The sequence below is a fragment of the Tympanuchus pallidicinctus genome, unplaced genomic scaffold, assembly GCF_026119805.1.
Source record: "Tympanuchus pallidicinctus isolate F22 unplaced genomic scaffold, pur_lepc_1.0 scaffold4, whole genome shotgun sequence".
NCBI classification, from domain to species: domain Eukaryota; kingdom Metazoa; phylum Chordata; class Aves; order Galliformes; family Phasianidae; genus Tympanuchus; species Tympanuchus pallidicinctus.
Window position 1 is genome coordinate 29,761,514 of NW_026294758.1, and position 72,089 is coordinate 29,833,602.

Genomic DNA, 72,089 nt, shown 5'->3' on the forward strand with positions numbered 1-72,089 from the left:
GGACAGGCTGAATGCCTGCTCTGCGGACAAGGAACAGAGGTGAAAAGGGTTGGCAGTAGATGTGCTCTGTGTTCCAAATGGAGAAAAGCCTAATTGTTACAGTGGGCCTACACATCAAACAAAGCTAACACTGCAAAATGATGTCCTGAGCCAAAATACAAAGCAGGAGCTCTGTGTACATGCAGTTTCGTGTGCACACAGGTTTGCTAAGAATCTCACTGAATGCAAATTCTCCAAAGAGATACCGAAATTGTTATCTGAGAAAATTTTATTCATGATTGTTAGGTAGCTTCTATTACTATTAAGTACTCCACCAGAGGTCAATATACTACCATTTAGCTGCTGGCAGTTTAGATATTCAGCATGGCTGACGTCGGAAGTTTATTCTTATGTAATATACAGCAGCACTATACAGAAACCTTGGCAAAAAAGGACCCACCAGGCCTGGCAATGACTGAGCATGAGATGCCTCGCCACAGACTGCCAGGATTCACAGCTCCCAGCTGTCAGCAGGAAGCACTGGTAACGCTGGAGTTCCCTCCTCCTCTGGAGCTCACAGCCCAGTGCACATCTTCAGCTTTCATGTATCGCCGTCAGAAGTGGAGCTCAACTTGGGTGACTGTAAGTGATCACCGCACTTCAGGTTGTGCTGGGCAGGACCTGGGCAACTAGTTTGTCTCTAGCAGAAGTATGTACAGCTGGGTAGGAGCTGAAATTTATGCACCAGGCCTGGATTCCTTTGTTCTGATTTCAACTTCATGCCTGGGTTCCTCCTCTACCATGGACATCCATGAATTTCATGCCAGCCGAAGTGCCTCTGGCTCCACCAAGTGCAAAGAAAGCCTACATGCTAAATTCACTGAACTATGGGAAATCTCTCTATGGCTCCCTGCACCTTCTCCTCCTCTAAGGCACCCAAGGCCTTGCTGTATAAAGCTGTCACTTTGTAGCAAAGCAGAATGATATTGGAGAATAGCTCCAGGCTATTGGGGCACCAGCACTCAATCAAGGTGTGAAAGATGGAAACTGCTCCAGCAGAGGCTTGACCTAGTGGGTGGTAACTCTGCCTATGGCAGGACCTTGGAGCTAGACGATCTCGAAGGTTCCTTCCAATCCAAGCAATTCTATGATTCTGTGAATTTCAGCTTGCCAACTCTTACCATCATCTGCCAAACACAAGGAGCGAGCAGGGCAAATAGCTGCATGCAAACTAGGCCGGCAAACCACATGGGAAACTGGCTCGAGTGCAGGCAGCACCCCTAGAACTGCATTATTTTATCCTGCTCACTGGCACAATTGCAGGCTCCTTGAGAGGCTTTGGTGGGTTAATAACAGGCAGAGACTGCATGCAGGCAGGCTGTGAAGGCTGCACTGTGAATCTGTTTCCAGTACGGACACTTCACACACCAGCCGCCTGCAGGCAGTGACTGCCTTCTTCGTTTGTAATCAACAAAACGTTCACACTTTACACATAAAATGGGTTATTTTTCTACTGTTATGGTGTAGGAAAAAAAAAGTGGGAATTAAGCCTCAGAACTGCAGTAATGAATTTCTGTAATTATAACCATTGTCACTCCACATGTAGCAAATGTCCTTCTTGTAGCTAGTTACCAGGTCTGAAGATGACCCCTTGTGTACCCAAAGTCTGCAATCAATCTCGTGGTCCACATTTGATTTACTAGTGAGCAGCTTTTAATTTCAATGAAGCGTAATTTACAAACGTAGTCAGATTAAAATAATTCTAAATCAGACCAGAAGCATTTTCTACCAACATCATAAATCTAATTGCTTACCTGTACCTGATTTGCAGCTATGCTGCTCTGAAAACAGCCTAATTAATAAGAATGATATAATCTAAGTAACAACATTGGCCCATGTAACCCTCAATTGTTTTTTAAATACAGTAGAGAAGAACTAGCATCATGACAGAGAAACTTAATCTTGCAAACCACAACAGAGAATACTATTTAAAAAAGGAGTCACTACTAGTCATACCTAGGCTTTGTATTGATAGCGGTCTTTAATAGTTGTAGAACAAGGAACAGACAGAATAGGGAAAGATAGAACACTTTGTACCAATCTAGACACATACAGGAATTAAAATATCCCAAAGCGTGAAAATTTCATTGCAAAATTTCAGCTGTACTCATGTGATGAATGCAAAATTTGAAACTCTGCAATGGCTCTCACGAAAGAGAGGAAAGCCACCTGTTTATTTAGTTTATTTTCCAAAATGTATCCCCTAATAGAAACACTCATTAGATGGAGTAAAACTTGCAACATTACTTGCTTCACTCAGGGTGTTATCTCAGTAAATAGCCGCTTCCCACATCCCCAAAATCCATAAAACAAATGCACAGTATCGATAAGACTAAGACTTAAGTAGGTGGAGAGCTGTTCTCTGGCAGGAAAGTACCAGTTTCAAAGGAAATGAAGTGATGTGCTTGGATACTGAAGGGCCCTAACGTGACCACAAGAACGAAAGATGGATTGTTCTCTCACACTGCATTCCCCCAGATTGACTCCCATTTAACTGGTGCTCTGCACAGACTGCTCTCCCAGCCAGGTTTTACAGGAAGTGAAATCTGAGACAAAAAAGAGAACTTCTGTTTGGACTGTCAGTTCAATGTACAATTTCCCTTTGTGAGGACAGCCTCCTTCAGAAGCCATACATACATACAAAATGAAGGATTAAGCACTTACTACTCTGCTCAGTTCCATGACATGCTTCCAAGGGAAGTTACCAGCCTCCACAACTACAGAGAACTATCCTCAGCTGCCAAGAGCTCTGTTAGCAAACATTAGAAGATTAAAACTCTTGTCAGGAATACTCTAGAAGAGACTTAAAGCAATCTTTTGAATTAACCACTAACATACATGTAATCAGCTAACATTTTAAAGACAAAACTTTAGTAATAGGTTACTAGTTGCTGTATTACGTTGCTGATGATCAAGCTGTATTACTTTCTGCAGAGCTTGCAGTGGTGGACCATCACACTGAAAATAAGTTCTTACGGATATGACAGCTGTCTTTCATGGGCACTTAACATAAGCACATTTAGAGCTCATGTTGCTTCCTGCAGACATTTGTTTCCACAAAGCATTTCAGTGATGTGTATCGATTACATAAGACTGTTTTCCCCGCATCTCTTCTTCTAGCAATAGCAGAAGTCTAGCAAAATAGCAATCACTGCCTATCACTCTTGGTGTTTGATATAACTTGTTTTGCACTTTGTTTTCAGTTTTCTTTTCTACTTTGTGATTAGCCTTGTAGCTAAAATATCACAGCCGTCATGTATTCTTATCAGATGATCTTGATACAAAATGTTTTGTTATGGGTTCTTCTGTACCATTTACTCTTTTGATGCCTCAATTTCCTCTTCCAAGGTTATTCTGGTCTAAGAATTTCCCAATAAGTTTAAAGGAAGATTTTCATCATTATACTCTTCAAGATGGGCACAGCATCAGGGCCTCTGTACCCTGGTGTCATGGTTATTTGTTTTTTTTTGTTTTTGTTTGGTAAAGCTCTTCTAAGCATCTCCCAGTCACTACAAAACGAAGTGTGTCAGTGAGGTCCTGAAGAGATGGTTCCTACTGCTAGTTTCCCCACACACAGCATCTTCAATATACTGGCCTGGTTTGCAGCTGCTAGTCACAGACTTCACTACGCAGCTTTAGCAGAGGGGAAACAAGCATCTCAAGATAATACAGCAATGGTACTCAGCATGCTCCTACATAACTAGCAATGGTGAGGAAACAAATCAGGGCTTCACTTACAGATTGACTGCCCCGTGGGTAACCCATATCCCCAGTTTCCCTGCACCCCAGCAGGGGTCACTAACACCACACTACAGACAGTCCTCAGCAAGGTAGGCAACTTTATTCTTCTATCATAATAATTTAAAATATTTACACACTGCACAGCCACTCTTTTACACTAACATATACTTACTGGTATATTCATGAACCACATCTAAAAGTTTTTGAAAAGACTGACACATTTTAGGGTTTCCAAGCATGAAAATAAAATCTGCAGCCTTCTAAAAGACAGCCATTTGGAGCGTGTGTGAAAAAACCACTGTTCCCTGTAAGCTTAAGTTTTCTCCAGAGACCATTCACTAGCTTCAAAATATCCACATTTGGCATCAGCTAAAGCTCTCTTGGCAATGGCAGACTTCAAGAATGAACATGTGCAAATAACATTTTCTCAAGAAATCCCACAGCAGGAACAAGAAAACGGAAAACTCTTCAGGGGAAGTACTACATTTCTGAAATGCTATTTACCTGAAAGGATCACAATTTAATGCATGTATACATATCTGTTGTATATGTACATACACGCAGGATCCAGGGTCAGTAGGATTTAACCAGTATACAAGGTCTGCCCATCTATTTTGTGCATCACCGCAGCAATGCTAGGCTTGTCCACTGATTTTCAGCCACACGACCCTTAAATTCAGAGCAGTGATAAATAAGTTTAGCTACACAAAACAGGGAGAACCCTGTCATCGTCAGGAGGAACCTGGGAAAAACCACATAATCAGACAGAGCATTAATTCCTAGATCTAATTCACTTCAAACAGCACCATCATCTAAGTTTGACAGAACAAGTTGCCAACAAATCTAGATCAGAATTTTTTTTTTATTTTTATTTTTTTTACCTTCCGCCTTACCTCAGTTAGTTCTATGTTCATCTATTGCCTGTGGTTACACATCCAATAAGGAATTAATTAGTTTCCTCTGAAGGTTACTGCTGTTCCTAACAGTCAACAGTCTCTAAACTGGCCAGAACAATCTCCATAAAAATTACAAGTTCTCATTCTGTGAATGAACTACATCTCACTCCACCAAGGCAAACAACAGTTTTTTTAAAAAAGGCAAACACTAATTGATCTTGTTCAAAGAGCAGATCTAACTAGCTTCAGATGAACAGCTTCAGGAGTGAAAGAAGCCTGTCCTGGAGTTGGAGTACCACAGCATGTATTAAGGCTTCCGTTTCTTGGAGCAGATTAAGGCACCACATAAAACCAGCCTTTAAGCCACCGCATCATTGTTCCCATAGCTCCTCAGTAACCACAGTCAGAGCTGGGGCCCTCACTCCTCTCCCTTCTTTCTAATATGTTGATGTAATTAACACCTAAGAAAGAGACAGAATTCAGGCATGTGACTTCTCCAGTCCATCTCCCAGAATGAGTTAACCTTTGAGGGCAGAATCAGCTGTGGTAGTAACTTTGAAAAGGAAAGGTTACACTCTTACACAAAGACCATTAGAATCTTTCAGCATTGTCTCTCCAATGGCTCTAAAAAGCTACCAGGAAATCACATACATAATTACAGAACAAGAGAAGTGCTGTCTCTACAGTAAGTGTAGAAAATATCCCCATTAATTAATACAGTAAAAAAATTTGTTACACTAAGCAGTACCTAAGCAGAGTACTGAGTACTGTAGGTACGTGTGTATATGTATAATATATAGTTACTCAGCTACACACAAATATTTAATATATAAAAAATAAAGTGCTTTCTATCAGGTCCCAATGCAAGGACATTATAAAACATTTCACCGACTGTAAAACAAATAGATACAAAGAATACGACATCCAACATACATAGAACAGTTAACACAATATGTACAATCTTGCGGATGTCCCAAGACAAAACATCCCTTCATATACATGGTATATACATATATACTCATCTTTACTCAATATATTATGACAATATATATTTCAAAACTTTGTTAGAGACAAAAGAAAAAAAAAAACTACAAAAATGCAACAAGGATCAAGCACGCAAGTCCAAGACTGACAAAGGATTTGCTACCTTTGCCCACACCACCATCTCTGCTGCTGGGAAAGATATGCCAGCGCTCTTTTCTGGGATGCAGTGCCTCCACATCCTGCAAGGCACTGTGGGCGGCAGCTGTGAAGTTAGCATCACCAGTGGTAAGTAGGTCAAACACACACGAGTAAAAATAGATGTCCTTCACCAGCATCTTCTCATGGCATTTGGTGGTGGCAGTTTCCAGTGTGTATGCTGACCGGGGACGAGCAGCGCCTGCCTGCGGGAGCACCTGTCCTCTCACGGGCAGCGGCAAGTGGCCGCTGTCATCAATACGCTCACTTGAAGGGCAGCCGTTCACACACAGCTGCAGATCTTGACTCTCCTCGTAGGCCATGGCCAACTCTTGAGGCATGCGAATGGCCAGTGTTAAGTAGTGCCCAAGCTGACGTACATACACCGTTGTCCCAATGTATCTGGCATGCATTTCGACGTATTTGCCGCTGACTTTATCCACAATCTGCAGGCTCTTGGTGCTCCCATCACCTCCACCTGTTGTACCATCAACAAAAGCTGCAGGCAAGTCATCACTCACCGCCTGATATACTTTCTGATCTGTACATTGTTGGTATGATTTAAAGATAATAGTTATCTGGAGAAGAGAGAGGGAAGAAAAAAAAAAAAAAAAAAAAGAAAAGTTAGTGATTATGGGGAAAAAAAGGAGTAATTGAAATCCCTTCTTCATTTTGCACCGAGATTATCTGGGACTGACTGCCCATTAGTTCATACCCTGATCCTTTTCCTCATTCATGCCTAAGCAGAAAACAGCTTATACACATGCTTAAAGCAATATTTTCCCAGGTGGCAATTGTTGAAGTTGCTCTTAACTTGGCCTGGAAGCAGGACTATTAGCATGTGGCAATTGCAACAAGATCAGCAAAGGAAAAAGTTGTGTATTTAATTAAGCATCACAACTCCCTCCTGCCTGATGGTTTCTTAACACTTTGGAATGCATCCTACAGTCACAGATGAGTGTGCCAAGTAATTCCCGCACTGCTAACCACTACAGCAGAACTGGATTGAACTGTGTGAAAGCATAGAAAGGACCACAAGAACTTGGCTTCCTTCACACACAATATTCTCATTGCCTCTTTCAGAGTAACTGCATGACCCCTAACAGCGACCTCATTGCTTCCTGGATGCATTGCCAGAATTAGTGCTGCAAGACTGCCATGAAGACAGCAATGTGTTTAAACCAGCCACCAAAACAACAAGTGCAGAGGGGAGATGACTTCAAGAACCGTGAGTCCTGGACCCAGTAGCCTCAGGAGCAGGGGGATGCGACACTTCAGTCTGCTGCTGTCAGGGAACTCTCTGGTGGAGGACCAAAGCAAGACTAAGAGATGCTTCAAGTAATGCCTCTGAAGGATGACTTCCAACCTAGAAGCCAGGAGTAGCAAGCAATTACTTTTTTTTTTTGTTTTTTTAATTTTTTTGAACCTTAACACATATTTAAATATGCCACAAGAGTAGGTTCTCTGTGCTTAGTTGGAGGGAATAATCAGGTTATTTGGCAGAGTAAACTTGGAGTGCCTAATGGCTTTTTCTGAAAATTTGAAGTATAATGAGGAATCACATATATATATTATAAACAGAGATGCTTCCTTCTTTAGTTTCAGGGCAAATAGTGACTTTCTGAAATGGTCAAAAGGCATTCTGTACCAGAAATATGCATGTTTGTCATTACTTTCATCCTGGATGACAAGATTCAGAGTACTAGAAAGCATAGTAGAAGGTATTTTCAAACTAAAATTATAACTTTCCTTAAAAACTATTTTATAACAACCTCACGTTTTGACTTCACTTAGCCTGCATACTTCTGTGCAAAAGGTGTTGTTTCCTGCTATAAACAGCTCTGTTACAGATAGCTTGACTAAACTTCTAACCTCCTTAGCCTTACATCTCCATACCAGTTGTAAAAGACAAAAGTCTACCCCTCCTCCTATTGCAACGACTCTTCCACGGAGTGTGCAGCATCCCCTAACAGTACTGCACTATTTTTTTTATGTTTGGTATCTGCCCCTCTCCCACCCACACAGGCAGCAATCACTATTTTGAGTCCATATGTTCTCACTGGTGCAGTCTGAAATCTTCCAGCAGTTCTTCTGTTTCAATCAGTTATACAGCTAGTTTGACTCAAGCCATCTGCTAAACTAATAAGCGTGCTATGGCTAAGCTAAACTTGAATGCCTATGCCCCAAGCTCAAAAAATGTCCAAGTGCTCCTCTTGCTGTAAAGACTACTTCACAACTTTATGTTTCTTGAAGAAACTCTCTGCCCTTGAGAAGCTATAGCTGGGATTTGTCAAGCAATTAATATTTCTGCACATAATCTACATCCTCATGCAGTAAATTGAGTTTATATTTTATATAACTGTTTCAAAGAAATAGACTTCTAACTCAAGACTGCTCAGATGAAGGACCAATCCTACCTCCTGGGGGACATTTCTGTTGCTCTGCAAGGAAGAAATGATTTATATTTAAGAGAAGTAAAGCTCCATAGCTGCCCAGCAACTGAACAAATCAAGAGTTGAATGAGAGATGAACACTGTGAACAAAAGGTCATGGTTTTACTGAGACACAGAAGTGGCTACTTTGTAGAACGATGAAGCAAAGGACCAGGCAAAAACTATCAGGACGCATCAGACTCACATCTCTGTAACTCCTTCCTCTTGAAGAATGAAACACAAACATTCAGAGATCCAGAGGGACAACTGGTAAGATCAGCAATAACAGCTGCATGCTGAATGAGGAATGACTGCCTAAGTGAATGAAGACCTTCACGCTTCCAGCATCCTTCCAGAGATCTTTAAAACTTATCAAGGACATAACCATGTCTAAACATTTTTCTAATGTATCGGCATCTGAGCCTTGTTCTCTAGACAAGTAAAGGACTCTTAATCTACAGTGGTGAGGAAGTCCATGAGAGACCCATATAAGGCTATTTCAGAAACTTAACTGAGGCACGCTACACAAATCTCAGCTAAATTGAAGTTTCTAAAAACAAAAAGTTCCCCATGCAGTTAAGACATGCTTGAAATATTTCATTTTGGACATCATCTTCTCACCGCTACTGACAGCAACATCATCCCCACCAATGTACTGATCGCACGCATCTCTCAAACCACAACACACATGCAAACTCTTCCAAGTATGGTGTTACTGAAAGCATAATTTCTGAGGCTGCCCACTGTTCTAGAGGCCATCGTACATCTCTAGAAAGTGCCTGGTTTGTATGCCTTAAATAAAAACATTTTTAACTCTGACATCTTGCACTATCATATGCCACTGCCCCGCTGCAAAGACAACGCCACAGGTTTGTATTTTATAAATGTAACTATTTGTTGCTATTTTATTACTGAGGTAGGTTCTGAATGAATTAACAATTAATTGTGTGTACAATCCAGTCCAAAAAATGTCTGGAGATAAAGGTGTACATGGAAAATGGGCAGAAGGCATTTCAGAAGGAAGTTTCACACTGTTAGAGCAGTGATCCTGCTATATTCCTGTATTCCTGGGAGGACTGAGAGGGAATCAGTGCAATGTGTGAAAGGTGGCTTTAGGATTTCATAGGTAGACAACTGAATAAGCATCCATGTTATTTCTGAAGGGGTTTTGCAATGGCATCCAAAAGATTCTGAAATTCATACATACAAGTATGAACACTCGAAACCCAGTGCACTAAAGGTTATTCCTTTCAGCCTCCAACTGAGATTTTCACAACTTCTCTTTCCAAAAGCCTGCGACAGATGTGAACTACATGCACTGATTCTCAGAAATCAACAATCACTCAGAGGAAACCACGTGAATAATGGCTCCTGCCTAAAGGTGGAAGTTGGGAGATTTAACACAGGAAAACCACAAGGATTCACTGTAAAATCTGGATGCAATATTTTCATTTCACTGGCTAGTTCCTATTTGCATACACTGCATATCCTTCTGGATGAAAAAAAAAAAAAAACACAACACAAAAGGTGCATTAAAAGTACTGATGACAGCTCAGTTCAGCAAACAGCACTATGCAGCAGGAACTCTCCATGTTTCTCTCACACATTCATGCTCTCAGGAAAGTGAAGATGGCAAATAACCAACCTCAACATGTTGCCTGTGCCCAGGAAAGCTGCACTGTTCTTCTTAGACTGTCCCAAACGGTGCTACATCAAAGTAATCCAGGGTAACTGCACATACTCATGACAGTTTTCAGTGAGCTTTCCTGATGGACAGGATCACGATCACACAGAACCAAGGCTTGAGACAAATGCAAGCTGTGTCAAAAATGAAGCTTTACATATTTTATATATATATACATATATATATATATATATATATATAAAATTTTTAAGTGCTTATCTGCATCGTCCATACATCACACAGGGATTCCTTTAAGACAAAAAATACAGCACCCAGCAGACAGAATGTTCAGCTGCAGCCTTTGCCTTAGAAGCTACCATCTAAGCTGAATTTGCAGCCTGCTCTCCAGTCAGGATAGCACCTCTGTGCCTCTCTATCAGTCACCACTATTTACAACAAAAAAATCTTACTTGCTTGTACATGCTATGAACTGATCATCAGTTGGTTACAATGAAAAGTTAACAAGGAACAGAAACAACAGTTTGTCTAGATCATTCTTCTATTTCTTTTATCTTCTTCTATGACGAAGAGCAATCAGGGAAAAAGAAGGTATAGGTAAATAAAGAACACCGACTGATGTAGGTTTTGAAGCTACTGTACATTTAAGTAGAATGCAGAAGAACCTCCAATGTTCATGCCTGAGAAGAGATCTCAGGCTGTCTGAACATGGCATGAGCTCAGCTCAAAAGTGAGGATCCACTCAAGCTGTCTGGAGAGGCAGCTGCAGCCATGTGAGGTAGAGGACATGAGGAAACAACTTCTGAAGGTCTCTGACTTTCAGAAACATCCCAAATTACTGCAACTGCTTCAGCAGCTCTGTTTCCAGCTGTCCAACGCTACCTGCTGAATGATTTGGTCAGCTCATGCCAAACCACACACCCAAACACATCATTACCTTACAGGGACTGGAAAACCCCAAGCCCTACATCCCCCCTCCACCCCTCTGCCTGCAGTCCTCTCCACTCTCCAGCCACAGAAACAAAACATTGATTTGTAAGGTAAGTGGTGCCATCAGCTCCACCTCAGCAACCAAGCAGCTTCTTATGATGTTCTCCCACAAAACTATGTACTTCTGAGAAATAAAGCCAAATCCACCTTTATCTTAGCCGGAACGTCTATAAATATTACAGAAACCTAGTCACATGTGGTCAGTTAACTGATGCTCCCACTTACAAGAACAACTGAATGGTAATTGGAAGACAAGCACTTTAATATTACATAAAGAAGACTAAGTACACGGTGTTCAGTATGCAATTATCCTCTGGAAAAAAAAAACAAACCACGCCGCAGAAGGAATGCTTAATATTTCACTACCCAACTAATGCAGTCTGTACAAAAGTTGAAAGCTATAAAAAGCTGTTTTCCATGGCCAATTGTTTTTCCTCTCTTCTGCCACTCACTCTCTCATCCTCAAGCCATCCACTACAAAACTGCTAGATAGATAAGAAAAGCTTCTTATCCATTTCAATTTACCTCAAGCAGGAAGGGAAACCTAGGCATCTCTGCCTCATATGCTGTTCAGGAGCAACTGTACTAGTGGACACAGAACAGTGTCATACTGATGGAAGGCTACACAACCCTCTAAGTAAGGCCTACCATTAAAAAAAAAAAAAGAAAAAGAAAAAGAAAAAGAAAAAGAAAAAGAAAAAGAAAAAGAAAAAAAAAAAAGGAAGGAATTGCAAGTTTCAGACAGACTACAGAATATACAATAGCTTTGTTCACTCTGAAGAAACAGATGTCTTTGCTATGGCCATCACAAATATGCAAAACACCTACAGCCAAATTGCTAAGAGCATTTTGTGAACATATACATAACCCCCACAGGAGAACATACTTCTCCAGCCACGGAATTAAAGGAGGAGTTTTACTGCTTCCTATACTTTTCTGCCAGATGCTCAGCATAAGGAGGTGTGTGGGGGGGAGGGAAGTTGGCACATTTTCTTTTTTCTGCATACTCTTCTTTTTGAAACCTCCTCCTGGCATTGCTTTTTTGTTGTTGTTGTTGTTTTTAGTGGACTGACAGAATAGTCCCCAGACTGCTGGTGTTAATCAAGTCTCAAAGTTTTCAAAAGGAAAGGACATCTTTGCAAATAATGTTTTTCTCACCCTGCTGATTCCTCTAAAACTTGGTGTACTGGTCAGCTATAACAAATCTGAAGTCAGTAATCATGTACAAGGCCACTTGATGGTATGCCATTTCCACGTGTATACTGTATATGGGATGAAGACACAACATTCTGATCCTATGGCTCTTTAAACCACTTCCCTTAAAAATGGTATTCAGGAGAAACTGAAGCATTCTATTCTTTTTGTTTCTGCTTTCAACTGGTCTGCTTTAGGGTGGATTAAGTAAGCTAATCAGCAATTTACATAGTATTTGTTGTGGCTTCTGCACAACTTAAGATCAGCATAAACCTTTGTTATTATTTCCAAAGAAGGATTTATCCCAAATAACTGCACTGAAGAAACCAGCAAGACTAGTGATACACTGTGCTCTGGAAAGCATTCTTAAGGAGAAGGTAAACAATTTATCTGCATACTTGAAGCTAGAAACAATCTGTAAGTAAAAAATCACTGGGTAGTTCTTTCAAGGGTATCTTAAGCAGCCCTAATAAGCTGCTTAATGGCCAAAGTAAGGGAAATACCACCAGTAGCCTCAACCAAAATGGAACACTGGCAGATAAAATGTTACAGGCATCAATCCAGCAACAGCAGTGCAGTTTTAACAAGCCTTTCCTTCATCATTTGTAGCAGTCTGCTCCATGAAGTGATAAGGGACTCAAGACAATGCTTTAGAGGTATTAAAACTTAAAACGTCAAGTTACTTATGCATGCAGTTCAAACAACCTTCATTTTCTACAAACAGGTACGTTGATAAAAATATGATTGTCTGTCAAAGGAAGAAAATACTCAAGGGCTGTAAGCATGTAACAGATATTACTGTTAGAAACATTTCTAATATCCTAAGATGTACATCTTGTTTAATTGCTTCCACATGCTGAGCTGTCATTGTGCAACTGCAGGCATATTAAACCCAGGATTATAAAAGAAGCACGCCCACCTCTTCCAGAGTGTCAGATTAAGGAAGAATACAAAAACGTCGAGAACAAAAATAAGGACAGAAGGTACACCCTATGGAACATATTGTTTCCCCCAGTACGCATGGACAAGTATCTCCTGAAGTCCTCCTACTCTTGGCTATCTGTTTGACAACACATGTACCAGCATAACACATTACCACGGTCAATTGCATTTAGAATGCGGACAGTTAAAGGTTAAGATAAGACTACCTATCTGCTGCCATCCCACCCTGGCCACTCATACAATTTGTGTACAGAGAGATGCAAGTTCTGCTTCTCGCACTACCAGTAACACAGAAACAGCATTCTGTAGAACCTTATCAAAACCAAGGACAGAAGCCTACTGCAGATATGAAAAGGGACTTATTTCTTAAGTGTCCTTCAAAAAAGACTCTGGAGCAGATTTCAAGAGACCTATGTCCCTTTTACTCCTTTACATAGATGAGATAGCCTAATGCCTTGCTTTTATACCCCTTAAGAACTCGTTTACAGTACAGACTGTTCTTAGAAAATGAAAAGATAAAAGATGCATTTGAATTTTAATAATGCATCAGTCCAAATTTTCACCTCCTGCATATGCAAAAATTTGCTTTGCTGACATAAACATTGATGTCAGCATCTCAGAATCCAGAAAAAATACAACAGCATTAATTAATATTTCTTCACAGACATCTCTGTGGACAATGTGCTTCCTCCAACCTTAGTAAGACAGAGAAAACTCTTCAGTGCTGTCTTGATATTGTGTACAAGTCAGATCAAGACATGTCAGGCCCTAAGAGCCACACTAACACAGCTAAAACAAAGGTCTTTTCATTCCAGAAAGGGACGAAGGGAGGTGGTAGTTTCAAGCGTATGTTCAGGTCTTTTCATTTACTGACGAATAAGTACCTGCAAAAGTTCAGAGCATTTTCACACCCCTGGCTCTTGCAGGAAATCTAATAGTGTCTCAGTGAGACTCATACTATCTCTTCACTTTCTTTCTATAGGCACATCTGCTATTCACCTTTAGCAGAAAGAATTATGTACTTTCTTACAGTAAAGAAATGGCAAATGCTATCAGTATATGCATTCCTCCCATAGTCACCCAAAGCAGTTTGGTGCAGAGCCATCTTAAGTCTTGCCTGTCTGAAAAAAGACATACGCTCTTGGCAAGATTTTCAGGCTGCTGCTTCTTTCTAGAGCTAGAGAAATAAGATCTTCTGACAACCACCTGGCAACGTAACTTGTTTTTGCTATTGCCTCTCAATTCTCCGCAGTTACCATTCTTGTCTCTGCTATCAATCCTCAAGATCTTAGTAAATCGTATCTTGCATCACTGTGCCAGTGATTTTTGTTCTCTACATTTATGGCTATACAACTAGGAGAACTCAAGCAAAGCAAGACTCAGCCTTTTCTTGCTCCTTGCCTACAATTTCTGTTTACTGCAGGGGTACAGATGCTGCAATTTGATAACCATTTTGAAGTACTAATTTATTATGCTTAAATTTTTATACTGCAATACCTATGGTTACTTTTTTATTTGGAAAGGGTGAGGAGCTGCAAGGAGACTGAGAAAGAAAATGAGTTCTTTTCATTTTTGTTTGTTGCTAAGAAGCTGTCCCAGCTGAAACAAACTCCTTCACTGCTAAGAGATGAGTAACCCTGCTATTGTGGCCTTCTATTTTTGTACATATACAGTCTTTATGAATAATCCATACCTTATTTGTAGCAGTAGCACTGGATCCTGGGACCACAGGCACATTCGTCACTTGCACTGTTAAGTAGTTATTGTCTATGAGAGGCCAAGCACCTTCCACTTTGCACGTCTGGAAGTGATCCTTGAAAGTCCTCAGATGAGGATCACCAAACAAGCCACAAAATAGGTAAGTAGGGATAGTTTTCTCCCCTCCTTGATATTCATTGGCCTCTGTGTGGCCACTGTAATTGCAGGGATCATGGGTCACTTCGGGGTTGGTGGAGGATGTGGGGCCATCCTTGGAACAGTTCCTCTGGCTCATGAGGTCGCTGATCCCCAGCACTGCAGAATGGTAGACTAGGTTTCCACGGCATACTTTGGAGTTGCGATAGGTGCAGGCAGAGTATGCTCGCAGGGCCTTGCAGAACTCCAAGTCAAAGCCATCAAGAGCCGAGTTTAGATGTGAAGTTAAGGAAACAAAATCAGTGGTGCACTTTTGGATTCGACAAGGTGCTTGCAGCTGGCAGTCACCTAGGCACAAAACAGAAGGCAGAGCAGAATTAAAATCTTGCACCCTGTTCCACCCCCACAGGTACTGCACAAAGCAACTTGCAGGCAACCCACAGCACTCACTGATAAAACACTGCAATAAAGAAAAAGGGGTTAAGTGAAGCTGAAAGATAGCAACACAGAACATATAAAAGCTGAGATGACCCAAGCATTTCATTTTCAGCTTAGACAACAGCAAATAATGGATTAAAAACATTAACTCAGCCAAGGATGAGCCCAGCATTTCTTTACAGATGATATGAAAGCTATGATGCAATTCTGTGCTTAAGTTAACCATTCTGTCAATATGCAGGTCTCCACTTAGTCCTTCAGTCCTTAACATAAGTTACTGAACTTCAGACTAGAATCCTGCCCCTGAGAAGGATGTGGCAATGATGGCAAGACATGCAGGTTTAGGCAGAAACAGACAGCAAAGATCAGAAAGCTCACAGCTATCTGAAGCTCAAGCTGCTGACTACAGAGCCCGTGTACGGCGAGAGTAGCACCATTTACAGTAGATTTCAATAAAGAGGGGGAAAAAAAGCCTCTCCCCACTGAAATCTTAAGTCCTTATCAAGAGTACATAGCAGGAACACAGTTCAGCTTATGTGAACAAAACAAATGCACCTTATCTGATCACCTTGCTTCCACAAAGAACACAATTACCACACTGGAAAGCAAACCTGAGGTTTCACAGCCCGCATCCGCAGCTCTTATTGTCACCACTCCAAACCCTTCCCAATCCTTACAGCAGTTAACATCAGCCTTCTGTATGTAATTTCTACGCAGTTCATGAAGGACAGAAAAGAGACAAAGGAGGCTGCACACGGCAACAGGGGAAACAATACGTGTATGCCAGAAAGGATGAAACCAGGACACCAGTCAGCAGGAAGGCAGGTTCCCCTCCACCCAGAGAGACACGGCAGTAAGCAGGGTTTCACACAGAATACGTGTTGGACTTCGTGCCATTAATGTCCAAGCTCTCAGAGCTAACCGCTAAAATCATGCTGTGTGTTTTTGTTCTTCTATGACCTGTGAAATCCAGCTGAGCACACATCCTTTTGAAATCACAAACAGTCATAACACAGACTTAAAACAACAAAGTACCCTGCTATGCAGAGGTGCGCAGAGTGAGAAAACACAGCATGCTTGATACCGCTCTCCCTCCCTCAAATCACCTCAGCACCATTTCTCGGTGCCTGTCCTCACGGTAAAGAGGCCCGGGTTCGTCCGCCTTAAGCAGCCAGCTAGAGCGTTTAGGAACCCTTGAGACACGAGGAGTGAGAACACGGCAGCCGAACAACGTAAGGCCCTGCATCTCTAAACGCAGCCCCTTCCTGCAACTGCACGAATACGAGCGGACAGCAGCCGCCGCGCAGCGCGACGCTCCGCCAGCACCTCGGGGCGGCACACCGCCGCCAGCCCCGCGCCCCGCACACCTGCGCGGGCAGCCGCGCCGAGCACCGCCCCGGACCCGGGGGCGCGGAGCTGCTTCGGAGAGCTGCGCAGCGGAGGCCTCGGGGCAGCCCCAGCTCTCGCACGGCTCCGCACCGCGGCGCGCGCCCGCCGCTCCCCGCCCGCGGGCCTCGCGCGCAGCCGCGGTACCTGCGCGCAGGAGCAGCCCCAGGGCGGCCAGCAGGCCGAGGGCGGCGAGCGGCGGCTCAGCCCCGGCGGCGCGGGAAGGCGCGGCTCTCCCCATGCCCGTCCATGCAGGTCCGCGGGACGGGGCGGCGGCATGAGGGGGCGGGCAGGCGGCGACCCCCTCCTTCTCCTCCTCCTCGCCGCTTCCTCTCTCAGCGGCGCAGCGGGGGGCGAAAGCCGCCGGACCGCAGCGGGACGGGCGCGGGGCAGCGCAGCATGGCGGCCAGGCGAGCTCAGCACAAAGACGCGGAGCGGCCGGCGACGGCGGCCCGCACCCCGAGCTGCCGCAGGCCCCGCGCCGCGCCGTGCCACCGAGCTCTCCTGCGCCCGCCCCCCCGCGCCCAACCCGCCGCCTCCCGTTGGCTGCCCGCCCCGTCCCGCAAGCAGCGCGACGTGCTGCGGCCACGCCCCCGCCGCCGCCTCGGGCTCCTCGCGCCCCGTCCCACGTGACGCGCCCACGCTCGGCCGACGGAGGCGGCGTCCGCATTGCCACGCGCCGCCGTCAAGGGGCGCCTGCGGGCTGTCGGGGCGCGGCTGCGCGCGGTGCGGTGCCGTGCGGAGCGGAGCGGGGCCGGCAGCCCGCTTAGAGCCGGGGTCCGTCTGCGCTGTCTCCTTGGTGGGGTGTCTCCGTGCGAGCCCGTGGGCTTGTGTTTACATTGGGTGCGCAGAGCTGCTGTCTCCGCAGCACCGACAGATCAATACGCAACGTCTGTCTGGAAATGGAAACTAGTGTGGAGGCGGCGTATGGCTGTTGGGCGCAGGGCAGACGGGGGAAAGTTTCCAAACTTGGCCTTGTGGTCAGGAAACCTTGACTGGGAGGCTGGAAAGGCCACATGTTTAACCCGCACCCTTGTGGAGCCCACAATGCCTGAATCTTGCATCTCGTTGGCCCTGGGAGCAGGCTCCTGCGGATGGATGCTTCACGCAGCTCAGCTCATAGCCCACAGAAACCTGGGATTTGTGTTTACCCAAGCACTTTGGACCTTGAAAATCTTCTGCTATAGTTGGGAATATTACAGCTTTGATCAGAAATCCTCAAGGCAAGATTCACATGTGTTTCTTCCTTCTGTAAGCATAAAAGAGGTTGGATGCATAAAGTAGTAAGTGAGAGTTAGAAGTGATCCCAGAAAGCTGGCCCTAGTGATTGTTTTCTAATGCGATTTAAGCCCTTTGCCGTTCTTCTCCTTTGTTAAGTGCCAACACAATAAACATAACTTAGCAAAACAAGGCTTTTTTTCTTTCTGAAAACATTAGTCAATATGTCCCAGAAGTCAGCTAGTCCAGTGCTGAAGAAATGCAATAGTTAAATAAATGCTTTGAATGAGGTCAAACAAATCTTTCCTCTGTTATCAAGGCAAGGGGCCTGGTAGAGAAAACGTGTCCTTGCCTCTGACAGGTGTCAGATTCCCAAGATGTTTGACACCTTTGAGTCCAACAGAGATGGTGAAGGGTCTGAAGGGCAAGATGTGTGAGGAGCAGCTGCAGACCCTCGGTGTGCACAGCACAGAGCAGAGGAGCTGAGAGCAGCCCTCATGGCAGCTGCAGCTCCTCACAGGAGCGGAGGGCAGCACTGAGCTCTGCTCTGTGTGACAGCGACAGGGCCCGAGGAACGGCATGGAGCTGCGTCAGGGGAGGGCAGCTGGGGGTCAGGGAAAGGGGCTGCAGCACAGGGCGGTGGGCATGGAACGGACTGCACAGGGCAGTGGGCTCAGCTCCCTGCTGGAGTTCAGGGAGCATCTGGACACCACTCAGACAAAGTATTGTATCTCGGGTGGTGCTGTGTGGAGCCAGGAGTTGGTCTCAGGAATCCTTATGGGTTCCTTTCAACTCTGGGTAATCTATGATTCTGTGATTTCCAGGGCAGTTTTTTTCAAGCACTGTAATCAAAACAAGTATGGAGAAAAAACAAATAGCGAGGAGCAGACAGCTGTTGTGTTTCATTGCCTCCCAGAGATTGTATTGCTTACCTAGCAGTCTCACATATCTGCACTTTCACAGCAATGCTCATTATAAGCAGGCTGTATACATCTGACCATCGCTGCTGACAGTAGAAGTGATGCTTCGCATCTGTATCACAGATATTTAAAGTGCTTTCCAAGGAAGGAAGAGACATTTGAAACATTGCCACAAGATATGGCCCCTGCCCATTTTGTTTGCACAGAAGTTCTGTCATGCCAACATGTGAAAGATGAAAGCTGTGCCCGGTTTTGAGATACAGAGCTGGAGGAGGAAGGTGAAAGGGAGGGAGAGGTCAAATACTAGAAGGAGAACAAATGAACAATCGGAGATTCTGTTAAGACTGTTGGAAGCTCAAACTTCTCTGATTAAACTTTATATTTTGACGTAAAAAGGCCATATGGCATCCTAAAAAATTCAAGTGAAATGAATGAACTAACTAATTCAAGTGAAATGAACTAACTAAATTCTTTTCTGACATTTCTGTGCTGTGACGGAAACATTGCACATACAAAAGTCTGAAGATTCTGTGCAGGAAAGCAAGAACAAAACCCCTGCCCTTTTTTTTCACTCCTTTTTTTTTTTTTTTTTTTTTTGTACTTAGAAAATTATTATAATACATAAACTCTTTTTATGTATGCAAGGAATGTCTAAGAGAAAGGATCTTTGCCAGTAACACATGCTTCTGTTTCACACAGCCTCATTCCTTTCAACATACTGTCCCTAAACAAGCATGACCTGTAGGGACAGCAAGAATGAAACCTTGGCATCCTGTGACACACATGGTGTCTGCAAAGGGGATAGAAAAGGGAAGCAGGGCACACCTCTAAATACTACTAGTAGATTTTAGTACAGTTCCATCTGAATACATTCCTAAGTGCTACTTGTTAAGAAAGGAAGAAATGACAGGAAATGCAAAAGAAAGGCTGACGTAGTGTAGGCAGAGCTGGAAGGTATTCATCCTTCAATGCCATTTCACTAGTACTGCTGTTGTCCTTAATAACATCACTGTTTAATCCACATTATTCTTTGTGGAAATCCCGTTGCTCCATGGCTGTAGTGGTACCTGCTGAGGATGCAGTGATTTTCAAATTAAGGACACCGTTATTATGCAGAGCTAGGCAAAGCACATTTTACCTTGAACAGCTTAATTTCCTCCTTCGTTACACTGACATACTTGTGTTAGATTTACTCCCAGTCCTCTCTGGTAATAAATAATAGGAGAAATATTAAAGGAAGGCTTAAAAATGAGGAGTTTCTGTATAGTAGATAATGGTCTCTAAAATGATCTAGCTGTGCATCTTGCAGCTTCTGCATGTGAACCCAGGCTGTTTATTGGTCTGAGTCTTTGGAGACCAAACTTGAACCTGGAGGGCAAGAGCTGGTGGCAGGTGAACTAGCTTGACAGCTAGATCAGCCACCTTCTGTGGCAGACAAACTCAAGATGATTGATCCAGATGAGGGCAGTTAATTATTCGCAATAAAGTGACAGGCCACACCAGGGCTGCTATCTTCAGAGACATATCTTGAGTGTAGCTCTGCTTGCAGATGTGGCAGACATGTCTATAAAGCTGATCAAAGTCTTGTTGCTGCCATGGAATCCAGGGCTGATGCTAACATCTGAAAACAGGCTAAATGGAGACAATCAGGGCATATTTGAATATCAACTACAGTTGGATAAGAAAAAAAAACCTTTTTGAGTGCATCTTGTTCCATAGTTTATTTTTTGAGACTTTCATACAATGTTCTGGTGTGAGAAGAAGTGTGGATGAAGCCAAAGAGCAGCAAAATTCTGATGTACCAAAAGATGGCCTCCAACCAATTAGTACCAACCCTTGGTGGCTGTTGGAGAGAACGGTGGCAGAAGACTGACACCTGCAGGGTAAAGCTGGACTGCTAAAGGAGAAACGCCAACCTTCAGCAAGCTTGAAAGAAATCTAGAATACCAGCCACATTTGAATGGGATCTGGATGATTTGCTCTTCAGAAGATCATATTGAGAAGAATTTTGGTTTCTTGCTATTACATGTTAGGGTCCTGCAACATCCAAGGATTGTAATGTTCTTCCATAAAAGTCTGGGCATGATGAAGATGCTTGACAGTTGCTTAATTTATATGCAGGCTTGCAGCTACTTCAGACAGGAATATGGGTTGTGACACAAGATTTATTATAACTGGGTAGAATGTGACACACAATAGTACTTTCATGGGAGAGTGTAGATGTCTGTCATTTTGAGTATTTGTTTTGTTACTAGATGGCTGACAGTTTTTATGAAAGCAGAAGAGGTTTTACAGTTTGTGCAGGGTTTGAATGGGGACCCACTAATATACTCAGTCATGTTTTGCAATGCTTGTTCTTGCAGTGGGGGAAGAAATAAAAGGAAAACATTTTTTTGCATTTAGTTGACAGTGGATGAGAAAAGACTGAACGACTTCCAGTGGGGTGTCTAAATGTAGAGAAAGATAACCAAATGAAAACTGGCAGAAAAAAATTAGACAAGAGATTTTTAAGGAATCAGAAAGCCAAGATAATAGATATCTCAGACATCAATATAGAAATAGTGCCCAAACTTTAAATTGCTTTGTATCACTGGCATGTAGATACTTAGGTTTTTCAAGTCAAATTCCTTCCAGAATGGAAGACAATGACTGAGAAACTATTTCTGGAGGGGTGACATAAGAAGTATAAAGGAAACAAGGTAAAAGTTACAAATTTTTTTTTTTTTTTTTTTTTTTTTTTTTTGTGGGGATACTGGGTCTGGTATCAAAGGAGCAGATCTTGGAATATGAAAATCTGAGAGCATCTGCTCCTATGTTGATATCAGCAGCTCTCAGAGGCACTTCTGTAAAACGTTCAATCATGACTTCGAAGTGTTTTATGGGTCACAATTCTTAACATACATCTTTGAAACTCAATGAGAGATGACTTCTCAGATTGTCACCCAGAGTATTTTTAGTGCTTGAGGATCAATTATGTTAAGAGATACACTAAAGGATAAATTCTGTGGCCTAAAACCATCTTTGGAAGGAAGAATGATCACATTCAGCTATGCAGTGTTATGATCTTGGCATCCCCAAAGCAAAGAGCAAGTTATTTCAGGATAGGGTATGATGAAAGGCTCCTGCAGGTAAATGTGGAAATTCCAAGCTTTTTCAAGATCTTTCAAACTGAATATTAAGGGAAAATTTGTTAACCTAAGATGATGAACCAGAGATTATGCTTGCAGACTATTTCTGCACCTTACTATATATAGGTGGAAATGCTGCTGGATCTCCAGGAGTTATAAGATATGGCAGAGGCTGTGTGAATTCTGTTTTCCTGAGGGAAATCTGCTTTTCATGCTGTTGAAACTACCTTGCTTTAATTCTATGTTTACAAAAGCGTGAAAAACATATACTTGATCTCTCACTCAGCGTGGGGCAACTGCTGTTGAGGTTAAGTGGCTAAACAATTAAATGATTGTTTGTTTAGCAGCAATTAAGTCTCTGGAAACTGGTCGCAAAGGCTGAAGAGGATGCAGTCCCAGAGCTTTGGAGGTAACATTAGCTGCAGCTCTCTGGCTGTGGGTGACAGAAGAAGCCAGAGAGCAACAAAGAAACCAGAAGAAAGCAAAAGAAGAATGACTAGTGTGGTCTTGACAGAAAGCCAAAGGAAAGGCTGTCAGGAGATCTCAGAACTGGAATGGCAGCCTTCAGATTCTCCTCTTGACTGAACCTACCATGGTTAGAGAAGCAGATACTGTGTACTTATATTGTAAATAAAAAAGACTGCATCAAAGAGTAACTGACCCCCCCTCTTTTTCAAAGAAACAACCTGTGAGGCCCCAGAAATTTGCCAACCTGGAAGGCAAAAATGAGCAACCACATTTTAGTTCACTACCTCAGTGGCAGAAAAGTCCACCGTGAGCCAGAAGGATACAGAAATTTCATTGCATACAAAACAGTTTTGTTTCTTTTTCCCTGTACTGTAAGGTACAGGAAGTACTTTCATTAACGCTTGAAATAATTTTCCACTCCAGCTGACAAGATCAGTCATGTGTTACAAGCTACTTGAAAACAGATGACTTAGGAAGACAGATGACTTATTGTGAAAGCATCACCTAGAATTTGTCATTTTCAGTTTCTTCTCTGAATTATGTTGCAATCTCCAGACACCTGCACAGATTGATAATAAACTTCAGAGAACAAAGCTTTGAAATGTCAGATAAACACTGAGCATACATGTTTTCTATGCAACAAGGTAAACAAGTAATTCATTCTGTGAAAGTAACACAAAATCTTTGTAGGGAGCAAATCTGGAGACAGTCAGCCCATCCTCCTCTCTGCTCAGTACTATGTTTAATTGTTCTTGAATATTTTTAATCAATTAAATGACCTAACTTAAACCTAACTATTGTCATTAACAGATGGAATTTCAAACCCAAACTCCTTGATAGCATCTTTATATGTCGATAGAAGTATTTCCATTCCATCTTCTTAGATTTGTGTTACTTGGATTTTATAGCCTAGAATAATTTCTCTTTTTCCAAAGCATTGATTCTTCCTATTATTCTCTAAACTGTCTCCAGTTTGCTACTGACTTCAAAAGAAAGGTGTTAGAAAATAAGTAAGTCAGATATTGTCTGAACAGAAGGTGCCATCAAAGAAGTGCACAAACCACTTGTTTAAAGGAAGTAATACATTTTGTTGTTTCATTTTATCACCATTTACAGTGTAAACTCAAAGTCACGTGATCACAAAAATCATTTCTTTCTTCCATGAAGCACAGCCAGCTTGCTTATTAATCTGTTTGTATCTACATATTTTGGGTGACAGTTCTGGATTCACCCTCAGAATTTGAGGTTAAATTCCCAGTGGCCAGTGGGTCTGGATTTTATTTGGCAGGAATAACGAGCTGCCAAAATACAGGTGCCTATACTATATGTTCTATTAAAAATGTAGCAAGGACATGAATCAACCAGGCTTAACCAGAAAGCAGTAATGGTAGCACAAATAGAGAATACTTTCTGATTAAGTATAGGCTTCAAGTTTGAGAGAGATCAGATGCTATGAACAAGATTCTCCATGCAGTTGTGTAAGTTCTGTAGTAAAGTAGCTGGATGAAATTTCCTGGCGCTACAGTTATGCTATTACAAGCTTTTCCTGCCTGCAGTGATTTGTCTCCAAAAGTTCCAGTTGTGGAGCATAGCTCTAATGTACTAAAAATGTTATTAAAGCAGGAAGAAAGGAGAAAGAAAGAGAGAAGACTGGGATGGAGAAAGGAGAGAGAATAGGAAAAGAAAAGAAAGGGAAGGTAGAATATGTCTGCCTAGGAAGAAACAATATAAATGATCCTTGGTAGGTGGGAATAATTGGCTAAGTTCTGATATATGGAGAAACTTTCCACTTGAAAAATCAATCATAAGAGCCTCTAATCATGCTTTGAATTCAAATGACCAGCATTTGGGTCAGGGAGCTCTGTACTGGACTGTGCTGCCACTCAGCTTCAGGTAAGGTTTCCTGGAAAAATTTGTTTTCATTTCATCATGTCACCTCTTTTGTATCTTTAATTGCAAATATATTGCAAAATCTGAGGACCTGTTACAGCACCAAGTAGAATGACAGGTTCTGCCACACCAGGTTTTATATAGTTATCACAGAACTGAAGATTACTGCCTCTTAAATTTCCCTTCAGCCTGTATGTTGGCAGCTGCTTCCATATGAGTGTATCTGCCCGACCTCAGAGAGGTTTAGCCTAGGTACGTGGACAGAGCAGTTTATAGGCTGAATTTTTAATGGAAGAGCTAGGGAGAAGCTCAAGGAACATACAGAAAGCAAAGTATTGTGTTGAGTAGAAGGAATGGAATTCTTCCCTTAGAAAATCTTGGGCCATTACTGAGCCTCCCTCACTCCTGTGACCGTTCACTGGGATGTTCCTGTGGAAAGCCTTCTCTTCTTGAAACACAAAAAGAGAATGGGCTCATAAGATCATTTCATCAGAAAGAGTGACTTAACCAAGCTGCAATTCCTATTCCTTACTCAGACTCATATGGAAATCTAACATCATACTTTCTTGCTGCTGTCCCTCTTACTGACAAATAATTGATCGGGAAATACTGACTTGCTTGGAGATTTTATACATGTGTCAGGCTGCAAAAACAGTGATGCTAAATTTTTGAATTCTGGACAAAAACAGAGCAGACAAAAAGGGGCATGCACAGAATGCCTTTATATCCATTGTTTTGATGACATTGAGCAGTAACTGCTACAGTGTTACTTATTCAAGCTATTAAAGATTTAAAACTGATTTTTTATTGTATTTCTTTGTGAATAAATTGTTTATAGAATAAATTTCTTGAGTAAATGGAAGCTAAATTTGTTTAATCATTGTAACGCATTAACAGGTGTGGGTTGGATTGTAGCAATCATATTGGTCTGTTGACTGCTCTTGTATTTTTTGGGCAGCTTGCAAAATACATTTTCAGAGATGATATCTGGAAGCAGTTGCCTTCTCTGTCATGTCATTGGATCAAGGCTCTGCTGAGGTGGTGTGTTTGGCATGCCAAACTAATGACTGATTTGCACTTCAAAACAGGCCTTTTTTACCCTTCCTTTGTGGCTGCTTTTGCTGAATTCCCTTTAGTTTGTGCACGGTTGCTGGTAATCTGGATCCTTCTATGTTGGACATAGAGATCAGGACACTGCTGCTCTGTCCCCTGTGCAGCTTCTAGTCCTGACATTTTTTTCCTATCTTTACTGAAGGTGTAGGCACCAGAGCTGCTTGGGGAGTGGTAGAGAACACATTTTGAATACCTAGCCATTGAATGCAGATCAAGCCATTGAATACTGATCTGTGTTTTCTGTGTAGTCAGCATGTAGACATTACAGAATCCTTTTCACTGTCTGTCATGACTTCTTTTATGCTGATGCTTTTTAAAGCAAGCCTTACATTTACAGCAAGTTTTAATGGTACCTTCCAAGCATGACACTGCTTTCTTAATTTTGCCTTACTGACAGGGTCCACAGCCCAATGTTGCTGAATTTGTGTGAAATATCTTTTTAATCACTCTGTCTGTAGATCTGTACTTTTATTAGCAATCTCTCAAGGAAGGATTTTGAGCAAGCGTGTTACGTTCACAGATGATCCTCTATGCAGAACGTGGTGTGAATCAAGTAGAGCCCCTGTCCTGCCCCCACCACCCATATATTGCCTGCACAGCTGTTCAGCCACAGTGATGACAGCCCAGGCTTTACTTGTCTTTTCAGCAGTGTTTTATTTTTTTAAGTGCTCAGTAAATCTAGCAGTCCCAAGACTGAAGAAACAAAATTGGAATTCTCTGCTCTGGCATCGCTTTCATGATTGAGTAGCACCGACGTTTAACAAAAGGTGCTGGCCTTTCTGTTTCTTCCAAGTTTATTTTTGTCTGCATTTGAAAGTGGAACATGAGGAGGTATAATGCATCTGCTATTATTAAGGAACCTTTTTTCTTACCTCTTTAGCAGATCTACCAGCCTCATGGACCTGTAAGTACTGAGTGCAAAAATCCAGAAACAGTTATGCAAATCCCTTTAATTTGCATAAAGTCAGAAAGCTGTAGTCTATTTTGACTACATGGGAATTATGCAAGCTGCACTTTGCTTTAGCTCTACCAGTGCTCTGAGATTGGGTTGGGGTGCTGCTTAATCACATCTGTACAAAAAATCACTCATTTCCTGGTGCTTCTCTGTACTTTCCACCTGGAGTCCACAGCAGGCTGTTACACGCATTGATTTCAGTTGTTGACTGGAAGCTGCACAGTGCTTTATTTTATCCCTCGCCTTTCACTAATTGCTGGATCTTTGGTGCCCCCAAGGCTTGAGGATCTAGAAAAGATACTTTTACCCGCTGCATATTAGCTTGTTAACCAACCATGTTGGAAAGGTTAGATCATTTTGAAGGCTGGGCTACACTTGTCACAACTGTGGAAGAAACCACATTTGGAGAGCACAGAAGGGTACCAGTAATGAAAAGATCTGTGTGTCCATGGGGAGAACAAAGGCATTAAGGCTAGTCTGACTAATGAAGAACTGATAGGAGGAAGACCTTATCATGTGCAGTTTCCCTGGAACAGATTGAGGCTTCCCATTTTGGTTACCACTGCAATCCTAGAACAGCAGAAGTTTCCCCATGCTACATCTTCAGTTTTCTGTTTGCACTGGAGCTAAGAACTGATCCACAACATGTTTGGTAATAAACGTACCACTTTGTTGGTACATTTGGAGGTACATTGGAGGCTCTGTTAGTTACTTTCTTATTGTCTCATTATTCCTACATTCATATCTTTCCTTTCAAGTAGCTTACCAGAGAAAATATAGGGGTAGTGTAGTTTCTGCTTGTAATAGGGTAAGAAGGATCAAACCTTTTTTTTTTTTTTTTTCTTTCTGTTAGGAAAACAATAAACCTCAAGGATATGTTTTGTCTTTGTAGCAAAGAATACTGAGAGACTGATTTTAATTAACTTTTCTATACCATTTCACTTTCAAATTCTCTTTCACGTGGAGAGTATTCCCCTTTCCATCTACATTTGGCTTTGCTTTTATTTTTTAGTTTTGCCACTATGCCATTAGTTCCTTCTCATTCCCATAATTTCCATTTTCTGTCACTTCCTTTCTGTTCTTCTCTTTGCATGCTTTATCTTTTCTAGTTACTTGTTTTACAACCTCCGTTAATTTCACTGTGAAATTCCCACTCTCTTCTTGCAGTTCTTGCCTTGTGGCTCTTTTGAGATGTGGTCCTTGGTGTATTTAGTTTCCCATTCCCAATCTGTGGCATCCCATACCAAGCCCAGATGGGCACAATCACAGTGCAGTAGCTGAGCCTGCTGCAGACTAAAAAGGCTCCATGGTGTGGTTTCAGAGCAGCAGCGGTCTGTTGGAAGCCTATCTGTTTCAAATTGCCACAGCTGTGCTGCTGCGGGGGTGGGGAGAGAGGGGGACTGGAGGGGACTTGTGGGTGGGGAGAATGCCAGGTGCAGCACGTGAAGCACGTGCAGCTGTCACACTGCACTGCATCCCTTTTAGCCCACTCTCAGGCATCCCAGAGTTATCCAGGGGCATTCAGTTAGTGCCTCAGTGCACTGGGAAGTCCGGTTTTCTCTTACTTCGCTAGCGAACAAGCCACCTGTGTTAGGCTTCAGAATTGCTGGCTATTCTAAAACATCCTTATTTCAACATTTCTCATAAAAATGCTCATGTGATTACCCATGCATCTGTTTTCACCTGCTTCTCCTCCCACTTAATTCCTAGCCTGGCTACACAGTTTTGATCTACTTTACCGTAGGGAAAAGGTTGAAAAGAAACAAATTCCTATAACTTTAGTGAATAAAGCAGATGTAAGAGATCACTAAGAGGATTGTTTTTGCTGTTATCAGGTACTGGCGAATCTTTGTGGGGGGAGAAGGAAAGAAGAGAAAAAGACCCTGTTTCAGCAGCAGGAAAAGCATTATTTAGTACCTATATGTTGTTAGATGAGCAACTTAGGTACTTCAGCAGAAAACTTGGTGCTATTAGAAGCAGCCTGCTACCATTTTTTACTGCTTGTAAATCTGCTGATTCCAAGCATGGACTGCCCCTTGTGTTTCTTCACATATGCATAAAGTTATTCATGGATTATAATGTTTAATGGCACATAACAGCTGTAGGAAATGAAAGCATTCAAGAATCCTTCTTGTCATTATGCAGCTGTATTTCATTAATGACTGTGGTACTCCAGTTGCAGTACCAAAGTGTGTTGTATTTTATAGAAGCCCAAGGCAGACAGAGACAAGACTGGCAAATGATAGGAAGAAAAGCTGAGGCACGGGAAGCAAACAAACCATGCATGAAAAAGTTGTCCTTGATCACTCTTGTGCATCACCTGCATGTAGAACATGGGATAAGCTCTGGCAGGAGAAGTGCTGCTTCTGGAATAACTCTCTTTCTCTGTTGGCCTTAGGTCTGAAGGCTTAAAAAATTGTAGTGGTGCTTACAGTGACATTCTTCCAGACTCTCATCTGTATGTTTGTAGCCCCAGAGTGTTAGCCTGCACTGCTCAGATGCCTGCCAATTGCTGGCATAGAATGCGCCCACAAACCCTCTATGTCTCCTAGCTGTTACTTGAGGAGTTGTTTACACTGAAAACACATGTTCAGCACATGTGTGCGTCCTGTTCAGTACATTTCTTTTTCTTCCTACACATGCCATGTCTGTGTGTGTGTTTATGTGTTTTCCTGTCTTGTGTCTATCTGAACCTCCAAATATAAGAAGATAATGTTGTTATTGCTACTTAATAATGTTGCTATTGTACTTATGGGAGACGCAAGGCATAGGAGCATGCAGAGCACTGGCTGTCTCTGTTAAAACAGCAGGGAGTCTCTGGGTTTTTAAGGTTTTCCTTTCCCTTTGCTCCTCTCACCTCTTCACCTCCAGTCCTTGGCCTCTGCTATTAAATGTGAACCTGCTAATACATGAGCCCTGTATAAACCCTCTTCTTTAAAACAGGCATAGAAGCATTGTGATACTGAAAATGTTTCCTCGTAGCTTTCTTCATCTGGGAAAATGAATTATGCTATCTTGGCATTAGAGAAAGTAAAAGTCATCTTATGTACCTCTCAAAGCTCTGAACAACTGTGACAAACTGATTAATTAGGTATCAAGCCATTTGATTCCAGTATAAAATGAACAAGCTCCATAGAGAATTAGATAGCTCGCAATAAACTAATGAAATTTACTTCAGGAAACATCCCATGATTATTTGTATTTTTGCAAGTTCGGAATCTGGACCAAAGGTAGCTTTCTCTTTATTAATTTTGTTGGTGAGAGTTTTGCATGGAATGTTATTCATTGTTTATATGGTTGCATGGCATGATGTTAGGTGATTATTTGCACAAAATGATTGTATGGTATAGAAGATATAGACATATTCTGTGTTACATGATAGATTAGCTTCACAGATTCCGTTATCTTTAGCAGTTCTATAGCAACCACAGTGACACTGTGCATGATCAAATGAGCTTGTCTTCCAATGTTTTCTTTATATTTAGTATCAGTATCACAGACAGTGAGTAACAGAAATAAAACAGAATAAAGCATGATCCTTTCTTTCCTAGAGGTACAAATATATGCAGTAACAGGTTAGGATATTCACTCACTGCTTTGATTGTATTGATAAATGACACAGATAGTCATAGCACTTCCTGTGTGATAATGTGCAGCTGCTATTAAACCAGTGCTTCACATTTCCGTTTTCCTGCAGTTTCAATTGTCAGGCTCACATTGACTTAATAGTTACCAAATCACATCTCTGAATGTTCTTTCTGTATATACTGACAGTGCCCAGCAAATGCTATTTAATTACCATTATTGTAGGCAAAGGTATAAAACTAATTTCCATCTCTACATTCCAGTCATTCACAACCACCTCAAATACTGTGTTGCTGTAATGTGACAGCATCTGAGAGAATCAGAAGCTCTTTGCATTTAAAATCATTGAATCTACCCACATATTTTAGATTATACCGCCATGGGCAAGTCCAGTGTTGTCTCCTGACTTCTTAGTTAAAGAAGAAAGAAAGTGCTGAAGCAGTATTTCAGTGCATTTAAATCAAAGTACAGCATGCTCCCAGAACTTCTTTTCCTTTGAGATTTGAGTACTAACCATTAGAGTAACTCCAGTAATTGTTAAACATACGACAGAGAGATTTTTAAAAGTTAGAGCTCCATTGGTTTGAATGTAAATCAAATTGTATCCCAAATCAGTTTTGGGATGCTCTAAAATGCGTCTTAACTTGTGGCATTCAGATTTTAAAGAATCACTACCCACATCAGGCATTGTTCTATCCACCCATTTTTTAAATAAATCAGTATTTCAGAGTGAATTGGATCTTGCTGACCAGTAGAACACCAATTCATAGGAATGAGGATAGAAGACTTCCAGTTTGTAATATCTGACAGTTTGTAGTATAATCCCCAGCATAACCAAAGTGACCTCTCAGAGTCACTACAATTTCTTGATCTAGATTACATTCTGATAGGAGGAAACTTCACCCATGTTCAGTTAGTTCTTTTGTCATTATTTCTTGAACAATCTGATCTCCATTGGATAGACATTCATGGTTCAGCTTGTATGAGGGCTGCTCCAAAAGCAGAGCCTCCTATTTTATCATGTTGGTGGATGTTGGTGGTGTGGCTGTAGAGGTTAAACCTTCCCACTGTTACATTTTGTTGCCATGTGACAGATGGCAGCAGAGGGACACTCAGACATTGAATTCCTCCATGTGGAAAAAATAGCATGCATTGACATTCATTGATGCTGAACATTTATGGAGACCAAATAGTGGATGTGACCACCATGAGGCAGTGGATGGTATGGTTCAGTGGTGGTCACAGTGGGTCACCTCTCCTGGTACAGGTTGTTATGAGTGTGGCATGCAGGTTCTTTTCCATTACTGATGAAAATGCATAGCTAATGGTTGTGGCAATGTTGAAAAAGTGTTTTGTAGCTGAGAGTTTGCTTTATTAAATAGTGTTGTATTTATATCTGTTGTAGTGTCCATGGAAATAAACAGGAAGCGTTACTTTCAGAGCAACCTATGTATGTATAGCACAGGACTCTGTGACTCAGAATCCGTTTCCATTATGAAACCCTTTGCAAAGGCAGAATTTGGTTTGTCTGAGTGTATATGTATATGAAAGAGATTTTGAAGGAAAGAAAGACAGTGACTGCTTCTGCTGTGTCAGTGACAGTAACGGCAGTCTTACTGAAGGGTAAAAACAGCTTTGTTTCATATAGGCGTGATATAGTTTGCTGTCTTTTCAGGAGAAAAAGCACCAACAAATATACTTTATGTTACTGGAATCAGATAGGATTGTCAGACAGTGCAGATGCATGAGTGTTATCTTTACTGGCTTTTATTTTAACAACTTTGCAACTTTCTGACCTCGTCATTACATGTGTCATTACATGCTTGGAAGGTTGCCCAGTCTTTGCTCGTCACAATAAACTTCCAGGCATCAGACATGTCTCACTGTGCTCCAGGAAATTGACCAAAATCTGTAAAAATAAATTCCCATTCAAAGGTTTAAGTCCTACAAATAAAGCAGTGGATATAAGTGAAGATCACTAAAAGCAGAAAAGATGCAAGAATCTGAGACTTTTTTTATGTTTGCCTATTTCATTGAACTCATGAAAAGCCCAAGTTTAACAAATTTATGGCATACACTGCAAGACACGTTGGATATTTCATGGTGTAGATTACGGAATCACAAAATCACAGAGTCACAGAATCATAGAAACACCAAGGTTGGAAAAGACCTACAAGATCATCCAGTCCAACCACTCAGTCCAATCACCAATAATACTCACTAAACCATATCCCTCAACACAAAATCCAAATATTCCCTGAACACCTCCAGGGTTGGTGACTCCAGCACCTCCCTGGGCAGCCCATTCCAGTGCCTGACCACTCTTTCAGAAAAGCAGTATTTCCTAACGTCCAGCCTAAATCTTCCCTGGCACAGCTTGAAGCCATTCCCTCCAGTCCTATCACCAGCTACATGAGAGAAGAGGCCGACCCCCAGCTCACTACAAGCTCCCTTCAGGTAGTTATAGAGAGCAGTAAGGTCTTCCCTGAGCCTGCTCTTCTGCAAACTGAACAATCCCAGCTCCTTCAGCAGCTCCTCATAAGGCCTTTGCTCCAGACCCCTCATCAGCTTCGTCGTCCTACTCTGAACCCGCTCCAGGGCCTCAATGTCTTTATTGCAGTGAGGGGCCCAAAACTGGACACAGTACTCGAGGTGCGTCCTCTCCAGAGCTGAGTACAGGGGAACAATCACTGCCCTGTTCCTGCAGGCAACGGTGTTTCTGATGCAAGCCAGGATGCCATTGGCCTTCTTGGCCACCTGGGCACAACACTGCTGGCTCATGTTCAGCAAAGCACCAGTCAATACCCCAGGTCCATTTCCTCTACACAGTCTTTCAGCCACTCCGCCCCAAGTCTGTAGCGCCGCCTGGGGTTGTTGTAGCCAAAGTGCAGGACCCGGCATTTGGCCTTGTTGAACCTCATCCCATTGATGAGGATTAATTTACTGGTGGGAGTTTTATACATTATTTACAGCACACAATACTTATACACCAGGTTTAGATACATGGAAACAAAACAGGTCCAGTAAGAACTATTCTTCATCTGCTTCCCACAGCCTATGGAAACACCTGTGAAAACATATATGGATTCTTGAGAAAAGCATAATTAATATTAGAAACAGTGAAATTAGTAGATTCCCTTTGATTCCTTTTATTAGGAAACATACTGAAAAGAAATCAGAAATGTCGTTTTTCATTTTATCTGCCTGAATGGATTAAGAAAAAAAGAAAAAAAACAGAAGTCTGAACTTCAGTAGCCATTGAAATGAATACGGGCTGTCATATCTTCTGAAGAAAACTTTTGGCTTTTACTATAAAATAATTGCTATTAATTAGGAAAACTGCAGCTCTGAGAAGATAAGCCACCTCAGTTTGCTCTTCCATGATTTCTCTCCTAGAAAGATTCATGCTGTTTCCTCTAGTAAGAGGCGATTCTTACCTCTTTACTTCTTTGTACTGCTCTAACAGAAAAACAGTTTGATAATGATAGATTCGTGCTGCTGCTTGCCTTCTCTGAAGCCATCTTTAGCTTTAAGCTTGACTTTGGATGATGTCACAGCAAGGCTATGTCTACTTACTTCTTCTGTAGGCTGATATGGGCTCAATCTCTCTCTCTCCCTGTGTGCCAAAATCTATGTAGCTGAACCTGTGCTGAGCATACCTGAGATACTGTCCATCTCTGCCCGGTCTTTACAAGATTGATGCTGTGGCAACACTCATGAGCACACTTTTTTGTTCAATTCTGGGTGATCTCTGGACAGATCTGATCAGTAGTGCAGTTTTTATTGTGTTGAACTACATAGTTCAGTAAAGCTCTGTAGTCTCAGGTGCTCTTTTCACCAGGAATTTCACTACGTGTCACATAGTATATTTCCTTCTTCTTAGTATCTAAGGTTACAGTAGCTTCTTAAACTCTTCCCATTATAATGAAAAACAAGAGGACAACATACACAAACAACATTATTTAGGAAATCGTATTCCCCTAACTACTGCTGAGTAGTAATTCATTCTACAAGCATGGCCATTGATTTCTAGAACCAGATTAGATCATTCATTCTCATGCTGGCTGTTATAAATCAAGGCTAAAACAAAGCAATTGTAGCTAAAATAGTGTGCATTCCTTGTGTCCTTTGTTACTACCCTCATGTCACTTTTCTTTCTTCATTCATTCAAATGCTCACACTTTTACCGGAAAGGTTCTGTGGGAGTATATGAGGATAGGGAATTTGTGAGGAGTGTTCATAGATGAGGTGATTCTCTATTTGACAAGCCTGAAAGTCTGTGGAGTGCTTAGGAGTGTATTTGAAATATGTTTCTAATACAGGACACACAGATATGAAAAGTTTGTGGTGGCCAATGTTAAATATTTTTTTTTAAAAGAAAAAGTTGTTGAGAGGAATGAAGTCTCCTACCTCATCTCAGTCATACAATGGGAAGGAATAGAAATCAGAGCTACCAAGGAGTGGCAAAGTCCCCTGCAGAGGGAGGGACCAATTCTGATTCCTCTGCAGGAGCTCCTGGGCTAATATTCTGAAAGAGCTTGGTCCAGTCGTACAGTCTCACAGAACTGTAGCTAATGATTTTAACACTTGTTCATTTCCTTTATCATATGGATTGCTTCTTACTACTATAAATATTTCTATCATTATCATTTTAGCAGAAATGAGCTGTTGTGACTGATGATTATGTTACTGAGTGAGAACTTCTTATGCTTAGAGAACTACTGGCTCTATACAGAGACCTAGTCCATCACATGGAGATTTTATCATCTATTTTAGATTGAAAGTCCCAACAAGCTTGGTGTTTAATACAACTGATATGAAGTGGTTTCTCAGATTAGTTATAAAAATTTACTTTGACAATTTGCATTGCAATTTTGACTTTTTCACTGCATGGTGGGAAGAATCTATTAATGCAGTGTGACAAGGCAAATATTGCTAGGGCTAAGGATGAATTTCAGTTCTTGGCACAGCATGGCTTTATCTTCTGCAGTAGTCTTCAGTATGTGTAATATTGATCTTTCTTAAAATTCAGAGTAGGTATAGAGAGAAGAAATACAAAAATTCCATAGGTTTGTGCTTCATTCCTCTGATAGTACAGATTAATCTTAAGATTTTCAGGGTAAGAAAACCTATAATATCTAACAGCCTGAGTTGGTGGGCCTGCTGCATTTCTCTGTAGGATAATATGTGAGGTGGAACTTTAGATTTAATAGTAACTTGTCAGATGTTAAACAACAAGAGACATGCTGCTGGTTATTAAGACCCTGCCTCTTTGTGCAACTAGTTAGAAATATGCATTACAAGTGGTCAGTAGAGACTATGTTGAAATTGTTCTTTTCATTGAATGACTCTTCTTGCTGTGTTATTGTTACTGAATCATTGCTTCACAAAATAATCTGTCAGGTGTCAAATCATTCTCAAGGGCAAAAGAGAATAAAAACAAAAAGCAATGCATTAATTTGTATTGCTCAGAATGTCCGATAGTAAATTGATGGAGTAATTTCTGAATTCAAACATATTCATGTATTAATTAGTAGTGTTGTCGTACATTTTCAGTGTAATTACTGTACTCTTTTTCTCACAAATACACTGCAATGCAAGTTAGTGTACCGTGAGCAGGCGTCAGCCTACTTGTTCTGGCAATGCATACTGCACGCCATTTGCCATACAGATTTCACATCCATGGAAAACTAGAAAGATGTGAACAATTGTCCTGCATAGACAACAAAAGATAAAATAGCACACATATATGTGTGCTACATATATTTTATTTAGTTGGTCTTTTATTTTGTTTACAATCAATATTAGATTTTAATTTTCTAATCAAAGGAGTATCTTTTCTTGAAAATGAGGGCATCTAGCTTCTGGTTGTATACATAGTAGAGAAGATTAGCTGCCCAAATTCTTATCAACCTGGAGACTTTAAAAAGTTTTAGTATTTGAAACAGGGTTTCCAACAAAACATTATGAAATTGAGCCTGAGTCCGATTCTGATAACAGTAACACTTCACCATTTAGAAGAAGGTGAGCTCATCCTTCTCCAGAAGGTGATTCTCAAGTTATTTAAGACTTTGGGGCATAAGAAAGTACTCCATTAGATGTAAATAAAAGCTTGGTTCCCAAATCATTGAAGTCAGTGGAAAGAGTCCAACCAATTTCATGGTGTTTTAAATTAGGATTTTAATATCTGGAAAACTTGAAAGCACAGATGCTATGGGGCCTTATACAAAAAGCTTTGAATTGTAGTTACAGACCTGTACTTTCTGTTTATTATATTACATTTTATTACTGCTGAGAAATTGATTCCATCAAGGTGTAGAAGAGGAAAGGAAAATAAAAATAACCTCTCTTAATATGACTTTCTTGTTTCATCTTAAGTTACCACAATGAACACAAACTTTGCCTTTTTTCAAAGACTGTTTGTTGCAAAGATATTTTTCTCTCTCCCCTCCCCTGTCCTCCTTTGTGAAGATGTAACTGAGAGTAACATACTAGGTATTCATAATATGAAAAGAAGGTCTCTTCATTGCACTGCATATTTTCCAGTTTGTAAATAAAATGTAATACCTCTCATGAGAGATTTGTTCTTATTATGAACCAATGGCTCTGTGATTGAGATATTTTGGTGTTTTGCCACTCTTTTTGATAACTGTCCTTTTAAAACATCAACATAGAATCACAGAATCACAGAATCACCCGGGTTGGAAGGGACCTCGAGGATCATGTAGTTCCAACCCCCCTGCCTAGCAGGGCCACCAAACGTACACATTCAGATCAGGTTGCCCAGGACCCCGTCCAACCTGGCCTTGAACACGTCCAAGGACGGGGCATCCACAACCTCCCTGGGCAGCCCGTTCCAGGGCCTAACCACTCTCCTTGTACAGAACTTCCCCCTAACATCCAACCTAAATCTTTCCTCCTTCAACTTGGATCCATTTCCCCTAGTCCTGCTGTTGTCAGCCCTTCTGAAGAGTTTACTCCCCTCCTGGGTGTAGGTTCCCTTCAGGTATTGATAGGCTGCAATGAGGTCACCCCGCAGCCTTCTCTTCTCCAGGCTGAACAAGCCCAACTCCCTCAGCCTGTCCTCATAGGGGAGGTGCTCCAGCCCCCTGATCATCTTAGTCGCCCTCCTCTGGACCCTTTCCAAGATCTCTACGTCTTTCTTGTACTGAGGGCTCCACACCTGGACACAGTACTCCAGATGGGGCCTCACAAGAGCCGAGTAGAGAGGGACAATCACCTCCCTGTCCCTGCTGACCACCCCTCTCCTGATGGAGCCCAGGATCCCATTTGCCTTTCGAGCTGCCAGAGCGCACTGCTGGCTCATGTTAAGTCTCTCGTCCATCAGGACCCCCAGGTCCTTCTCTGCCGAGCTGCTCTCAAGGACCACTCCTCCCAGCCTGTACGGGTGCCTGGGGTTCTTCCGGCCCAAATGCAAAACCTTGCACTTTGCCGTGTTGAACCTCATTAGGTTCACCTGAGCCCAGCCCTCAAGCCTGTTGAGGTCCCTCTGAATGGCATCCCTTCCTTCCACCGTATCAACCGCACCACTCAGCTTGGTGTGGTCAGCAAACTTGCTGAGGGTGCACTCAATTCCCTCATCGATGTCATTAATAAAGATGTTAAAGAGCACCGGTCCCAAGACAGACCCTTGGGGGACACCACTTGTTACCGGCCTCCACCTGGACATAGAGCCATTGACCACCACCCTCTGCCTGCGGCCTTTCAACCAATTGCTTATCCATCGGGTCGTCCACCCATCAAATCCACTTCCCTCCAATTTGGAGGTGAGGATGTGGTGGGGGACCATGTCAAAGGCCTTGCTCAGGTCCAGGTAAATGACATCGGTCGCCTTCCCTTCGTCCACCAATGCCGTCACTCCATCATAGAAGGCCACAAGATTAGTTAGGCATGACCTTCCCTTAGTGAAGCCGTGCTGGCTGTCTCGGATCACATGCTCATTCTTTATGTGATCGAGCATGTTGTCCAGGAGGATCTGTTCCATGATCTTCCCAGGCACGGAGGTGAGACTCACCGGCCTGTAGTTCCCCGGGTCCTCCCTGCTCCCCTTCTTGTATATGGGAGTGACGTGACCCTTCCTCCAGTCATCCGGGACCTCACCTGACAGCCACGACTTCTCAAATATGATGGAGAGCGGCTCGGCAACCACCTCAGCCAGCTCCTTCAGGACCCTGGGATGCACGCCATCTGGCCCCATAGACTTGTATTCATTCAGTCTAAGGAGGCAATCTCGGACTTGCTCTGCCCTTACAGTGGAGAGGGATTTACCTCCTTGGTCCCCACATAGAGGTTTGGGGATGCAGGGTTCATGGACGTGAAGAAGACTAGAATCCTGGCCACCAGTGAAGACCAAGGTGAAGAACTCATTCAGCACCTCAGCTTTCTCTTCATCTGTTGAAGCCAGTTCTCCTTTTAAATTTACCAAAGTAGGTACGCCCGTTTTGGCCTGTCTCTTCTGGCCAATGTACCTGTAGAAGGTTTTCTTACTGTTTTTCACGTCCCTTGCCAAGTTCAGTTCTGCCTGCGCCTTGGCTTCCCTGATCCCACGTCTGCAAGTCCGGACGGCGTTCCTGTACTCTTCCCAGGTGACACAGCCTTGTTTCCAGAGCTTGTACACCCCTTTCTTCGCCCTCAGTTCTCTCAGCAGGTCCTTGCTGAGCCATGCCAGTTTCCTACCTCGCCTGCCCACTTTCTTATTCAGAGGAATGGAGACCTCTTGTGCTTTCAGGAGGGCATCCTTGAAGAGCAGCCAGCAATCATACAACAATAACAATCAACATCAATAAATTTATAGCTTTAAACCACTAAATCTGCACCAAATACATACGGAGAAAAAAGATAGAAACTTAAGACATTTATAGAGGAAAACCACCCTTAGAAAATACTCTGAAAAATATAAATCAAGTCCGGACTTATCCGTAATTGGAAGAAATTATTTTGACCAAGCAGATGCCTTGTGTCCGTCTGGCAGCAGCAGCTGTGTAGATTGCTTGCAATAGTTCTTAAGACCCAGCTTAAGAAACTGAGCTATATAGAATCTCATTAGTCATTAGAAGATTCAGAAATCTTATAGTGAAATTGTTGAAGCTGTTAGATAGTAGATAAATGGTCATGCCCATGTGCATGCATATAATGAATCTACAACATTTTTTTTTCCTATTTTGTAGCCTCCTTGGGGCTGGCCCAGTTTGCTGCCAACCTGTGCTTCTTACCAAGGCCGCTGGATCAATCCATTCAGTATAAACTGTGAAAGGTATCCATATATTTTGTTAGTATTTGGGAAACTTAATCAGCATGTTTCCTGTGTCACTTGTAACTGGACATGAGGTCAGCGTATTGGGATCTTAGATACAACAGTGGTCTTCTAATTAGAAGTAATGGCTTTTTGCAATGAAGTAGATGGAAAAGCTGACAGTTCTGTGCATCTTTGCAAAAAAAAAAAATTAAAAAATATGGTGGCTGGTAAAAATTGGCAGCAAGGAATTAGAATGGTAAGAATAGTAAGGGCCAGGTAATGGGGAACTACGGGAGAGAGAACTGACTCAGAAATACCAGTGGGACTTCCAGCAAGAATGAAAAGCTACGTTTAAAAGCAAAAGATGTCTTGCATGTGACTATGATGCAAATACTGTATCAATACATGTTCTAAGCAGATGTGAACTTGTTCTTCTTGTTCCCCTAGCTGAGAAATGACAACGTGACACCATTTACATTATGCTAATAAACTTTGTTCAGTGGTAACAGTGAGACAGAGTACAATAACTTGAGTTCAGTAGTGTTATAAATGCAATCATATGGCTTTTTTCCAGTTTGAATCAAGGTTAGCTTATTTTTCTGGAGGTTCATGTGTATGCATATCATAACTCAAAGTTTGGAGTTAATAAGTTTTGAAATTATCCGGATGGGAATATTTAGCCTGAAGCTTAGCTTTAGTTTAGGAATGAGTGGGCATCATCAAGTATTTTGGTTCTGAAATGAGTGAAGAAAAACTATTCCTTAAGCTGATTTTTGCAATGTGCAACACCAAATCTGAAAAGCACCTAGGTCAGTCATTTTCACGTTTGAAGGAGACCATTAGGCTTTTATAGGAAAATGTTCATCCAGATAATTACAGAGGAAATCTGCAAACCATTTATAGGACAGTCAAGTAAGAATATTTTTCCAAATGCACACGAACTTTTGGAGTGTCTTGTATCAGTGATATTTCTGCCTGGATAAATTCTTTTCTTTTTCCATTTGTAATACCAGAAGTGAAGTGTGAGACTGTATGAGATTTACTTACAGGTTTATTTCCCAGAAGCTGTTCTTTACAAGTGTCCCATTGAGGCAATTTTTATGTATTTGTATTCTTTCAAATTTACTCTATTGGAAACAAGAGTCAGATACATAATACTACCTCCTCACAGTAAGAAAAAATGAAAACAATTCTTTGTCTCTTGAGCAGAATTAATGCTTCATGTTGTGAAACATGCCCCTAATTTGCATCTATATTGTTTTTCTGTGTTAAATGCACATGAGAGTGTTATATGCTTATAAACATAACTCTCCTTCCCCTTCTTTTAAGCTGAAAAGCAGTGAGAACTGAAAACAGTTATTTTTCTCCTTCCTCTGCATTTACAGAAAATGGTAGTTACTATCTGCACTTGATATTCAAATAACAACAACTAAATGAATTAATTGCAGACCAGGTGTTTTTAGATAGAGATGATTCATTCATCATCATACTCACAGTGCTAAATAAGAGGTAAATATACATTTGCCAAGGAACAGCAGCACAATAATCAGCATAAGCACAGCAGCTGCCAACTCAAACAAATCACTTAAAATAATGATTGAAGACTACATCTCAGAACATCTCTACACTCAGAACCATGCTTCATGCTGATTCTGTTCTACAGAAAAGGAGAACTTTCCATGCAAATCAAAACACTCACTTCAACAAAATCTGATACCACTTAAATCATTCTGTGAAGCGGCCACTTGAATACACTGCAGAAGTGTGTACAATGGTGAATTTGTGGGTGACTACGTTTGGAAGACATGACTGGGTATGTGAACAGTTCTCTGTATTACTTTATAACAAGAAACAGCAACTAATCCATCAAAGCCATATCCCTCCAATTTAATGGCAAGAATCATAGAATCATAGTCGCCCAGGTTGGAAAAGACCTTAAAGAGCATCAAGTCCAACTGCAACCTAACCTTACTACACTAACTCTAACAGTCCTCCATTAAATCATGTCCCTGTGCACCACATCCAGATGGTTTTTAAACACACTCAGGGATAGTGACTCAACCACCTCCCTGGGCAGCCTATTCCAGTACTTAAAATCCCTTTCTGTAAAGAAGTGTTTGCTGATATCCAACCTAATCTTACCTTGGCGCAACTTGAAGCCATTTCCTCTCATCCTGTCACCTGTCACTAGTGAAAAGAGACCAAACCTGCTCTTGCTGTAAGCACCTTTCAGGTATTTGAAGAGAGCAATAAGGTCTCCCCTCAACCTCCTTTACCCCAGACTAAACAGCCCCAGCTCCCTCAGTCTCTCCTCATAGGGCATATTCTCTAAGCCCTTTACAACCCTTGTTGTCCTTCTTTGGACCTGCTCCTGCACCTCCATGTCCTGTCTGTACTGAGGTGCCCAAAAGTGAACACAGTACTCGAGGTGAGGCCTCACCAATGCTGAGTACAGGGGCAGGATGACTTCCCTAGTCCTGCTCACCACACCATTCCTGATAGAAGTCAGGATGCCATTGGCCTTCTTGGTCACCTGGTCACACTGCTGGCTTATCTTCAGCCAACTGTCCATCAGTACACCGAGGTCCCTTTCCATTGGGCAGCTTTCCAGCCACACCTCCCCAAGCCAGTAAAGTTGCCTGGGATTGTTGTGTCCAAAATGCAGGACCCGACACTTAGCCTTATTGAAACTCACGCAGTTTACCTTGGCCCATTGATCCAGTCTATCCAGGTCCCTCTGTAGTGCCCTTCTCCCCTCTAGCAGATCAACAGTCCCTCCCAGCTTGGTGTCATCTGCAAACTTACTGAATTCCCTCATCAAGATCATTAATAAAGATGTTGAATAGGAGTGGTCCCAGTGTCAAGCCCTGGGAGACATCACTCTTGGCCAGCCACTAACCAGATTTATCTCCATTGACCACAACTCTTTGGGCCCAGCCATCCAGCCAGTGTTTCACCCAGTGGAGTGTATGCCCATTCAAACCATGGGCAGCCAGCTTTTCCACGAGGATGTTGTGGGTGACAGTGTCAAAGGCTTTACTGAAGTCCAGGTAGACCACATTGACAGCCTTATCTTCTTCCACTGAGCAGGCCATCTTGTCATAGAATGATATCAAGTTTGTCAAGCAGGATTTATTAACCCCTACTGACTGGGTCTTGGTTGACGTTTAATTCATCTGTGATGCCTCTCAAGGTTATGTGTTCCACAACCTCCCCTGACACTGAAATGAGACTGATAGGTCTGTAGCTGCTGGGATCACCTTTCTGGCCCTTTTTGAAGATGGGTGTCAGCCTCCAGTCCATTGGTACATCCCCAGGTAGCCAGGACTATTGAATGATTGTAGAGAGTGGCTTGGCAAACACATCTGCCAACTCTCTTAGCAATCTAGGGTGCAACCCATGTGGCAGGACTGTTGTGTGCAATCACAAGGACCTTAAAAAACACAAGGTTCTTCCCTTATCTACTGATACACTCACTCCATTGTAGTAGGCCACCTAGATTAGTCATGCATGATTTATTTGCCCTTGGTGAACTCATAATGGTTGTCTCTAATAAATTCCTTTTCTTCCAAATGCTTCAACATAGCTTCCAGTATCATCTGTTCTGTAATCCTACCAGGTGCTCCTTGGTAGTTCCCAGGTTTTTTTCTAAATAGATGTGATACTCCCTTTTCTCCAATCATTTAGGTCTTAGCCTGACTTCCATTGAGTCAACCTTTTTTTTTCTCCTTTATTTTTTTCTCCTTTGGAACTCCAACAGCAGCTGGAACTCATGTTATACTTTGTTTCATTTCTTTCCTTTAACAAAACCATGTCTTCTCACAGGAAAGAAGAAGGAAGGTGAATGGGAGAGATCCAATTATAAGCTGGAGTCAAAATAGTAATCCATGGTGTAGCAACATGGAAATTTCTCGTCTAAGAAAAAGTACAGCCCTTGGCAGGCAAAATGATTTGCACTGTCTTTTGGGATAGCAAAGAGGTGATCCTCTGGATCTCCTGGAACCTGGACTGACCATCAGCTTTGATTACTACCTTGTGATACTGACTAAGATGAAGACTCTAAAATCCAGAGACAGGACAGAGAAAAAAGACAGCTTTTCTCTTGCAGTGTGATAACACCATGCCCCACAGCAGTTTGAAGGCTGTGGAGCACACTGCTAATGTTGTCTTTCATACAACACCCACAGTAGAGTCCTGACATCCATATGTTTGGGCCAATGAAAGATGAATTGCATTAGCACCATTTACACATGGTGAAGGCCAGGGCTTACCTGAGGCTGAGGGAGAGGGATGTAAATCAGATGCCTCATCCCTGGAGGCATTCAAGGTCAGGCTGGATATGGCTCTGGGCAGCCTGGTCTGATGGATGGCAATCCTGCCCATAGCGGGGGAGTTGGAACTAGATGTGGGCCTTTTCAATCCAAGCCGTTCTACGACTCTATGATTCTATTATTCATTTTCTTAGCAATATGACATTGCAATAGTAGCTGTGAAACAGTTGTATTGTAGGTAATTGTATGTCCTGGTCTTCCAGGACATAATGTCATGAAATCTTGATTCCTGATGTATGAGAGTTTGGTTTCAAACGGTATTCTGTATTTACCACTGTTACTTATGAGCATTCAAAAGTTCAAGGCTATTTCAGGTCACCCAGAAAAAGGACCAAAAACAGAAATGGAGTCACCCACTTGATCACTCTTAGCTAAGCCAATAATTAACCCTCATATAGTAAAAAAAATTTATAGCCACATGCTGCTATTGAGCTGAGTGAAGACATATGGTTTTGTTAGAGAAAAGAAAAGAAACAATGTGCAATACAAGTTCCAGCTGCCCATTGGAGTTCCAAGGAGAAAAAAAAAAAAAAAAGATGAGGATAAGCTGTGCTAGACACTGGCTCAGCTGTCAGTGCTGTGACCTCCTGTCTGATGGGGAGCGCCAAGCTACAGCAGAGAAATCTGAAGTCACCACAGCACCCTAGCCAGTGTGCAGAATGCTTTTCCAAATTTGGAGCTAGTAACACCAAGTCATGACTTACACTCTGCTAAAAACATCTAACAATGATTTTGTCATACTTCCCATTTTCCTGTAAGCATTCTGCCTGGCTGCATCATACACGAAGCCAGGTTCTTTGCTAGTGCACAGGGGTTATTTGGCTTTGCAGTCCTTGGTGGCTGTCCTGTAATAGTGCTGTCCATTCAAAATGGTCTTTCTGAAGACACTGCACAGTCCCAGGACCTACCTCAAACAAAATTCAGGGAATTTCAGATTTTATTTCAAGATTAACTTCAAGTGCTCTCCCTGTTATATCATCTTTTATGTAACACAGCTGTCTTCTGCCTCGGTGTGGTGAACAAAAGAAAATAATCACTTTCAAGTAAAGAAATGTTTTTAACAGCCATTAGTAGTTTTATTTGTACATGCAATAGTGTAATTATTAACAAGAACTTTATAGAATATGTTAAAATAGAAAATATAATTTTAAAATCTTAGTATAAATATTTGCTATTTCACAGTTAGATTGAAGCAATAAATATTTTACTTATTTATTTATGGAGTAATCTTTCTCTTGGCTTGGTATAAAAAGGGAAACATTGTTAAATTCTTAATAAACAGAAGGCAATGAACCAGGCTTGGTGATTCTTTGATTCTCTGATTCTATAATATTAATGCAGCTGAGCAGTACTGAGCAGTGCTGTTAGAAATCATTGGCAGTTTTCTTTATTTAGGATTTAGAAAAAGTCTCTTTTAAAGTTCTTCACCACTTGAAGAATTGATTTTTACAAAGAAAACCTTCAGATCTGCTATAAATGGGTAAATTCTCTTAGGTGAAGACAGCATACAGGGGCTATAATTCCTGATGAACATTTCTGTATAATTAGAAATAAGCTAGATATCTGGCATCCTAAGCAGTAGTGAATTTTCATGTACATTTTGCTTTCATGAGTTAGAAACTCCCTAAATTTACTCATCTGCTCTTTACTTTTAGTCTATAAATAAAAATTACACGTCACAAAACATTTCTGTCCAAGTATGAAGGACAGGAGCTACTCTGAGCTGGGCAGCACTGTCCACATTGTGGAGGACTGAACAGTACTCAGCACTGCAAAATTGCTCCTTTTGATGTTATCTACTTTTCTGCATGGATGTATCATCACGAATTAGCAATGTATGCACTCATAGAGAAGTGAACTGGGTCTGCATGGCTGTGTGATGTCTTGGCAGCATTTCCAGCTATTGTGCTGCTTCAGGAAGGGCAGGCGGCATAAAGATGTTTGAGGATGGATGCCATTTCTCTCCTTGTTTATCGGTATCTCTGTGTTCATCCCTAGAGAAGGAGATGCTTTCTCTCTGGAGTGCAGAGCTTTGTGGATTTTATGCATTTCTGTATGTGAGGCACCCATCCAAATAATTTCCCTTTTTTGTACCTTCAAGCAAGAAATCAGAGGAAAGAGTTGTTCTGAATTCCTCCAGGAGGTCAATTAGAAGCTGAGCAGTTGGCCACCACCTGGTCCTAAGGTAAAGGAAGAGACAAAGTCATAAAGAATGCGTATCACCCAGCTCACAGGGATGAGCGTGAAAATCCATATGCCTAAAAGGATTTTTTGCTTCATCTTAACAGGTATTATAAATAAGTTCCCAAAAGCATGGTGCTTGCTGCTACTGTCCTTTTTGTTTTGAGGTATGTGACTTCTCTGTAGTTCATATTTGTATGATTTTTTTTTTTAAGTTCAAGGTTTTCTTTTTCTTAATAAAAGTGAAAAAATATTGAATTCCTAAGATTCTGACAGACCTGAATTTTCATATTTCAGGCTGAATTCACATGACTGAGAAATGAAGATGACACTCTTCACTTCTAATATTGATACCGGTATCACTTGAACCCTGTCATCTCAGAGCTGCTCAGTGAGCCTTACCTCCACCACAATCTCAGTGTCAGTTTCTCAAGTGACTTTCCTGTCACCTCTTTCGTACTGAATGCATGAAAGGAAAATGGATGGGACTGGGAAACAGTAATGCCAACCTGAGATTTTTTTACATGTATAAATTAAAAGAAGCTTCAGGGAGTTATTTTTCCCCTTCAAGCATCATACAAAACTTGTCCCTATCAATAACACTGGTTGCAGCAAAGGAAGACTATTGCTGATCTTACTAGACAGAATCTCTTTCCCCCACTCCACAGCAGTCTGATAAAATAAGTGGTTTTGTAAAGAGATTATGTCATCTCCATGAAGAGGATTCAGACTCCATGATTTTTTGTTGTTAGTAGCTTTGTGGCTATCTGCAATGATGGTATATCAGTATAAAAATAACTGAACTAAAGATGTAAGAATTAAAATTAAATGGAAAAACAAATCAAGGGGAATAGTAACAGATAAGTGTCTTTTCATTCCATTCATTTACATCTCCTGTGCTATTAATCCTCAGGCAAAGCATTAATACAAGAGGCAATTTCACACAGGTTGCCTGTTAATAAGGAGCCATGTTTCCTGACATGCTGCAAATCAGAACAGCAGAAATCTCTCTACTCACTTTTCTCCCCTGACCCTGAAGCTAGTGACTCCACCGCATCGTTTTGAAGGCAGAAAAGCTTTTGTGGCCTATTACTGAAATGCATTCCTCTCTCCTTTTTGAACCTTCTTTCTCACTTCCTTTTACAGAAACAAGCAGAAAGCTGGCATTTGAAGTGGAGAGTGGACTTGAATTCCAGATGTTTCTAGGTGTTTCATGGTTCCTTTGGATCTCTGTCAGTCTTTCAAAAGCAGAGTGTGCTTTTAATGCAGGGTGCTAAGTCTCTGATAATGGAACTCATAAAGCTGTTCAGATCTGAGCTCTGACACCAGGTGATGATGATGGCACTAATGGCTTATTGACTGGCACCCTGTGAAGTATCATTTCATCATCAAAGAGGAGCAATTCAGGCTACCAGAACAAAGATCACCAGCTGATTCAGGGAACAGAAGGATTTATTCTGACAAAAGACCATGAACTATAACCAAATGTTGGGATGACTGCACCCTGGTGTTTCAGAAAAGAAAACTGTGCACTTCACAGAAGGTTAGGTGCGAGAATCAGAAGAAAAAAGTTCTCTGACTGTGACTTTCACTGCTTGTCTCAGGTCCAAGTAAGTAAATAAAAATCCACTGGAAAGTAGGCAGTGTAGTAAACTGGAAAAACAGCATTCATTTTACCTGTTATGTACATTACTACTGACACAGGGACTAACCCAACATCACTAATATATTTAGCAATGTGTCATGTATCTAGCTGCCTTCAGTCTTATCTAAGTTTTCAGGCAAAACCACAGTGTTCACTCCCAAAATATTATTTTCCTAACTAATATCTATATTCGTTCATCCACATCCTCCTCCCTCAGTTAATGCTTCCAGGATTAAATGCTAATTTCATTGCCTGGTAAATTATAAAAAATTACTGATGATTAATCCAGCAAGCTGACCTTCATCTTAAGGTTCAGGTTAGACTGCAATACAATCAACATCAACATCAGCAATCAACAATCAAGAATATCTTATTCTTTAATAATTCAGGATGATACCGTGTAATTTAACGCCTAATTAAAAGTCAGAATGTTACCATCTTCATTTTGCAGGCTCCTGAACAGTCACCACTACAGAAACAATTCTAATTCTTGCCAGTGTTGAAATACAATAAAATAACCCTCCCCTCCAGTTTTATTATTGCATAATGAACTAGTCCTGCTTACTGTAGGCTAATTTTTGAAGTCACTGAGTCTAATGATCACACCTTTGAACAAAGGTGGTTTCGTATTGTGGTTTGCTCATGTAGGTATCTTTTTTTTGAGGAGGTTATAAAAAATAACTCAATATTGCCCTGTTTGGTTTTTCCTTAAAGTCTTACAATGCAAATAAAGAGTGATGACCATGATAATATCAGTGCTTAAATAAGTCATCTTCAAAATATGAAGGATCAGAGTAAAATATTTGTTTTTTACAAACTGCTATACCCACAGTGTCAGTTGAGCTTTGCTGATTTTCTTCTAGGACTACTCCTACATATCTGAAAGTCTGAATAAATTTAACAATTATGGTAAGGCACCAATCTGAATGAGATCCATTCTTTCATACCAAGGAAAATACTTTGGAAAATGAGTGCACTGAAGAAAAAAAAAAAAAAGGGAAGGGGGTTGGGAAGATAATGTTTTATTATCTGGAAACCTTTTATTTACTTATTTATTTTTGTAATGGAATAGCTGACGCAGTGTCAACTAATGATGGGGACTGACAGCACTGAAATAATTGGCAGCTTGTAGTGGTCAAAGCCATTTACCTGAATTATTTATGGGCAAAAACTGAAGGGAATTTCATAAGAGCAAATAAGGTAGGTCTAGGGGGTGTTGTTTACCTGGTGCAATCACATCTCATTGAATATGGGACTCATCTGCAGCTGATGCTTTAAAAGCCCCTGGGAAGAGTTCATTTCATGGCAGTCACACATTCTTTGTTGTACCTCATCACATCTTAATTATTCATTCATCATCTGGGTGTCACTTGTGACAGAAAGTGTCCTGACATGAAGAGAGCTGCTCAGGGAATGCTTTTTTTTTTTTTTTTTTTTTTTTAAATAATTCATTCATGCACATGCATATGTGTGCATGTGATATCACATTAGGAGAGGAAAGTAAGCCCCTTTCTTTTGGGCAAAAGGCTTTTCTTGTTTTGCTCCTCAATTCCTCAACCAAATGAAGCTCCATGAGACTGACATTCCTATTTTACTTTTCCTAAATACTGCCCAAAGCACTAAAAGTAGACAACCTAGCAGAACATTTGTTTTTGTTCAGCACCTATGCACATTACAGAGATATAGGAAATAAGTATGCAAAATCAATATTAAATAATCCATAAATGCAACACATTGTTGTCATTTGGGCTTTTGGTAACAGAGTTATATGGTTTCTTTTCACAGCTTTTGGGGCAACAGCCTAAATTGCTATGCAATTTTGGCACTGACTGTTTTCAGCCTCAGAAAGAGAAACATGGAGGCCACAGTCCAAACTGCTTTCTGAAGTCTGATGGAATTTACCTACTTAGGTTCAAAACGCACTGGCAAAATTGTGGGAAAGCTAACACCATTGATGCCTGAAAAAAATGCATCAGAAAAGATGCATTCTCATCTCTGATTTTTGTAAAATGCTAACAATTCTTTACAGTGTTGATTGAGTTTATAATAAAATTGCTTGGAAATTCAGATGTTTTTTTGGAAATAGCATTAAAAATTCTTGAGTAATTCTTGAACCTAGTAAGATCTTTCAATTTCTCCTTTTTTTCACCATAATTTTTGGATTAACAAGGACAAGAGGTTGCCTTAAGTACATGGTTTGAGATGTATATCAGCACTTCAGTTTTATCATAGAAGTTTCTCTGCTATTTACATCACAGTACCAAATCCATGCATTATCTCACTTAACACTGTTTTTGTCAGTTCTCTCTAAGAAAATACAACAAGCTCAGCTTCACTGACAAGGCAAAAGGGAGTGTGTCCCAAAAGGTCACGCTGTCCTGGTGTAACTGAGAAACCCATGGTCCAGGGAACATTCAAGGTTAGGCCAGTCCAGATAAAAATTGTGTTAAGGGTGTGCAAAAGCATGGTAAGGACATCTGCACAAGGTTATGAGTTTATAGCTGCACTGGAAGAAGGCTAATTATTCTAGTTACTAAGCAGGCTCTCAGGGATGCATAGACACAAATCATCCTGACAGCAAGCTGCATCTGCAGCTGTGTACAAATGGGCTAATATTGTAATTCCCAGAGAGATTAAAAGAGCTCTATTCTATTCCCTCGGAAATCAGCAAGAATTTGGCCATTATCTTTTAGAATAGCTGATCTAAGCCAGTAATAATAGAACAGTGAAAGCTGAGATGAAAGTCTGTTCTGCCCATTTCTTGTTCAATTTGGGTTTTACGGAAATTCAGTATGCAAATTCTGTTAGTCTTTAGCAGCTTTATGAAACATCAGAGTTCTTAGACAGATGTCTAAGTATTGGTACCAACGTGGACATTTACATAAGAAAGTATTTGCTTTATTTACTAACCTTCTCCTTTATCTCCTTTGCTGGATAGAAGTATGATTATACCAACATCCTAGTACGGGTGGGATGAATAAAGGCTATTTACTGGAGGTTTCATTAACATCATTTTCACTTTTTCACTAAAGTATTGACTCTTCAAGCATTTGTTCCTCCTTGAAGTCATACAATTTTATTTTATTTTACTTTTTATGTTTTAGATAATTTTAGGGCAAAACAACATTCAGAAATGTATAGTAGACTCTGATGAAGAAGGGTAATAATTATATATTTAAATTAAGGAACAAAATGGAGACTTGCATGAATGTATTTCTCACTCTCCTTGTGTTTATCCTCTATGAAGAAGCTGTTTGTCCATTTCTTGATATTCATGAGTTGTAAAGTCAGATGCAGAAACCTACTGCAACCTTAAAGATGTGCAGAATTAAAATTCAACATCAGCATCTGAAAAAGAGCATGATTTGTTTTGAATAACAACCAACCCAGGTTAAACTTTTTCCAAGAAGGCAGTCATAATCCTTGTTGAAATATTTGCATGATTAGATACAGGTAAAGATGATTCTTTACCATTTTGCTTTGTATTTTTTTCCAGAAATCCTTGAATACTGTAAAATCTTTACCCTTTAGCTACAAGATCCTTCTGCTACCAAGTACTACTTGGCTTTCTGAAAGGACCCTGTTTCTGTGCTGTCCCTTCTAGTCTAAAACTAATGGTATAGTTCTACTGGCATAGAGGAAGACTAGCTGAGCTGAAACCACTGAAGATAAGCTTTGCAGATTCTGGACATGCTCTGACATATCGAGTCTATTGTCATTACTGTAAGATACTCTTATCCTTACATTAAAGAAAAGTGTGTTTCCAGTTGACTGGTATTCACTCTGAGTCCTGGACATCAAACTTGCATACGACATGGAGTTTTCATGGCAACAGAAGCTCGTGTAGATGCAAAATAACATCACTTTTCAAATCCGACTTCTTTCCATTCTTCATTTGAAGGCATAATAAGCCATTCTGACTGCAGCATTTCACTGCAGCCGTTCATCCAATTCCATGAACCTGTGGGCTGCTGTTTGTTTTAGTAATGGCTTGTCACTTTTTTTAGTCTTCATTCCACTTCTGTGGTGTATAGCCTATTTTTTTTCCATGACTACTGGGATGTCTGAGAACATACTCAGGTTCTACTGGTTTGTAGAGGAAAATTTCACACTAGAAATGTTAGACTGTGGAAAATACCCACATACAAATGATTTGAAAGGACTGGATTTTTATTATTATTTTTATAATTTATTTTTCATGCTGTCAACATCTGAGCTTAGTTTGCTGGTTAATTTTCTCATTAGGGCTATACAAAGAGCTGCCTTTTGCCACCTCATCATCACCATGCAAAGTTCCTGAACTATAGCCTCTTCCAGGATTTGCAATTAACATTGAAATATACATTTATTAACGTTGTTGCCAGAAAAGTGTCAACTGCTCATAATGAAACTAATAAAATATTTGAAGAAAATTAGAGAGACTTTTGGAACACAAGGCTGATTGTCCGCCAGCCCAGGAAGTTGGTTTGTTCTTAGATCATTTGTCCTATTTCATTGTTTATTTTTTTGGAATTGCATCTGTGCCTTGACTATTAAGACATTTTAGGTGACTATGTTAGATAAATTCTTCCATGTAGGCAAAAGTAGGTGATATGAAACTGAGCCATTGAATTATTCTGGCTGCATTTCACAAAAACACCCAGCTGGACTTGAGCAGTATGTAAGCAACATTATCTAACATATCTGAGTATGGTCTCATATCTAACATATGACAGGGTTACCTGAGTCAGTGGGCAACTTGAGTCTTACTGATCTGGTACAGTGAAACAAACCCATTAAGAAATTTCCTTGGAATAATAATGCATTAACTCTTGAAATTATGGTCAGAAGGGAAAAATATATGCAACTGAAGAAAAGTCTTACTTTATGTAGATGGCTTTTTTTTTTTTTTTTTTTAATTTAAAGTCTGAACTTCAAAAATTTTAATCTAAGCTCTCATATCTTTCTTTCATACAATCATTGAATCATTAAGGTTGGAAAAGACCTTAAAGATCACCCAGTCCAACCATCCATCTATATTATTGCACACTATGTCCCTCAATGTCACATCCACACTGTTCTTGAACAACTCCACCACCTTCCTGGGCAGCCTGTGCCACTGACTCATCACTCTTTCTGAGGAGGAAAATTTCCTAATATCCAACCTGAATCTCCACTGGTTCAACTTGATGCCATTCCCTCTTGTCCTATTCTGGTGTCTCTTGTCCTTTCCCCAGGTCTATGTTCCATCTGAAAGCTCCACTTTAGTTGTGGAATTGTGTGACAACTTGGAATTTCTGCTGGAATTAAAGAAATGCTGTCACTGGTATTGTCACTCAGTTACTAAAGGTAGTATATGTATCCAAAACGATCTTACAGTAATTGCGTGTGTAAGACATTTCTTCACTGTATTTTTTTCAGTTACATCATTGCATCATCCAGATCAACACTGATAAGAATTCTATTTGGGAAGTGGATATGTAACACTGTAAATAAGACATGCAAATAATGGCAAAATACAAACTCTCTTCTTACTTGTCACTAAATCTGACAAGTGGTAAATGGAAAATTCTAAAGATCTTTTTTTTTTTTTTTCTTAGAGAAATTGAGAAGCAGATAAGAAAAGCACGTTCCTCCCTTTTCTAGCCTGTGTTTTTCTTCACGTACATTTCTTCTTCCCCTTTTTTTTCCCTTTTATTCTTGATGTCATGCCCTAAGATTAATGAGCTCCAGATGTTGTAACTTACTCCTTTCTAGTTTGTTTCTCAAGTGCTGTAGATGTGCTAGTAAAACTAATTTAAGATGTTTGGCACAGAGCAAATATCCAGAGGCCTTCCAGATGTATAGAAAGGCAGAGTATTTCTTTAGGTACATTTTTGTCATTACCTTCATTATGCCAAATAGAAGAAAGCAAGTTGTATTATATTAAAGATTAGCTGGACTAGACTGAACTGTGTATTTCTGCTTCAACAAGTATGCATGGCTCATGTGAGTTAATTCAGCACTATGATTTTCCAGAGGTAAGAACAAATGGAAACAAGATTTCAAATGTTTGCATCTTTAACGTGCTAGAACACGGAAAATAGTAACACTCCTGGGAAATGTTATGGGTTTTATTAAAATTATTTTACAGTTTGTTTGTTCAAATACGTTAAGTCTTGATGATCAAATTGTTCTGCTGTGGCAGTTAATAAATAAAAGAAACAGTTCAGATGTGGGTTTGTGCAGCCAACAAAATCAAGAAGAAGAACAATGGCATGAGTGAAGAAAACATAGCAGATATTTATTTTGATATTACAGGGGTGGAAAGATAGCAATCAGTTGCCACCATGGTATCCATCACTGTGGGAGAAAGTAGAAATTCAGTCAACAGATCAAATTCCTTGAATCTATGTCATGTCAGCATTCACTCAGGGAAAATAATAAAATGTAGATATTCAACTTTTGCAGTTTATTGACAATGAAGGAACTGAAAGACTGCTATGCAATATACTAAAAAATGCAACTAAGAAACAGTATGAATTTTGTCAGAAACTATGATACTTTTTGTTTCTCAACATGAATCCAAAGCAAAGGTCAAAATACATTTTTTGTTTGTTTGTTTTTTGTATTTTTCACAGAACATACTTTACTAATGTGATACTCACTATTTTTAAATAGATTAGCTAACAGAAGCAGCTGACAGTTTGCACAGCAATTCTTGCAGAAGGGCACAAAGGATGAAGGGGAAAAGGGGGCCTCAGCTGAGTGGTAGCAATCACTGTAACAGTCTTAGATACATAATGACACTGCCAGCAGGTGTTGAAACAGTTGTGCCAGCTGGATTGGAAGTTTTGACACCAAGGAGGTTCTCCTGGCAGGTGCAGCCCTCCCAGTTCCAGACTGCAGGGACAGCCTGCGAATTATTATGCCTGGATACAGGGTACTGCAGAGGGACTGACGAACATCATCTGACCTTCTTACTGCTACTCCTTGCTGTTATTCCATATGAGTACAAATGATCCCAGAGGAATCCTGGACATTAACAATAGCGACTACAGAGCTCTGGGGAAAGTACTCGAGGACTTGAGGTCCTTTGTGGTATTCTTCCCATGAACCCTTCTGGTAAGGTAAAGGGCATGAGAATACTAAAAGGACAGGTCAATAACTGGCAACAGGACATTAGGTTTTGTGACCACTGGGCCCCATTTGCAGAACAGCATCTACTTGGGAGAGATCTGATCAAGCTCACGCAGTGGAACGAAGCTTTCCCCAATAGGATAACTGGCCACAGAGAGAATGATGGAAGGGGGCAATCAACATCCCTGTGAGGGGGTGACAGTGTTGCAAAGCCACAGACATGAGATGATATAATAGAAAGGAAACACAAAACAAATGAAATGAAGCTTAAGCTGGGCCACCTACGTATTTGCATGTAGGCAAGGAAGTGACTATAAGGCAGCATTATGGAGAAATCCCTCCAGGAGGTCAACAACTCAGGATGCCCCTCTGAAGTATGGATACACACATGCACACAGTATAGAGAATAGAGAAGACGAGTTAAAGACCTGTGCATCTGCAGAGCTATTTTCTTGTTGGAATCACAAATGCATAACGGGATGGATCCCATTTCTGGAGTGTTGCGGAGGATGAATAGAGGTATCTTAAGGACGGGCTGTGAAGGAAAGGAGAGGGAGCTGCCATTCATGTGACAGCAACTGGAGTGCATGGATCTGAATGCTTATGGGTTGGGATTCTAGAGCAGAGAGGTAATAGCAGCAGTGCAGTTCTTGTCCACTACAGACCATCCAGCAGGGAAGAGCAACCATATGAGGCCCTCTAGAGATAGAAAGGAGCAGCCTCTTGGCTGGAGGACTTCAGCTGCCCTGCCTGATATCTCTTGGAGGGACAATACAGAGAAAATAAACACTCCAGAAGGTTCTCAAGGTACCCTGATAACTAATTACATCTCCATGTGACAGTAGATCTACAGAGGAGAATGCTCTTCGGGATCACATACTATTAGCACTAAAGGTCTTGATGGGAATGTGAAGGTTGAAAGCAGTTTGGTTGCAGTGTTAATTACTTAGAGAAGTACAAGATCCTGAAGGCAGTGAGGAGGATGAAAGACAAGCTCACAACCCTGGACTTCAGGAGACCAAACTTCTGCCTCTTCAAGGGTCAGCTTGGAAGGATCCAGGAGGACAAGGCTTGCAGAGACAAAGAGCCCAAGAAAGCTGGTTCATATTTGAGGTCTTATTTTAAGTGATTTACTTAAGTGAATTTTAAGTGAATTAATTACAGTTTTGATCATTCTTCTTTCTCAATTCATGATTAATTTTATTTCTGATTTTATTTTCACAGTGCTAAGAAGTTTATGGTCCTTCTCCATTTGAAATATAGTATTTTTTTTACATGACTTTATTGGTTATAAGAAGGAGAACAATGTTATTTTTTTTTCTCCGTCATCGCATACATGAGATGACTATCATAAAATATAATACTTCATTCCTTTTCACAGTGAGGATGATTCTTTCAATGGACAACTTTTTATTATGTGCTTGAGAAGATGCTTTAGTTTTGAAGATGCTCTGTTATTTTTACTACAATTTCTCATTGTAGTTTCAAGAAGAATCTGTTCTCAGGCCTTCCGTTATATACTGTTATAGACTGTAAAAAAAGGAAGAAACTTGGGTTGCCAAAAATTGAGCGCCTACAATGTTAATGGTAGTTTAACCATTTTAAATCATGCTCTTTTTTTCATCAGCTGTGGCAGTTCACTCTTTGCACTCCTTTTGTGATTGTTACCTGCTTTTATATGTGAGAAATAAATTTGGCAAAAAGTCTGACACTGGGTCTTTAGAACTTTCTGTTATTTAAGATACAAAAGATACACGCATTCATTAGAGTAAGCTCTTAGTTACTCACTTCACACTGTGGTTTGATAAACTTTCCAGTGATGTCTGATATTGTTTGGCTTTCATTAGTTGTTTTATACTTTATACATCACTTAAGAAAGGTCATAAGGCTTTCGTTTTTTTTTGTTTTTGTTTTTGTTTTTTTTTTTTGTTTTCCTTCAAAACTCTCTTTTAATGTCATGCACATTGTCAAAACACAACCACTGCAAACTATTAAGTCTAGATTTCATCTCTTCTTTATGTATGTGAATGACTAAGAATATTTTTTTTTTATGGTGAACTCTTTATTTCCTTGTTGACTTGTGCCTCTTCGATAGTAATAAATCAGGAAAGGAGACATTATGCCTCCCTCCATACTGACTGTTTACTGTTGTTCAGTAAAAACTATTATTAAGCAATCTCACTAAGCATAGCACTTGCATGTTACAAGAACACCAGCTTGAATACATACCCCTGAAATTGAACAGAAGGATAGGACAGGACTTGAACTGGCTGCAGGAATAGTCACGGAAGCTTTTACCCTGGAAGTCAAGCTTAGCTACTTAGAGCCACATCTGACTATTCAGTGTATTTATTCTCTTGTTTAATGAACTTACTGATTATTTGGATGAGAGAATTGAGTACACCTCAAGTCTGCAGATGATATCAATTTGGAGGGAAGTGCGAATCTTCTTGAGAGTAGGAAGACTCTAAAGAGTGACCTGCACAGGCTGGATGATTGGGCTGAGGCCAATTGTATGAAACTCAACAGAACAAAGTGCTGGGTCTTGCACTTTGACCACAACAACCTCATGCATCACTACAAAATTTGGGCAGAGTGACTGGGACTATGCAAAGAATAAGAATCTGGAATTACTGGTTAGCACTTGGGTGAAGAACAGTGAACCAACAGTCTGCCCAGATGGCCAAGAGACCCAATGGCATCCTGGCTTATACCAGAAATAGTGTTGCCAGCAGGAGCAGGGAAGTGATCATCCTTCTGTATTGAGTGCTGCTGAAGCCATACTTCAACTACTGTGTTCAGTTTTGGGCCCTTCACTACAAGAAAGATATTGAGGACCTGGAGCATGACTAGAGAAGGGCAATGAAGCTGTGAGAGGTGTGGTGCACAAAACTTATGGGGTGCAACTGGGATTGTCTGGAAAAGAGGAGGCTCAGACCTTATCATGCTCTACATCTCCCTGAAAGGAGGTTGTGGCAAGGTGAATGTCACCCTGTTCTCCCATGTAACAGCTATAGGACAAGAGGGAACAGTCTCAAGTTGCACCTGGGGAGGTTTAGATTTAGAACTTTCTTCTCAGAAAGAGTGGTGAGGTATTGGAACAGGTTGCCCAGAGTAGTGGTAGAGTCACCATCTCTGAAGATGCTTAAGGAGAGGGTAAATGTAGTACTTAAGGATCTGGGTTAGTAGAAAATATTGGTGGTAGTTGGACAGTTGGAACTGAGGATCTTTTCCAACCTTGATGATTTCATGATTCTACAATTCTATGCCTTGAGCAAGGCTGGAGATAGCCTCACAACAAACTGGAGGACTAGAGACGCTATGGAACCAACATTTTTATCATTCTGTGAGTGGTCAGTATGTTGATGGGCTGAACTTCTTGATGATGAGGAGTATTTTCCCAAACATTTCAGAATCCTTTCCTCTGCCAAAGCCCCAGTCTCAGCACAGTCATCCAAAAGGACTTGGCAATACAGCAGCAGGGAAGCAAAGTTCTGACCTCTCCCACTGGCATCAGGACTCAAAGTATGAAAAGCTATTGTAGATTTAAAGGCACAAGAATAGTACAGCCTGCTACTCCAGCAAAGCAGTACCAAGAGTTCTATCCCACTAGTCATGAAAACTAGCCTTTCTGAAGCTATACAAAAGCTTTTTACAAAATTTAAACACATCAAAATCATGGTATGGACAAAATTTTACTTAAGTGAAGCAGTGTGGCTTGGTGAGACCTCACCCCTCTTGTTTTCCATTTCAGGTGCAGGTTGCCCCTGCAGTTCTACCAATGTAAAACCTAGAATCTGTTTCTTCAGTAACACAGCATGCTGTTTTTGCCACAGGCATAGCATATCACATGATTCTGTGATACCACCTGCAGAGTTCTACATGTATAAATCCTCTGTAATGTTCTTTTGAGGCAGATGAGTGTTTAGATCTGATAAGAAAAGCATTTCAGTACTCGGGAACAGAAGTACAAATTGTTCTCCATTTCAGTTAATTTTGAAACCTGAAGATCAGGACAGAAACTAATCTTATAAGTTATGTTGATTTCCTTGGAAGATGCACTGCAGAGGGGCTGAGACTTTTCTCAGTCCTTTGACCTCTGGTAGTGAAGGGTACTCAGTAATTCACATTAGAACTCTCTTAAAGCTGCTAACAGTTGTCTGTTGCTGTGTACCAGCTGAGTTATGGATTGGCTCATCATGTATTGGCTATAGTACAAACAGAAAGTGTCATTTACTCTTGTTCTCCATCATTCTGTGATTCTTAATATTGACTCAGAGACAGAAAGCTGCTGATGTCATCACTGGTATTTAGTTACCTAGGAAGGCTTTATAGAGCAATAGAAAGCTTTGATTAGTTTAGAGCTGACCCATGTCATCTTAGATAACTGGCTCCAAAATGGCAAGCAACTGTAGCTTGTAAAAAATATTTCTGTGCACAGATTCTGGTCACATTCCTAAAATCTTGTGGAAACAATTTCCAGTTCTTTACTCAAAAAGCAAAATCGCAAGAAGAGACTGAAAGATGAACACGTATTAATTCTTCTGTAAGCAGTACTCCAGAAGAAAAGGGGAAAAAGAACTAGACACTGAGTCTTTTTTCTAGTTCTGAGCCTTGGAATTTCTTTGGAAATTAGTGGAAAACAGGAATTCATGATGCTCAACATCTTCTTAGCTTTCTCCATATCTCAGATTTTTCTTCTTGTCCTGGTCACTCTGAAATGGTACAAAAGGCTATGTGCAAAATCAGCTAATCTTTCTTATGCAGCCAGCACATAACAGCAGGAGTGGACGCCTTCAAATGTATGATTAGTTTTTTGTGCGAAGCATTATTTGGTCACTGCAGACAGCTATTTGTTTACTGACTCTGGAAATCAGATCGGATTTTTACTTGACACTCAGCAAGCAGTCACCCCAAATCACTGAGTGGTTCTGAAAATATTCTGTTTTAGAGAAAAAAACTGATAAACTCATTCAGTGCATTGGTTCCTGGAAAATACTGTCTGTCTGCAGTCCTAACTGTAACCCCATTTCCCTGAGGTCTTAATGTAGCTCGCTGATCTAGAAATGAATTTTTCCTTCTCTTTTCATCTCTCTCTGCATCTCACTGATAGATCTCCATATGCTATGCTGTTTCTTTCTATCATATCTTCAGTTTTACTTTGTGATCGAGTTATGTCTTTGCTTAGGTCAAAGTTGTCGGTTTTGATAACATAGTACTCTCCTTAGCAGTATGAGGCCTCTTCCACCTGAGCAGAAAATATCCAAACCATTTTACTTTATAAACACAACCACAACCACCACCATCCCTGCTTTTTCATCTGGGAGGCACTAAAATACAGTCTGAAAATGAACCTACTGGATGGTGCCTGGCAGCAATCCCACCGTTTCAGCTTTTTATTTTCCTTATGCACATATAGCATTTCATAGCAACAAGAAAGACCTTGGGATAGGGTTCTCATTTCCGTATCTTTGTGGAAAGTTTAATAAAAAGAGCTCTCAAATAAGATATCCTTGAGATATTTTTACTGTGTGCCTATTAAATGATAACAGCAGCTGGAATTGTGATAGCTGACGTGGCAGGTGATGATTCTTTGGAGGATTCTGGCAGCTGTTATTTTTTCGTCTTCTCTCCAGCAGAATGCTAATAAGGAGGTTGGCAGTTCCTGAAGATTATCTGCAGGAAGGATATGTTTTAAAAAATGTAAGAAGCAATTATTTGTGCTGTACTTGTCTTATGGAAGCAAGTCTTCTACCTCCAGCCCTCTAGAAGTTGACAAACGTGCTGCCAGAATTGGTACCTATTCCTATGAGGAGAGGGAAATAGAGGAAAGGAATAACTGATAAAAAACACTATAAAGGAAAAAAAAAATTACAGAAATGTTTTGGCTACTTTTGAATGCTTTTTAGCTAATTTGAGAGAAATTGTTTTTGAATTATTTTTGACAGTAAGGCAGCTTGCCAGGTTAATTAAGTTTGTCTGACTTGCAGATCTGCATTCCAGTGAGGTACAAAACATGGTAATGTTAAGATTAGGTGAAGACCAATAGGTACTTGTGTAGGATGACAGCAAAGAGGGAAATGTCATACTATCCATATGTGTTTTAAAGGAAAACTCTTTTTTTTTGTTTATTAGTTTGTTTTTATTCATCTTTATAGGAAACATGTTCTTTCTTGTGGCAAAGTACTCTGCACTCCTGACACCATACGACTCACCAGTTGTCATGCATAAAGACTTCTACACCCATCAATTTTGATAATACTGGGTAAAAAATCTAGATTCTGAGAAGATGGGGCTACCTCAAGAGAGAGGTCTTCTTTGGAGGTGGGACTGAGTGCTTATTTTCTTTCCTACCAGACTCTTTCATTGCAGCCATTAAATGTGCTTGTCAGCTGCAGGCCATCAATATTGAGCTGCATGGAGCAAGCTGAATATTCTAGACTTAATTTTAGCCCACTCAATTTTTTTTTCTGTTTTTCAAGGTTTCGTAGGTAATTGTCTGCTATTTGAATGTACCTGAACAATGCATCTTATAAGGAACCTTATCATTAACATAATGGTCCTGTCAGGGGCTCTGGATTTATTTTTATTTTATTCTATTAAGTTTGGAAAGGAATTTTTCGTACTTCAATTTACCACCAAGATGTAAGGGAACTTTAGCACTTCAACAGTACAGAATGGGACCAAGTGTACCACTACTACATCACTCATGAGGGGGGAGGTCCTATTAAGTGATAAGTTTGACTCTTACAGTTATTATTAAATAATTCATTTGCTTATATATTATTGTTTGACTTTTAATGATTATATTTTAACATTTATAAACACAGTTTTTAAATTCATATTTTTAATCCAGAAGAAATTATCAAATTGTTTCGATGGTGGCATTATTAAGACATTGTGTTATTTTGAAAAAATAATGTATTTTCACTGTAGTTTATGAAGTATAGGCCCCAGCAATTTAAAATAAACCCTGTAGCTGTGGTAAAACAGCTAAACTAAAACCATGTTGATTAAGCCTTCTTAATTTGTACGCATTTCACAGATACTTTTGCAAGCCTTGAGCGCAAATATTTAAGAATTTAGATTCTCTCACAGTGTAGAGTCAATGAATATAAAGATGTTATAATTATGAAATAAACAAGAGAGTTTGGCAAAGTAGATTATAATAACAAAAAGAGAGTAGATAGAAAGCTTACCCATATCCTGGGCTCACCCTAAAATTCCTCTCTGTGCATACAATTACCATCATATTAATTGAAACCTTTTCCAGCTACAATAGTCACCCTTCCAAAGGAAAAAGCTTTGTTGCAGATTCTTGTGAAGGTTTTTCTTAATTTTTCTTAAATAATTTTTAGCTTCTTTGCAAATCTGATACAGCTCTTTCCTCTTCTGACCACCAGACAAAACCAAAGATCAGTTTGGCCAATTCTGTATTTCGTTAGATGAAACAGACAGACAGATGCCTGGCAAATTTATGCTGCTACCAGGCAAATTTATGCTTCTTTACTGTCCTGCGGTGGCAATGAACAGCAAATCCTACTAAATTTACTCCCTGATCTTTCTGCTTGTCTCACAACATCTCTTTAAGGTCATGTTTAGACCATAGCTAGTGTTAAGATTTTAATAGTTATTTTTCCTTGTATGTCAGCATCGACAGAATTTAACACCCTTTGTTTGATAGTCATGTCAAGAAAACTTTTCTAAAATATATAAAGGAGGTCACCAGTAAGGCAGCTTACCATAAAGTCACTAATAATTACCCTGGTATCAGGAAAATTACTCATGGGTTGCATGTGATTGCCTTCTTTCATACTCTGTTAAGCAGCCACGCAGAACAAAGAAGCCCCCTGGCAAAGCAAAAATGAGGAAATCTATGGCTGACAAAATATCCATAGATTTATCATGTTTCTGATGGCCACACATTCTTTTCTTGCTTAGCTCAGCACTCTGCCTTATAGCAAAAATGGTCTGGGTGGTCTGGGTGGGTGATATAGTGTAAATAACAGTAAACATTATTAGTAGTAAATGGAGTCAGTGAGCACTGCCCTTTATCAAGCTTTCAAATTGACTTGAACAGATGAAAATATTGATTAATCTGATGCATAGCACTCTAAAAATAAATCTTTTATATAGCCTGTTAATGTCTCCTTGTATTCAACCTCTGATCTCAAACACAGGGTTTTTCACAAGGACAATCCAGTAGGTGCCAACGGTCTCTCCTCTTAGAAGGACATTAATTCTTCTTTGCTACAGATTGCAAGATTGGATCATATGCACCCAGGGTGATTTATTCTGTATTATATGTGACAAGATATAAGAAGTGACGTGAGGAAGTCAGTAAAGCTGACTCAGTTTAAAAAATAAAAAGGAACAACAATTCCACCTCATAGAATAAATTAAAAAATGCCTCTACTAAAGAGATCACTGCACATAAATTTTTATAGGCTGTACAAGGATAGATCATCCATCTAAAATCCCGGGGAAGAGTCAAAGTTGTTTATGCTAAGCAAAAATTTTTTTTATTGATTAGAGACATTTTGTTCTATATTCCTTTTTTTGAAGACAGCTTATCATAGGATCGAGAGAAAATGTTTACCATGTAAGAAATGTACATCTTTAAAGGTACAAAGAAGATACTATACATAGTATAGCTTTACTGCACACAGTTCTAGATAAGCCATACATATATACCTATAGCTTACTTTATAGAAAAACAACACTGTATTGCATTTCTCAGAACATAAAGATTGCTTATTAAGACACTAATGTGAAAACATGCTGAATAATACTAAGTTTATGGAATATTTATCTTCCAAGCTATATATAACAAATGTAAGGCCTTGGAAATTACAGTGCTTTCATCAAATTAAGCAGCACTACCAGACTGAAAGAACTAGGGGCCATATCAGAAGGCCTAGATTATTAATGCAACCTCTAGTTTCTGCTGCCAAGCCTTGAAAAGAGATCTTATATATTACTATTAAGGTCACTTTTCCAAACCACTCATCCAAACTAAAAACTTCACCACTTCCAAAAAATTTGTGCATATATTTTAAACCTAAAATGCCAACACATGATTTGACTTCAGAATTTTCTGAGGTATTGACAAAAACGTCCAGTAAGCTGTTCCTTCTGTGGAAATAGCTTGCTGTTTTTTTTGCTGTTCTTTACTTGCTTTAGTTTGTGACACAAAACTAACAGAAATTATGAGAACATCAGGTGTTATTGTCTTTTTAAAATTTTCTTTTTCTTTTTATTTTTTTTTACTGACTGTGTACTTTTGTGCTGACATTTATAGGCTATGGCAGTATGACAGCTGAGCTGCACACAGCTACTTACATGAAGAATTGGATGTCATGTGAACCTATTATTATCAGCATTGATTGCGGTCAGAGATAGGGATGGATAAGGCAGAAAATTACTTACTAAGCTGCAGGAAGAGGAAAAACAAGACACACAGACCAACTATACTGCTTTTATTGAGCCTATCATTCAAGGGAAGGTAGGATATATGGGTTCAAAGACTTTAATAGTAATTGATGCTACTCTCATAAGGCAAAGAAATCTGCTCTATCTAATAAGCTGTATGCCTGCTGTTTGTCTTGGGACTTATATGGACTTAAAAATTCAGAAGCCAGAACTTAAAGAATACATATATATTACATGCTTAGTATATTTCTCACTAGAAAGGAAATATAGACAGTGCTGAGGAGAGTTCTCATTACCAGATTATGGAAGCAAAATTGATCATTCCCTTCACTCTGGTAAATTTGTTCAGCACCATATGCAAAAATGTTTCCTTCAATTAAAATCAATTGTGGATTTGTCCTTTCCATCTGTGAACCAAGACTTACATTTGAAGCTCATTCTTTTTCAGGCACAGCAGTTTCTTTTCTTGTTTTTAATGTGCAATCTTTCTTAGATAATTGTCCTTTTCTCTAAAAGTAAAAAATCAGTTTTCATGGGTGAATACATAATATTTGTTTATAACATTTTGTAATCAATTTCATTTTCTCATTGCACTGGATTAGAATCTTCTTTCACCTTCTTTCATCATGCTGATAGACTTACTGTAACATTTTATTTATAAAGTAGGCACAGATTAAAGTTATAAAAATAACTCCAGATAAAACATTTATTGAATATGTTGGCTTCCAAGTGAAAGTCAAAAGAACATAATAAATATCCATGGTTTTATGACCTCAACAAGGCTGTCGAGGGAGACACATAGCAAAAAGAGGTTCTCAGTAAATCACTGCAAAAAGCCTTGGTATTAACATCTCAACTTCATTGATTGTCAGCTTCTAATGCTAAACTTATAGTCTCTAGATACAGTTAAATCATTAGTATCCTAAAATGCTAGAATCCACTGACCGTTTGGCTGGGAAGTAAATGAACTAAGTTAAGTATTTTGATGGAGATTCTAGACTATGAGATTGTCCAAGTAAGAGTAACTCAAAACATCCATCCAAAACAAAGACAAGGGATTTCAGCATATGCTTGCATTCATAAAGTGAAAATGCAAAGTTTTCCATCAGTACAAAAAAATGATGGTAACTTTCCTTTTTGGGAAGTCTGCATCTGTTTTTGAGAAGATCTTAAAGCTCAATTGTTAAAAACAGTGAATAACTTTCTTTTTGAAGAAGTTTTTATTTATTTGGAGAATTTGGACTAAAATTTGTCTTTTTCTACGACCAGCTCTTGGACTGAATGCAGAAAAAGCTACATCAGGTACTAACAGTCATTATGCAAGAGACTTCATCATGATTCTGAATGTGATGTCTGAATTTCTGTTTCTGCTGATCTGTAAGTGTCTTTACTTGAGAAGTAACTTCTGACCTCTAATTTGAGTGCACAGCTCAGCAAAGACAGATAGTCCAGAGAACTTAGCTACAGGCAGAAGAAAATAGTTATTTGTATGACTACTAGGTTTCCTGTCTACGTACGTATCCAGAAACATCTTTCAGGCTGGTGCCCCCAACTGTATGCTTATTTGCAATGCCCTTGAGGTATCCTCTTCACTCATTGTGGATTCACTACTGGAAATCAGAGATGTGTGTCATCAAGAATTACATCTGGAGGCTTTGCAGATGCTTTGCAGAGAGTGAGCAGGCTTCCACAAATTGATTTACAGACTGCTTGAAAGGTCAGAAATGGATAGCCAATGAGGACAAGTAACAGAGTTCAGCAGTGAGAGAATATTAAGGTATCTTAGTATACTGATGAGAACACAGATATTCCTTTTTGAAGTCAACAGTACCAATGACTGTTTTTTTGTTTGTTTGTTTGGTTGGTTGGTTTTTTTTTTTTTTTGTTTTTTTTTTTTGAGCTTTTATTATTCGAAGGAATTGGAAGAACAGCCCAAGAAAAAATGTTATTATTTTTTCAAAATTAGATTAAAATATCAGAGTCACAACCAGGTTAAAGGTAAGAAGAGATACAACTTTCCCTCATAATTCCTATGCAGATGCATGACGTTGTAAAATGGCTACAAAATGTTAAACAGAAATTATTCTTCTAGACTGAAATTCAGACTTCAAGGAGGAACTCTCTGTGATTATTCTGTCACAATTTCTTTGGCACCCTGCTGCAAAGTTATTACCTCCACCACTTTTTCTCTCTCTCTTTCTACTTCTCTTTTATGTTTCCTGTTTGTGAGCCTGTAAGATTTTCCTGAAGCAAAAATATTTTTCTATGTGCATTCAAGCATGCAGTACTCTTTTCTGAAACGAAAATACTCACTGTTACATGTTTTATCTTTTTGCCTTTACCTTCTTGCCTTTGACAAATATATTCAAGTGCTTTGTTGTGGTATCAATAACTCTGCAAACCAGCTTTTTCAGAACTGACATGGAGACGATGCATGCAGCAGCAGTGGAGGCCTGTGGTTCAGGGGAATTTATGAGGAGCAACCGCACATCATGGGCTGCAACAGCCCTTTCCTGTCATATCACCCAAGTTCAAAGTTTCCTCTGTTATAACATTTTTGATAGTGGTAAATAACAGCAGAATTCTTACTACTACATCTCTCAGATTTATTTGAAAGCAACAGCAAAACACACTGAGCAAACAGTTATCATTTGTATAAATGATGATGTAGTTTAGCTCTTGGAACCCCTCTAGTATAAAAATACACCCTGCACAACAAAGCCCATATATATCTTTACATATTTTTACTCACTTGTGCTACCATCCTCAGACCTTCTCAAGATCATGAAAGCAGTGTTTCTGAAGTAGTACTTCTTTCTTTCCATGTGTTTTCCAAAGTAACTTTTCATGCTTGACTGGGTAGCATGATGACCCATGGTTACAAGAAATGAAATGTGTTATGTCCAGAAGACGTTAGTCACATTAAATAAATGGATTTGACTAATATATGGTTGGTCAAAGATGTTTAGTTCATGTATTTCTTATATGCCAAATAAGGTATCTGTATAATCTCTATTAAGTTTTTACTGTAATCATGGACACTCTCCAGCTATTAGCTGCTCATTAATTCTGAAACATTAGCATAATTGATAATTAAAAAAGGAGCCTAACTAATTGCCAAAGAACCTTTTGAAAAAATATGATTTTTGTTGAGTTCTTCATTTGAAACAAATCAACAGAAATCACATGCAGGGCTCTAATAAGCCTATTTTTGTGGGTGGTTTGGTATCTGTAAGCCAGTACAACTTCAGAAAACTACAGCAAACACACATACCTATTTTAAATTTTTCTTACTTTTAAAATTTGAATTCCTTTCTGATCTTGATACCATTACAGCTCCAGATAGATGGAAAAACACTTAAAGAAATCACATATTGGAGAATATAATAGAGATATTTTTAAGCAAATTTTCCAATAATTTGTTTTTCTTTCTTTCTTTTTTTTCTTTTTTTTTTTATGTAAAGAAGTCAACTACAGAGCATAGAATCATAATTAAGTAGCAATACACCAACTTTGGATTGCACATATTGGAAAAAGAAAAGAAAAAGCTCTATAGATCCTCAAAAGCCTATTATAATCTCATTAAAGTTTGATTCATATTTTGATTCGTAGTAATCCCTTACTTATTCTACTGCTAGTCAAAATGAGGGAAACTGTGTCTTGAAACACAGAAAAAAGAATGCTGCATTCAAGCTGGACACCCAAAATATATGGAAGATGAACAAAGGCTGGATTCCAGTTGTGCTAGGAAGAGATCACGGCTGACCAATCTGGTGGGTTCTATGATGTCATGATGTCATGGTTCTATGTTTTTGTTTTTGTTTTTTTTTTTGTTTTTGGATTTCAGTATTCCACATCAGAACATCATATAGGGTACAGGGCATTAAAGTGTCACTGCCCCAAATCCAAGTACCTATCCCTGTACATTACAGCAGTCACGGGATCTGGCCCTTCCGGGTGGGGGGGGCGCTCTCTTGCTGCCTGGCAGTGGGTGCTGGAGGGTGCTTTCCTAGCCGTTCCAAGCTTTTCAGGTTTGAATCGGTCCCGGGAACTCTCTCTCTCATCTTGTCTGATTTATTAATCTCAATTTCAATTAAATTGTATATATTGTGTTATCTTGTATTCCAATATTATAGTAAAATAAGTTTTCCTCCATAGATTGTTGCCGCTGCTCTTTTCCTCTCTTCCTTCCTTCCCTTTTTTGTGGGATTGGGGTGGGGGGGGAGGGCAGAGGCCTGTCGCCACTGTCACGGACATAGATTGATCTGATCAACTCTGTGACACATGACCAACTGGGTGGATTGAGGAGAGCAATGGATGTTGTGTATCTTGACTTCAGCAAGGCTCTTGACATGGTCTCCCTTAACACCTTTGTAACGAAGCTTGGGAAATGCAGGGTAACTGAGTAGATGATGAGACCCTTATTTCACACTGTAAAATAATGATTCTCAAAATATCTCAGCAAGAAATTCATGATTCTTTAGCTTACAAACACTTTGCAAGAATGACATTCTTTTTTTTTTGTCACTACAATTTATAATGAAATTTTAGCAAGGGGTCTGCATTGTAGTGCTGTGGCAGAACAGGTTGCAGAAGTAAAAGAGAAGATAAAGGAATAAGGCTGTTCTAAAGGCAGACAAATAGGACTGAAAGATAAGCAAATGGGATTGAAAGTATTTTTAAATGTGTTTCTAAAAGTAAAATTGTGGACCTCAATTATAAGCACTTGGATCATTTCCAGAAGAAATACCTTCATGTTTTGCTTTGTTTACTGATTCTTAGATAGGTAATTTTTCACAGTGAAAGATACTGAAGTATGCGTTCAGTCCACCTTGTCTCTTTATTTAAAGATGGAAACCATGAATCAAGGAAAACAAAACTTTTTAGAAAGCCAGTCAAACCTTACGATGAACATATGCTGCATTTATAGGTGTCTCAGACATTTTTGTTTTGGTTTTGAGTGTTTTAACATCATTTTGTTTAATTTATTTGGCACAAATGTGGAAAGATTTCAATGATTTGGCCACTACCTTCTGTTAGAAGTGGAAGGGCTCAGCTCCCCAGGCTGCAGGGGGACAATTAGTTTCACCATGGACCTCCTGGTGGGCAGCAGCTGCCCAAGCTCTCCTGCCCCACTGCAGGCTTCTCTCCCTGTTCTTACCCAGACTCACAAGGTTTTCCATCACATTTCTCCCCGCTCCTTGCAGGGCTGAGGGAATGAGAGAGTGGATGGTTCTGGTAGCCAGGCAAGGTCAACTCACCGCAAAGCACAAGTAAATAATTTGGTAACTGATTAGCCTTTGTCTTATTGAATGAACCTGGAAACAGTATCTGCTTTTTTCTTTTTTTTTTTTTTTTTTACCATTTCTTTTGCCCAGTGGGAACAAACTGGCCTTTGAACCCATTTCTCACAGCTTTATATGCTTCCCCCACAGCTATTTGGGTGACACCAAATTAAGTGCTTCCCTTGTGATCCCCTTCACCCACTGCCTACAGTGCAGCTGTGGAGGCTGGAGCAAAGTGCTTCACACAAGACCACACAAAGAGCTGACTAGCACACTGCAGCTGGAACAAGCCAGTGATTCTTTGAGTGCAGCCTATGTCACACATTTCACAATGCAGGAACAGATGCATTTGAGCTGAGCTAGGGGATAAAATTGCCGTAGTCACTTTAATTTGATCTGGGCTCACATATTTTAGGATTTCAAAAGTTTTGTAGTCTGAAGTGAAATGTAGGTTACCAGGCAGTTTTCAGCAGTTATTTTACCCTTTGCAATCAGTGCGTATGAAAACTATGGGAACACTACTGATTCACAGCTGGGAAAGATTGGTATCTATAAAACTAAATTTTCACTGAAAGTACTATCACTTTCTTAGTGTCATAGGAGATCTGATACTTGCGCTATTGTAATTAATACACAGCAACATTTAAATCTTATGCTGACACTGACCTGTATTTTTTCCAATCTGTGTAAAAGTTCTATAGGGAGGGACAAGTCCTACTATTAATTCTGGATTTTACTGTGACTGATAGTCCTAGGAGCCTGTGAAACACGTTATTATATTGAATTATCTTCAGATGAGCTCTCATCTTTGCATTGCTGAGCTCAAGAATGCCAAATCTAAATTCCAGAACAACATTTTTTCCAATTATAATACTCCACAAAATGAAAACCAAATGTCTGAGAATGGCAAAGAGCCTAGTGTAAGTCTGGAGATTTCTTTCTTTTTATAATGACATCCCAGAAAGTCCTCAGCATCTCAAAGAAACAAAGCCAAGAAAGGAAATACCAAGTTCTGTTTAAACTCATCTGGTAGATGCGCATGACAAAATATCTGGTCTCAGGCTGATCTATGATTTATACCATGCAGGAAAGATATTTCTAAAACAGACTGAAATGAGTATTTATGTTAACGTTATATAAATAAATATTCAGTTTGGGCTGCTGGTTTAATTCTAATTAATTACACTCTTCAGTCTAGTTGTCAAGTTATGTGCTAATCAGTAGAGCCCCTGCTTTAGATCTTCAGAAGTCTTATGCAGGTTCAAAGCCAGATTTAAGATAATGCTTAGTTCAGACTGCAAGCTTTCTAATCTATTTCCTGTGCTATTTTCTGTGTCCTGAGACATCATTGGCTTAATGATAATTTCCAAGCTAACAATGATTTTATGCCAAAATTTCTGTAAAATCTCAACAATCAACAAACAAGTCCAATGCCAACTGCTGAGAATAAATAAAGGAGATGATTAAAATGGCTGCATTGAGTCTTTAAATTACATGGAAATCTAAAAGAAACATGGGAATTGAGATATGTTTCTGTGAAGGAATACCAAAAAATACTGTAAGCATGCAAGTGCAAAATTAGGAATGTGAATTGAAATGCACTTGGAGTTATCTGAATGCAGCTGGCAGAAATACCCAGGCACTGGGTTATAACTGGGTTATATGGAGATTTTTTTTTCTGTTCTGAAAAGAGAATTAATGCAACAAGGCTTTTCACAAGGACTTTCTGCAAACCTTGTTGTCTTGAAGTGTGTATGAGCCTCTATTCTCTGGCCATTTTTTGTTTTATCTTTACTGTCTTTCAGAAAGAGAGAAAAGGGACAATGTTTTGCACTTTTTCAAAAGTTTTATATGGAATCACAAAAGCAGGCAGTTCTCTTCATTTTAGGAGAACGTGAGACAGTATAGATGGAAATTAAGATGTATTACTCTCTATTTCCCTTCATTCTATTTAACAGAAAGATTTAATTACACGTCAAAAGAGAAGAACGTTTGTAACATATGTATGTGGACTACTGCCAAAGATGATCCTAATGTTGCTCAACACCTAAACAGATTCCATCACACAATAAGTCATGAAACTTACAAACTTAACAGCTAGTGAAGCTTCATTGATATCTATATCCCAGCAGTAAGCTTCTCAGCTTGAGGTAAACCATACATTGTCTTCAGGATCCAAAATAGGACAGTAAAACAAGTGACCTCAGTTATTTTTACTTGTATTAAAAGTGATGTGTTGGTAACATGCATAGACTCAGAACTGAGATATTCTGACACAGAACATTTCTGAAAAGTGACTAAATAACACAATAAAATGTCCGTGTTTTTCAGGTTACCATAATTTTACTGTATTGCTGTCATGATGCCAAAGATCTAACGTGTTTACGATGGCCAGATGGAACTTTCATACAAACATGGCATCTGGTATCAATGTGTTTCTCTAGTACATTTATAGGATTTTGACAAAGAACTCATTTGAATCAAAGACTGGAAGTCAAGGCCAATCGATCATAATCATGCCTTGATATCAAGTTCTTTAACTTATTAGCTGATGGGTTATTTAAAGAAACTATAATAGAAAAAAAAATAAACAGCTAAAGTGTCTGAAAATGTAAGTAGGTTTAGAAAGCTAGAATCTATCGAATCTTAGGTACAGTTGGCTGATTAAGAGCAGCAGTGTGCTACATATTCAAATCACAAAGTTATTATTAGGTCTTATTTCTGTTCTATCTTTCATTTTGAAAACCATGGGTCAGTACTTTTTTTTTCCTTTTTTCTTTTTTTCTCTAGGGAAAATTAGGTCGAGAAAGGGAACAAAGTAATGGGCATTCTTATCTTTGATAAAAATTCT

At 40.1% G+C, this 72,089-nt stretch overlaps 1 protein-coding gene across 2 annotated transcripts; it reads right to left on the bottom strand.

Moving 5' to 3' along the window:
- Positions 1 to 2,001: 2,001 nt before the first annotated feature.
- RGMB (repulsive guidance molecule BMP co-receptor b) lies at positions 2,002 to 17,208 on the bottom strand. Of its 2 annotated transcripts, XM_052701199.1 has the most exons (3): positions 16,881 to 17,208; positions 14,749 to 15,257; positions 2,002 to 6,433 (listed from the first exon to the last, which is right to left on the bottom strand). In XM_052701199.1, exons 1-3 carry the CDS (start codon positions 16,972 to 16,974, stop codon positions 5,765 to 5,767), a joined length of 1,272 nt encoding a protein of 423 aa, XP_052557159.1. In that variant the 5' UTR covers positions 16,975 to 17,208; the 3' UTR covers positions 2,002 to 5,764. The 2 variants fall into 2 exon arrangements, with proteins under 2 accessions (XP_052557159.1, XP_052557158.1); XM_052701198.1 differs by lacking the exon at positions 16,881 to 17,208 and having other exon boundaries at positions 14,749 to 16,691.
- Between the last annotated feature and the right edge of the window lie 54,881 nt (positions 17,209 to 72,089).

Excerpts from the sequence above, each read along its gene's own strand:
- RGMB (XM_052701198.1), bottom strand. The coding sequence starts at position 15,618 with ATGTTAAGGACTGAAGGACTAAGTGGAGACCTGCATATTGACAGAATG. Across the intron at positions 6,434-14,748 it reads GTGCTACTGCTACAAATAAG|ATAACTATTATCTTTAAATC; the intron begins GTATGGATTATT and ends TCTCTTCTCCAG.